General features: G+C 37.4%; 1 protein-coding gene across 1 annotated transcript; it reads left to right on the top strand.

The window, feature by feature from the left end:
- Positions 1-48,775: 48,775 nt before the first annotated feature.
- On the top strand, positions 48,776-60,705 carry GUCY1A1 (guanylate cyclase 1 soluble subunit alpha 1). The gene is made up of 8 exons (XM_015816544.1): positions 48,776-49,179; positions 52,106-52,167; positions 52,938-52,993; positions 55,772-56,481; positions 57,961-58,446; positions 58,995-59,138; positions 60,103-60,257; positions 60,471-60,705. The coding sequence occupies exons 1-8, from the start codon at positions 48,934-48,936 to the stop codon at positions 60,670-60,672; spliced, it is 2,061 nt and encodes a 686-aa protein (XP_015672030.1). The 5' UTR covers positions 48,776-48,933; the 3' UTR covers positions 60,673-60,705.
- The last annotated feature ends 5,347 nt before the right edge of the window (positions 60,706-66,052 follow it).

Genomic DNA, 66,052 nt, shown 5'->3' with positions numbered 1-66,052 from the left:
TTATACCATTCTGGACAAATGGCTGTCCAGTTAGGAGACTGGAGGCTAAAACATATGAAGAACTGGTTGCAGGATTTGGGAATGCCTAGTTTAATGAAAAGAAGGGCTGAGATGACATGTTAGCAATGTTCCAATATTTGAGGGGCTGCCTGCGGTCAACCTATTCTCCAAAGCACCAGAAGGCAGGACAAGAAGCAACGGATGGAAACTAATCAAGGAGAGAAGCAACCTGGAACTGAGGAGAAATTTTCTGACAATGAGAACAATTAATCAGTGGAACAACCTGCCTCCAGAAGCTGTGGGTGCTCCAACACTGGAGGTTTATAAGAAGAGACTGGACGACCATTTATCTGAAATGGTATAGGCAGGGGGTTGGACTAGAAGACCTCCAAGGTCCCTTCCAACTCTGTTATTTTGTTACCTCTTCTTAAAAACCCTTGTGTTAATCTTATATGTTTATGCCAACAGACTCCATGCACCCTTCAAGGTGAAACTGTGGCTCTTGATTCGTCTAGCGTGACATAGGTACAAAGCTGTTCCTCCAGCTTTGGAAACTGGCCTTAACAAATCCTCTCTCCATTCCAACTCTTAATAGCTTCCATTGAAAAACCCAGCTTCCTATACTCAGCGTCTTCTCCTGGGTTTCCCCTTCTTCCCTTCTGTAGTAGCAGCTGGCTTTGTCGAAATAAGCTTAATTAAAAGGAGGAAAGATGCAAAATGAACTGAAGTCTGTGTCTTGCCTCCTTGACCTCATCAGAAGAAGAAGAAGAAGAAAAAAGGATACCTAGCTGAACTAAAACTCTCAGGCATTGGGGCCAATTAGTAGGCTGCATTTATTACGCCATTAAAGGAGAGGAAAAGCAAGCAAAAGGGCAGAGCTAAAGTCTCTCTCCCCCCCCTCTCTGGGCGCCTGTTCAAATTCAGAGATGCTGTTCCAGGCTAATGAAAGTTCTTCCAAGTTCCAAGATATGCTAATAGCACCTGGACTGCCAAAAGATGCTTCAAGGAACTTCTGACTTCTCCACTCTTTCTCAAAAACTTCTTCAAAGCTTTAGCCAACTTCCAGCAGTCTGGAGAGAGGCTATTCATTAAAATTATAGCAATCTGAAAAAGAGAGAGAGAGAAAGAGAGAGAGAGAGAGAAAGAGTTGTGTCTGATGAACGCAAGCCACTCCCCTCTTGAGCCTGGCGTTCTGACGTTGCTTAGATGCTCCACAGAAGAAGAGCCGAAACCTGAAGAGCGGACTCTAGTCTACATTGTGAAAGCTCAGACAGAGAACAGCTTGACCTTGGTGATCCACCTCTCCCCATCGCAGGAATTTATTGCTGACATTGATTCACAGTTACATTATACTTCCTCCGAGCAAGAACGGAGGAAATCCAATAAGCAATAAACTCTTTGAAACACAATAGAATTGGACATTCGCAGGTGGCAATGAAATACAGAGCACAGAAGCTGTTTAGATCCATACAGCTACTGTACACCTTGACTGCTCTGGGTAGCTAATGCCCAGCTGTAACTTTTAGTACAAAAAAAAAAAAGAGAGGTGGGAGAAGTTTAAATATGCAGAAAAGTGTTCTGTCGGTAGCACTGAATTTAATTGTGTCAAATTTACATTTTATCTTTTCTTGTTTCAAATGATTCCTATTTTAAAAAAAGATGCTAATTTGGATGATTGGCAAAAGGGTATAAACAAATTTATTTGGGCAGGTAAGAAACCAAGAGTTAAGTTTAAGATTTTGCAGGATATAAGAGAAAGAGGAGGACTTAAAGTTCCTAATTTAAAATTATATTATGATGCTGTGGTTTTGACATGGATTAGTGATTGGCTAAATTTGACTAATAGAAATATACTTTCTCTTGAAGGATGGGATTNAATTTAAGACAGAATATAATTATTGTATTGTAAACCCTGTGTGTAGCTCTGGGAAGTCGGGGGGAAGGGAGGGGGGTGGGGAAGGGTGGGGCTCGAGGGAGGTGGGGAGATATGTTGTAAAACTTTTAAAAATTTTCAATAAAAAAAAAAAATAAAAAAATAGCTACTGGTAGAGAATTCATTCCTATGCCTGAATACCCACAGGACCCTCCCACTTCTCAAACCTTAGATCAGTGGGTTACTTCTTGGAAAACTGTTTGGAATAATGCAAAAAAAGCTTTAGCGAAAGCCTCAAAAATTTACAAAGAGCAGGTTGATAAGAAAAGGGCTCCACAGAAGCCATTTCGTGTGGGGGAGAGAGTCTATTTCTCTATGAAATATTTGAGACTCAAATTGCCCAGTAAAAAATTAGGACCAAAATTCCTTGGACTTTTCCCCATAGTTCAGATTATAAACCCTGTCACAATGGAGTTAAAACTCCCTCATCTTTTGGGAAAGGTCCACCCTGTTTTTCACTGCAATCTATTGAAACCTTTCAGGGAGTCCTCTTTAATAAAGTAACAACCTTAGTGAACAAAGAATACTTTGAAAATAATTTACCTCATTTTTAGTAATAATTTACCCCAGTTTCTGACAAATTTCTGCATGACATTCTCATGACAAGCTTTTAAAGTGACATATGGTACGGTAAATTCAATACTGGGTGGCTAACCATACTGGCAGCATTAATGACTTTATATTGTTGGAGAGAAGTAACTAATGGAGTTCTTCAAGGATGTGCCATATTATTCATTGATCTGAATAATGGGATTGATAAATTGCTTATGAAATGTGCAGATGAGGCATATTTCATGAGATTGGGGTGAACTCCTGCACTGGCCCCAATAAACAAAGATTGGATCACAAAGATCCAAAACACTATGTATACATACTACATACATATACAATATGAATAAAAGCAGATTTAGAATAAATCTAAAAACAGATGATCCTAGCTTTGAATTCCACCCAGTCAATGCTTTTATTCTCTACAGTACTAAAATAAAAAATACCTGATGTGTTATATACTTAGGATGTATTTCTTCAGAAGAAAATGCTGTTCTTATAAAAATACTAACACTATTTTTGGTAATCAATTTAATGCTTGGCAATGTTATTTACAGCAAAGCAATACACCAACTTAAAATTTTGGTGCATAAACATTTACAGTGTTGTTATCAATCTGAATCAGCATTCCCCCAAGATTCATGAACATCACATGGGGTGGGAAGTTCAACTTTGCAACATTGTAACCTTTGGGGGGACGTCAATCTTGGTTTCACTTTTGATCGTACCGATACTTTGTAGCCAATAAATACGTTCTTTAAGGAAACCTCTTGCCTTGGAGTTCTGTCTTTACTGGTCTCATCTATCGGAACCATGACAATGGGCTTTAGTTAGTATAAGGACCTAGATCTCCCAAGAAAGCAGAACTCTTGAAACAAGCATTGTCTCAAAAGGAACTTTTTATTGAGAGTTAGTGATGGCAAGAGAGCAAAGCAAGGTCTGAGATTTGGCATGTAAAGGATTACATCAAAAAGGCATTTCACATGGCAAAAAAAAATAAAAGGTATTAGACAAAAAATTTTTGAACAGGCAAATAAACCTGGGAGATGGTTGGCTTATAGACTGAAAAAACAAAAAGATAAAAGATGGATTAGTAAATTATGTAATCAAGCAGGGGAGATGGTACATCAAAATGAAGAGAAAAAATGGGTGACATATGAATTCTATAAAAATCTTTATAAAGAGGATGAAATGGTTACAGAGGAAAGAATATCACAATATCTTATGAAAGCAGACTTACCGAAGGTTCTGGAAGAATTTCAAAATATATTAAATAAAGATATAACAGTCCAGGAAATTATAGAAGCAATTAAAAAGCAAAAAAGTAATAAAACACCTGGCCCTGACGGATTACCGTCTGAAATATATAAAAACCTCCAAGAACTTTTGGCCCCAACTCTACTGGACTTATTTAATGATGTACTAAATATAACAAAACCCCCAAACTCATGGAAAGAAGCAATCATCTCACTAATTCCTAAAGAAAATTCTGATTTGACCTGCATTAAAAACTATAGGCCCATCTCTTTACTGAACACGGATTATAAGATTTTCATGACTATAATGGCAGAAAGATTAAAAAAATATTTAGTTGAATTTATCCATACCGACCAAAACGGCTTCTTGCCTAAAAGACAAATTAGACATAATGTTAGGATCATAGTAGACATCTTAGAATATTATGAATTACATAGCGAAAAACAAATGGCATTGATTTTTGTTGATGCTCAGAAAGCATTTGATAATGTCAAATGGAATTTTATGTCGATTCAACTTAAATAGATGGAATTTGGAGAAAAATTTATAAGCATGTTTAAAGCAATCTATTCTAAACAAGAAGCAAAAATAATTATAAACGGAGAATTAACAAATAGTGTTCAAATACAAAAAGGCACGAGACAAGGTTGTCCACTATCTCCTTTATTATTTATTCTTTCTTTAGAAGTATTTACAAGAATAATCCGAAAAGATAGGCTGATTAAAGGATTAGAAATCAGAAAAGAGACATTTAAATTATGCAGACGATTTAGTTTTCATTTTGGAAGACCCCTTAGAATCTGGAACAAGATTATTATAGGTGCTGGAAAATTATGGAGATGTCGCAGGGTTGAAAATTAATAAAGAAAAAACTAAAATGTTAGTCAAAAACATGTCCAATTTACAAGAAACTGAACTAGTAGAAAAAATCAATATCCAGACATCTAAAAGAGTAAGGTACTTGGGGATCCAACTGTCGGAAAGATGTACTACACTCAAAAGAGAAAATTATGATAAATTAATAGATCAAATTATAGCAGACTTAGACAGATGGAAAAACTTGCAGCTCTCCTTTATGGGGAGAATAGTGACAATCAAAATGAATATACTTCCCAAATTACTCTTTTTATTTCAATGTGTACCAATTAAATTAGGCAAGGATTTTTTTGAAAATTTAAACAGAATTACATCCAAATTTATCTGGCAAGATAGAAAACCGAGAATTAAATTAAAATTATTACAGGATGCAAAGGAAAGAGGAGGGCTCGGCCTCCCGAATTGGGAAAAATATTATCAAGCAGCAATATTGGTATGGATAAAGGATTGGATACACTTAAAGAACAGAAGACTACTGGCATTAGAAGGCCATGATATGCAAATAGGGTGGCATGCTATAATGTGGGATGGGAAATATAAGGCTCATCAGTACTTTCAGAATCACCATATTAGACGGGCACTATTAGACGTGTGGACAAAAATTTAAAAAAATAATTATATAAAAATTTCCAATTGGCTATTCATATTAGAGATATTCATGCACCCCAAATTCATAAATTTAGGAAGAGTAATTACATATAAAGATATCTTAGACGAGAATGAAGATCTGAAAACAAGGAAAAGATTATCAGAAGATGGTATAGAGTTGGAATGGTGGGCATACTTACAAATACAGTTGCGATACACAAAAGACAAAAAAGAACCAGGGATAAAATTAGAGCATACACAATTAGATAAAATCCTTCTAGGAACAGAAGATCAAATGATAAAAAAAGATATATCAATATTTATTAGAACAAGATTTATTAGAAGAACAGGTAAAAGAAACAATGTTAATCTAGAGTAAAAATTTTGGTTACAGTATTGACCTTGATAATTGGCAATCATTATGGGACAGAAACAGGAGGTTAACACTAGCCACCTCCTACAAAGAAAATGTATACAAGATGTTTTACAGATGGCACCTTCCCCCTACAAGGCTAGCAAAAATAGATTAAAAAAAACCTCACCAACATGCTGGAAATGTAGAAGGCTTCCAGGGACGTATTATCACATGTGGTGGGAATGTTCAAAGGCGCAAAACTTTTGGAATCGGATAAAAAATTGGCTGGAAGTAATACTATTACAAAAAATTGATTTAAAACCAGAAATCTTCTTATTAGGGATTATTAATGATAAACTCAGCAAAGCATCTTTTTACTTACTCTTGCATATTTTAACCGCAGCAAGATTGGCATACGCTCAAAAATGGAATGGAAAGGAAACCCCCACTGAGGAAGAAATAATAAATAAAATTTTATCCTGCACCGAAATGGACAGGTTAACTCTAGAGATTAAAAATAAAACTGAAACAGAGTATTATGAAATTTGGAAAAATTTGTACGATTGGTTAGAAATAAGGAGGATCGCTGAGGCGATTATCGATTGACTAGTTGATACCATAAGGACTTCTTATTAGTACCTACATTAGGGCACAACTGAAATATATGTAAATATAATTGCTGACGATTGAAAGATGATTTAGCAAAAATTTTACAGATGTTGCACGCACAGTTTGTTATACTTTGTCCTGTTAAAGAATATATTTTAAGTTTCTGTTTTTCTTTCTGTAACATAAGATAATACTAATAGCACTGTTGAAGCCAGGAAAGTTGAAGCATGTCCATTTTTGTTTTTTAAATGTACATTTAATAAAATTTGTAAAAATTAAAAAAAAGGCATTTCACAACTCCTCCCCCCAGTGTCCAACCATCTGGTTGAATTCCATCCAATCCACACGTGTCACTGTGTTATGAGAAGCTGAAGTTTCTGCGGGCTTCTCAAGGTCTTTCTTGGTTTTGTTTCCCAACGTCCCAGGCTCCGTTTTCTGGAGATAAGGCAGATGTTTTTAGGTCACATTCCTCTCACCTGGAGGGAGGCCTCTCACACAGAGCAGAGCAAAGCAGATAATAGTTCCCCAAGCAAACACAGAATGGCAGGCCCCGAAAATGGATACATAAGCAAAGCATGGAAGGATAAGGAAATGGATGAGGTAGATGTGTAAATAGAATGCAAAAGCAAGCAAATATAATTGAGGAGTCCTGACAGCTAGTTTGTGTGCTACATTGACACAATGTGATATTAATAGTCTGTAACAGATTACTACATATTGTAATAGTTGTACACTCTATTGCATTCAACAATGCAATGCAGCCTATTATAAATCTGTAGCAGACTATGATATCCACAGTTAAATAAAATCATTTGGTTTTCAACTAATTAGACAATTGCATACTTCATATTAGAATGTTTTAAACAGCATTAAAATTACCAGAATTAGTTTTTGCTGAACAAAGACAACAAATATTGATAGCCAAAAGCATAACTGTTAAATTAGTTATTACTTGGAGGATAGTTTTATTGAGGTTAGGATATATTTCTGGAAATGAAACTTATGCAACCTATTAAAAATATGATTTAATGATATGTGTCTCATACCTTAATGCTTTACTAACTGGAATTTGTGGAAAATTTGTGGCTGTTTATATTGATGAATTAATTTGATATATTACTATTTTTCTAATAATATGAAAATAGTTTTAGCTTGCAGTCAGTTAAGAAGTTATCACTTTCATCTTTTAAGAGAATAACTGCAAAATGTCAACCATCAAATGTCAGTCAATGAATGATTCAGCCTTCTGAATAAGAAATAGTTGTATATCTTTTTATACTGAATGGTTTTTGAAAATAAACTGACCATAGAGACAGTTTTCTCATAAAGTGAAGAATGGATCCAGATGCGTGTAAAAAGGAGACATTTCATGACTAATTGTCCTTTTGGTTTATACAATTTCATCTGAGTCAAGAAGCTGGATGTTAAAAGTAAAAAAATATATAACAGAAAATACAATGTAGAAATTAACAGAGCAAAATACAAATTTCAAGCATCACCATAACAAGAAGTATTTCCATATTTTAATACTGAAAGCTAGAAGTTGGACTAGATGACCGCCAAGATCCCTTCCATCATCATCATCATCATCATCATCATCATCATCATCATCATCATCATCATCATCATCATCATCTTATTATTATTATTATTATTATTATTATTATTATTATTATTTCATGTAAAAACAGGCAGCTTTTAAAGAATCAGCCACTATATAGAGAAATGGTTCACATGGACATAACTTTTATTTCCCCCAATGAAAAGAAGTCACTGAGAAGGAATGAACAATTAATCTTGAGAAGAGAGAAGGAATTAACAAACCCTGAAGAGGGAGTTTATGAGAAGATTACTCAGTTCTAAGAAAAAGGAAAGTGTGAGAAAGAAACTCAAAATATCCTGGCCTATTTAAGAGAAGGCTTTTAAGATTTTGTTATTCTACCATATAAAGCATTGCTAGAAACCTTGGTTCTTAATCTTAGCTACCGTGAAGGTAGGGCAGAAATCTTGGAACTTCATTACTCTCTCATTACAGAGGTATCAAGCCTTGCTTTTAGGCCCTGAATATGATGACAATGCCTTGAGGCATCCCGCTGTCTTCAGAATAAGTTGCTGAAATATTGTTACATCATCATGTATGCAAATAACAAACCTGCACAATAACAATGGCATGGTGCAGCTATTGAGGCAAGGCTTACCTCACCCAGTAGTGGTTCCACAACTTGCTGCCCAACAGGTTTTGCTCCAGTCTCCCGGATCAGTTCCTGACTTCACTAACATAGTATGAATGGTTTATGGCAGCCTGGCCAGTAGAATTTCATACAAATCCCAAATTTGCCTTTATTTTTAGTCTGCTGAAAGAAAGGGCAGCCAGATAAGCTGTGCCCTTCATTGAGGGCAAAATTGCATTGTTGGATAAATATCAACTTGATGAAAAAATGTATAGCTACTTTTGGTGATTTAATTCGGAGAAGAATAGCAAATTGGGTGATTTGCAAGCTGAAGCAAAGACATCATCAACTTCATGAATATATAATTGATTTCCAGTGTCTTCCAGAGATGTGTATTAGAATGATTTTAACCAGGTAATTAAGTAATTAGGATGTAAGAGAGGCAGGTCTCACCCAATCCTTTCCACGCTGCTTTGAAGTTGCCAGATGTTAATGTGACTTCGGCTGTTAGCAGCCTAGGGACGAGCCATATTTCTATGGCCGGTCCTTTCGTCCGCCAGTTTGGAGGGATTGCCAGCTCTAACAGGAAAGTTGCTGCTCTACTGCAATCCAGCGAAAGCCCCTCCTTGCTGGTCGCCTCTTCGGGGCGATTTCTGGCCCTTTTCAGGGTCCCCCAGTGATGAGAAACTGAACGGGGGAGAGAGAGCAAATCTCCCAGCCATCCATGATGGCTGCGTGACGAAACCGGAAGCTGCTAAAGTACTTTCCCCCCTGTGGTGAGGGAAGGGGGATTTTAGCCCTCCCTCCAGAAACAGCAGCTATCAACCACTCGGGAGTTTAAAACATTGGAAAAATACTGGGATCCTAATTGGAATTCTATTTTCTAAAACTGGTGGATTGTAAGACTTGTAACTTTCTACTCTCTATTTTTCTTTTTTCTTCTCTGATTTTTACTCTAACTACTATTGAAGATTTGGGTTTTTTCCCTCCCCTTAAAATAAAGGGGGTAAAGAAAACTGAAAAGATCTAACTAGTTCTGAGATGACATTTGCTGGCTAAATTTGAGACTGCAACCTGCTATTCTTTAAGAGAGACTTGGGTGATTTGCAAGCTGAAGCAAAGACATCATCAACTTCATGAATATATAATTGATTTCCAGTGTCTTTACCAGAGATGTGCATTAGAATGATTTTAACCTGATTGACCAGTTTCAGAAAGGATTTTCTGATGACCTGAGAGATGAATTAATAAGATAAAGTATAATATTTAGTATTTAGATTTATAATGGAAATGAAAATTAACGTTTAGATTATAATGTTGAATTGCTATATGGAAATGGGTTTGTGATAATGAAAGATATGTTATTACTAAATGAGGAGCTATTAGGATGTGAAATAGAAGTTTTTAGTGAAATAAGATAAGAATTTAAATTTTGGAATAATATGTATACTTTAGTTGTGATAATTACTCTGTAATGAAATGAGGGTTACCTGAAGTTTAAACATTATGGTTATTAAAGGCTAAACTTGAATATGGTAATTGAATTAAGTAAAATTCAGAATCAGGACTTGGATATCTGTAACTAAAATTGTGTTTATATAACGTATTGATTGATTGAGCTTTATTAACAAATGTATTAAATTGAATGTGATATAATAATTAAGGGAAATAGAGAGGGAACCTTTAATTATCTAATTGTTGATTTACATGAATGACACTGTTATTGGACTATGGATTTACCTTATCTCCTTGGTGTTTCCTAATCACTTGGCTGTAAAAATTGAAAAATTAATAAAACTTGATTAAAAAAATAAGATAAAGTATAACATGTAATTTGTAAGTATTGTTTCAGTGTTGTGTGTTAATCACCTGGTGATCTGAAGAATTAAGGCATGGATGAAACAACAAAGGGAAGAGGTTTTATAGCCTTTTTTGCCCTACACACATATATATACATACAAACAGCTTCCTTGGATTATAGCACCATAGAACCTATGGAAATAGAAGGGATAAAGAGATGTTTGTTTGCAGCATTAAAAACAGAAGGAAAAAATTGCAATTTAGGCTTTACTATGGAACTCCAGAACTCCTAGCCATGACTTGTCCTGCTAAGATTAATTACTCTGAAGTAGCTGGAAAGTGTTGCATCTGAACTGGAACTGGAGTCACCCCATGAGTCAATGCCTGGATTGCTTCAAAGACTCATCTTCAGAAAGCTTTGTAAGCTCCCCTCCCAACAGCTCTGCAGGGGGATTCTCAAATAATTAAAAATAGTTCAATAGTTCACATGCAATTAGATTTTATTATTAAGGTGACCAACTTTTTTACAATGAAAAGGAGGACACAAATAAATTGAAGAAAAAAAATATCGTAAATAAAAGAAACATTTTATTCGTTGCAATAATAATACAGAATACACTATAATATGGTAAATGCATAATAAACATTTGTAACAATAACATTTTATATTGTAATTATGCTTACATGCCTATTATTATTTAAATGAGTACTTTTCCATTGAATGAATATTTTTTGTCAATGTATCATCTTCTAACAATATATTGGAAATATCTGAACAAGAAATATCCTTCATATTGAATTTTATGGCAAGTGCTGCAGCTAGAGTATCAACATTTAATCTCAATTTCTCACTTTTCCAAAAATCATTAGCAACTGAAAAAACCCTTTCAACTGCTGCATTAGTTCCAGGACAGCACAACGTAAATAGAACAAGAATAAATAAATTTTCACATGGAATATGTTCATTTTTGAAATGGCTGAATATTTCCACCCATCTTTTATCAATTTCAACGTGTTTATTTTCCCATTGTATTAATTTTTCAGAATTTAAAAATACATTCAGTCTTCTAATTTCTTCAAAGGGACAATTGTCGTCTATTTTAATGTCTGGCATTTCTTTAGATAAAAACTCAACACAAGATTCAATATCTGTCCAATATACTTGCGATGAAGTCAAAAAACACCATTGAAAACTGTTATTTCCTGTGATGTTTGTTTCAGACCATTCTTCGATATATTGAAAACATGTTTGGTAAAAATTTTGCACTTCTTTGATAAACTTTCCCGTTATGCCCAGATTTGATTCCTCTATGTCTGACAATTTTCTTTTTATAACTAAAGGAAGAAATTTTTCTTCAAATCAAGTTTTATATTGAAGGATAAAGTCATTCAAAATAAGACTAACTTCTGTAGCTGAAATGGGTTCACCTTCAATCTTTTGAATAGTTTTGTGAAAAATAGATGCTTATGTACAAAATACATTACTATCTCAGATATTTCATTATTGAAAAACGATTCCAGGATTTCAGGACATTTGTCTAAACTTAAATAGGCTCAAATAATTGTAGAACACGCGTTATAGCAGGTGTTAGAGCAAGCCATCTAACTTTTGAATATCCTAAAAGTTTTTTGTATTGAACATTCGCTTCTTCACAAAATTATTTTAAAGTAGCCACATGAACGGTAAAATGACTAAAATACAAATAAATGGTAGTTATTATTACTTCTACATCAATTAACATGGCACATGACACCATGTTGATTGCATTTGATAAAATATGTGCATTACAACCTATTCCTAATATTTTCTTTTGGAGTAAGTCTTGTAATGTTACATACACATTATTCACCCCTTTGGGTCTTTGCCCACCAAAATTTGTGTTTGTATTATCAGCTGTTAGTGCAACAACTTTGGATTTCAAATTGTTTTCATTTATTACTCTGTATAGATGGTTTGACAAAATTTCAGCAGTTTCGCCCTCAATGGATTCTAAATTTAAAAGTTTTACTTGAATGCTCTTGGTAACATTAAAATATCTTACTAGTATTGGATACAATTTAGTTTCATTATGATTGGATGCATCAGACAAAACCGTTACAAATGCTGCAGTTTCCAAGTCTTCTGTAAGTATTTTGTCACAGCAATTTTTAAATACTGATTTAATAATCACCTCACATTTTGTCCTGGCGCATGAAAATTTAGCATCGTGAAACTTTTTCAATAATTTAGTTGTACAATCCATACTACTAAAACTTTGATTGTGAATTATGGTATGATATGGAATGCAAATGTTCCCTCCATTGCAGCTAACTGTTTTTCATCTTCAGAATACTTTGAAGTTTTTTTTTAAAAACTGTTACTTTACAACTGGAAGCAGATGCATCTGATGATTGCTTATGTTTCTTGGTGGTCAAGTGTTTCGTAATAGCTGCTCTGCCCCCAACTGCAATACAAAATTCTCCGCTGCAAATATTGCAGAAAACAATGTTATCCTTCTTTGATGTGATGAATGGAAATTCCTTATTTAATTTATCGTTGAAATGGCATTTCCTCTTTTTTGATTTTTCCATCCCTAAATGGAAGTTAGTCTCCTCCAGGTATCTTCGGGACTAACTAGGAGATGGTGTAGTTGGGTAGCAGGGAGGGGTGCAAAGTTCTTGCCAATCCACCTTCGCTGCAGACAACTTGCATGTGCAAAGTTTGCCGGCCGGGTGTTTTGGCGTGCTCAGCAGCAATTCCTATTGGCTTTCAAAAGCCAATAGGGGGAGTAGCACAGCTCATGCAAAAGTTGAAAAAAAACCATCAAAAAAAGGTGCCGGAACGCCGTTCTGAGCTTTCTATGAGAAAAAAAAGCCCTGCAGATTAGTCTTCAAATATCGAAAAGGACATGTAGGAGGACACTTTTCGAGGGAGGACAGAACTTACAAAAGGAGGACTGTCCTCCCTAAAGGAGGATGGTTGGTCACCTTATTATTATACCTATTATGCTTTACAGGCCCTTGGGCATAAAAATACAGTTCTCCACTCTTTTAGATTGGTGCAATAGTGAATTTCATAGATGAGTATAGTACATCAGTTTGTAGAACCTAATGTTAGTTGTACAGTTAACTTTATGCAGTTGAACCTGTTTTGCAACATATAATCAAAAATATATGATCATACAGAATTCACTTCCCTATTGTGGGAAGTCAGCCCCCAAGAGAAAGAAATATTAAAAGGGCAGAAAAATATATTTCCTCCAAGGATCTTAAAAAGACAGAAAAGCATGCCCAGTTTTCCTTGATAGCTCCAGGTCTCCCTCCCCCAAGCAGAAGCCAGCTCTGTACAAATGCAGATGTAAACCATCAGGAAAGTTTGAGCTAGAAGCTTAGGAAGACAAAGACACATCTGCATACCCCACTCTAGGAGTCATTAGCTCCAGCACCAGGGAAGCAGGATATGACCTTTGGGACATAATAGGATTAACCTACCACCATCAAGAATACCAGAAAGGCACACTCAGGTCAGAATACGTGATACAGGAAATACAAAGCCTAAAACAGGAACAGGAAACTATTCAAAACAAAAGGCTTCAGTGGGTATAAAAACCTACGTCCCACATGTGCTCAGCCCTTTTTTTTCCTCCTCTTTCCTGCCAGAACCATATTTCTGTCTGGCTCTTCAATAAACTGCAACCTTCTTTCTAAAGCAGTCACCATGTTGTTTATTTATCCCGGCTTGGATGAACCAGGATGAAGACTTTTCTTTCAACACTATTTTAGGCTAAATCTATATACTATATCTGTCATCTGTCTATCTGTATCCATCCATCCATCTACCTACCTACCTATTTATCGCCATTTGTACTTTTTCCAGCACTAACTCTATTCAATTGGTGCCCAGAGAAGAATGAAAAACATTTGGGGTGTGTGTTCTGTTTAGAAATAAAGAGCTTGGCTCCACAACTTAGCTAAGGAGGAAAGAAATGCAAAGGAAATGGATTTAGCAATTGGTTAGATTGGGATTCAGAATGTTTTATTTTTTTAAAATGGCCTATTGAATGTCATAAAGTGTTTTTATGTTTAATCTGAATGTATCTGTGTATCTTCTATGGGTACTAAAATGATAAAACAATATTTTATTAAAATACTTTACAGTACTCTGAACACCAAAGATCTTTGTGCTGCAAAGATCTGCTGTCAACTTACATTTATATTGCGCTAGGAAGTGTGAAAATGTGTGTTTCTTAGCTCAACTAAAATCGATTTGGCTAAAGCTGAGAAAAAGTCAAATATATGACAAAAATACTCTGCCTGGTTCATGCTTATTAGGAGTATTTTCTGCTGAACTAATGTACCAGAAAACAAAAATAAAAACAAGATTTCTCTTTTTAAATGATTTTTGTTGCAGTCCGCAAACTTAAAAAAAGCTTAAATCTGGAACACATGCATATAGAGATGCAGGCCACATACATTATTAGAATGGGAGAGTTTTGTAATTATCCACCTTTATTTCACAGGTATAGCCAGCATTTCATCGCAGAATAAACTAGCCACGTAATACGAGAAATGGAAAATTAGAATGTGGAAATTCTATAACCCTTTAAGTCCAAATGTAGCCAACCGAGAGATCACTGCCCAGCATCTATATTTGCCAATGCAAGCCTCATTTTTGATATTGTTATAAATAGTGAAATGATAGAATAAATATAGTCTGGTATTATTCTTAACACAATAAATAGCACATAAAATAAGAAAGATAAAAAGTACAATTAAAAAATCCCAGTATAAAAACCTATAAACAAATTATTTCAGCAAGAATTATCTGATGCTTAGGAAGACATGTAAGGTTGAAAGCTTTTTAAAGTAAGCCTTGAACAATAACAGATTAAGGGTTGCTGAAAGAAGAATCCACCCAAAAATTCTCCCTCACCCGTTTGATTCATAGGAAGATGAGAAATCTGCTCAGTTTAGTGTATGTTTCAGTTGCCTTAGTACAACAATTGTGAATTTTTATTTCAACCCCCAGTGTACTTGTATTCAGCTTTACTAAATCATATATTTCCACAATACATACCCATGTTTCCCCAAAAATAAGACCCGGTCTTATATTTTTTTTGCCTCCAAAAGAGGCACCAGGTCTTATTTTGGGGGGATGTCTTACCCGCTTAACTTAGGACCACTGCAGCCAGGCCTCCCATGCCCCAACACCTGTTGCGCTGAGTTCCTCTGCGCCTGCTTGCGGCCGCATGCCATGTGGCACATCGCGCTGCTGCCACTGCTCGCAAGAAGCCTCATGGCTCGTTGTGATCACATCGCTGCTGCTGCTCACAACAAGAAGCCACATGGCTCTGGGGGTCGCGGCGGTGCAGTCGTGCGGAGAGAGTCGTCTCTTCGCCGGCCAAGTTTCCTCCACCGGTAGACCCCTGAGTGGGTCGAAAAGTCGCTCTGGAGTGACTACCATTGAGGAGGCTCCTCGTATGACTACAGAATGGCGTCGTCTTCTGCAGTCCGAGCAAACTCCTTTGGGCCGACAGAGTAAAGATCGGTCAGTAATTGGTTTTGTTAGGGGTTTTATATTTTAGAGCAGGCTTTTATGTAATATTTACTGTGATTTTTATTATTGCCTGTTCACCGCCCTGAGTCCCGTAAGGGAGATAGGGCGGTATATAAATTTAAATAAATAAATAAATAAATAAGAACATCTAAGCAAATAGACCCCCGTGGAAGATTCGGTGAGACCCCTTTTTACCTCTACTTCTTTTTATCTTTCCTGTGAAAAGGTTTTTTTTTTGGTAACCATTTCCCTATTTTGTTAAAGCGGCATTTTAGATGGGGGAAGAGAAGCTTCGAATAAAAGGAAATTAAATTTATATTTTTTAATGGTTGATTTTATTTTTGGATATTTGGGAGCCCCAAGAAATTTTGTTACAGAGGTTTAACATGCCAATTATTTGGAGAATACTGTTTTCTTTTATTCAGTTATTCAGTCTGGAAAGACTGAATAACTGAATAACTCTGATTACCCTTCGGGGGACATCTTCTGGTGAAACTACTCATTGCAACTGTTATTTTTTTCTCTTGGAGTTTGACTTTGGCCTCAAACTACCACAAAGGGAAAAGATAAAGAAGCCGTACAGCTGGGTGGAGGCGGATATTGACTGATTCCTTTTAAATATAGCTTCCCCCAAAAGGACAATGACTTCAAATATTATAGAAATGGAGGAAACCTGTTTAGACCTTAATTATAAGTATATATTGGATAAAATTCTGGAAAATACTGAGCGGATAGTTGCCTACACAAAAGAGATTTCCTGTCAGAATCCAATTATAATTCATCTCTAGTTATCGACTATGGAAAACCCCATTTCTGCCCTCTCTGGATTCTGTCATACGATGAAGGGGGAGGGAGATGAGCAGAGGGGTTTTATGGCTCTCACTTCCTCCATTTCAACTTCAAAGGGACTGAATGTGGATATCACCAAAAGGACTAACCATAACAATGGGGCTATTNAATGGGGCTATTACCTTTCATGTACTCCTCTCTGAAGTCTCCTTTCCCGGCAGTGAGGAAAAGGGGGTGGGAATGTAATGCCTGGGACTGTCGCTGGAAGAAGGGGGTGATGGGGTGGGGCTACTGGGGGACCCCTTAAAACCTTGAATGGGAGAGCTTGGACCCCAAGTCCTGTCTAGAATACCTGCAACCATTTTCTCTTAATAAATGATGCCTGTTGGAAGAACTATTCCAAGAGTTCTGTCTTCTTAAGATGCAAAGTGGGGTGGGTCCTTACATTTCCTTTCAACGACAAATTAAAGCACAAGGTCTAAGTAAGCACTTTGGAAGCCAAGAAACAGCAGAGGGGGTATACACTCAAGAGATATGTTTTCAACTTTGCTTTCAGCCCACTGAGACAGAAGAATCAAATTTACATTTGGATTATCAACTTATATTGGAAAAAATTCCTGATGTTAATGAACAAATGATTTTTAGCAAGGAAATGGAGGATTTTACCCCAGAAGGATAAGCTGACTTGCAGACACCAACTGACTTTCTGACAGAGAAAAAAATCAATAGAAGAAGAACAAAACTTGATTAAAGAGGACTATACATTACTTTATTTACAATCTACTAAGAAAATGATTGTAAGTAAACCTTATGCAACTTTTAAAAGGATGGGAAATGATGTTCAGCTACGAGCTATTGAGAATAGTTATAACTCTTATATTAGCCTATTAAAATGGACAATGGGAGACTCCCTTTTGGTGTACATATTATGGCAAGAGATAATGGGAGATCTATTTGCGGAACTAGAGGCTTTATTATGGAAACCCATTTGGAATAGAAAGAAACCCAGAATAAGATATAAATATCAAATTTAAGATTACAATTATGGGTGGTAAAGGTTTTATAGAGACTCGGATTGATTTGGATTTGGATTTTGTCAAAAGGGAGGTCATTACGAAAAGATTTAGAACTTAATATTGAAATATAGTAAGAATATGTTTCTTGGAATGATAGATTATTTTCCTCTCCCTTTCTTCCTCTCCTCTTTTTTTTTCTTGTTCTCTCCTCTTGGTTTATTTATGTTTTTTTGTGTGTTATTTTTTCTTTCTTTTCCTTGTACTTCTTTACGTGTTTTTAATAGTAGATGTGGTATAATGAGAAAAAGATTGAAATAATGTAGGAGATGAAATTAATAATTGGAGAATTATTGAATAAGAACAGAATATAGTTGAGAAATGCAAGAATCTAGTTATGGAAATAACATGTTTAAATAAGAGAAACTAGGGGCACCCGAATAGTAAATAATATGTCAGTTTAAGTCTAAATATTTGGAAATTAATAAAGCGCAAAACAGGATCTTATGGGATAGATAATGAGCTGTTGATAATTTTTATTGATTAATGGAATTTTTATGTAGTATTAACAAATGAATTTGACTTAGAAATGTATTAAATTGATTATAATATCCTAATAGATAGAGCGGGAAATTTTAAGGAATATTATGTGAGCTGTATATTTATAATATTATTGTTTCTAATTGATTACCCTATCTCCACGTTGGTTCTTAAGCCTTTTTGGTGTAAAAATGGAAAACTAATAAAAATTGTTTATATATATATAAAAGAAGCCACATGGTTCTTTGTGCTGATCACACTGCTGCTGCCGCTCGTAGCAAGAAGCCACACGGCTAATTGTGCTGATTGCATCACTGCCACTGCTGTGGCAGAAGCAATGCGCCACATGGCATGCGGACGCCAGCGGCTGCAGAACTCAAACAGAACGATAGGTGGCGGGGCATGGGAGGCCTGGCTGCAGCAATCCTAAGGCAAGCAAGTACAGGACGTGTAGGGCAGCTCCAACCCCCAATCCCTGCCCTAGCTTGATTTTTATGTGTGCCTCGCCCCAAAACTAGGGCTTATTTTGGGGGTAAGGCTTATATTGAGCGCATGTGTAAAAATCAAGCTAGGGCTTATTTTCGGGACAGGTGTTTTGGGGAAAACACGGTATATATTCCAAACTTGATCATGCTAACCGCTGCAACAGTACCTTTTATTTCTTGGAAAGGAGTTTTGATCTTTGTACAAGACTAGCTAAACTATGAGACATACTTCAATGTCCAAAATAATTTGGTATCTTATGCTCTCGTCACCTCCCGCCTGGACTACTGTAACGCTCTCTACATGGGGCTCCCTTTGAGGAGCACCCGGAGGCTTCAACTGGTCCAGAATGCGGCCGCACGGGCGGTGTTGGGAGGGACTCGTCGCTCCCATGTAACACCGCTGCTGCGCGAGCTGCACTGGTTACCAGTGGCCTTCCGGGTGCGCTTTAAGGTGTTAGTTACCACCTTTAAAGCGCTCCATGGCATAGGACCTGGTTATCTCCGAGACCGCCTTCTGCCACAGATTCCCTCCCATAGACCGGTACGCTCCCACAGAGNTGGCTTTTCCAGCAAGCGGGCCTGGCCTAGAGAGGATTTTAAATCGGGTTTATTTTAAGGAAATTTTAAACAGGAAATCACAACGTTAAATATTTGGCTTTTAATTGGTTTTATTCGGTGGGGATTGTGGGTATGTTTTTGTTTTTAAATAGGTTGTGAGCCGCCCTGAGTCCCGTCGGGAGAAGGGCGGGATATAAATAAAAATAATAAATAAATAAATAAATAAATAAACCTGCCAAACATTTAACTCAATTTGAAGATTATTTCTATATTACAATTTTATATGTGGCTTTGTACCATATTCAAAATTATAGTTTCTCTATAATTTAAGTTTTATGGAGCTTCTTAAATTTTATACTATTTTACTATTATTTGACATTTAGAACTAAATACTAAGCATTTTTTTAAAAAAAACAAGATACTCAGGTATTTACAATTAATCAACAAAATACTGAACTGCCTTAATTTCTATTAATCGTATCAATTCCCCGTTTATTCATTTGTACCCTATTTTTTTGCCTCTCGTGTTTTTCCTCTCTCTTTTGTTCATTCTTCTGGGCTCTTTCACTGGCTCCCCAGCAATTGTGGGTAAACTAAGCCTGTCCTGGAGAAAAGAGGTTCTAGGAAAACCGACTAAGCCCAAAGATATTAAGCTCTTTTCCATAATTCTAATATTATGGATTGGGAGCGCTGTATAAGAGACAAAACACATCTACATTTTGTTTTGAGGGCGCAATAGTTCAGATGATGCTTATGCCTTTCATCATAAAGATCTTTACTCCGTCTGGCTACCACTCGAAGGATCTAACGGGGATCTTGCAGGGACCCGCTCATACTGGCGAATCAGTGACTTTCTCCTCCTCCCCTTTCCTTTTTTGTTAGGCTTTTCCTGCACCCGTTCCCCTTTCCGCCGCTCGAGTTCTAGATTAGGCGCTTGCTGATTGGACACACACACAAACACACACAGAAAAACCGCTGGGGAGAGGCCAGAAGCGGCTGACGCCAGCTGTCCAAATGCACGTTTCGAACATGAGTTAGCTGGGAAAAGGCTGGTCAGCTGGGGAGCGCAACTGCGATTCCTTCCCCTCGCTGTCCTTCGAAGACCGCGGCTGGGCGACGGCGGGGAGCAGACAAAGCGAGGAGCGTGGCCGCGGAGAGTGGAACCGAGCACTGCCCAGACCGACCGCTCACTGTCCCTCCGTCTGGAATGTTTCTCTCCGCCCCCAAGGCGATATTTACAGGTGACTGCGCTTGCCAGGATAGTTTCGAGAAGAAAAGCGCAAGCGCAACACTAGCCGGGAAGGGTTTCTGGACCGCACGCGAGGTCCCGTGGGGGAAGGGGTAAAACTGCTCGCGCGGAAGCTGCTATCCTATCTTTGTTCGCTCTTTGCCGCCTCACTTGGATAATCGGCGGCGCCTTTTTCGCTTCCACTGCTGGCGTCGCCTATCACCTTCTTCCTCGCTTCTAGTTTAATGATTGGTTCCACTGAAATACTTTCTCCGGGCATCATCCACCCGAGGCAGGCGGTGTGGGAAAGGGAGGGGGAAATTGAGGAAGATTATGGGAATGTTCGTTATTTGCCTCTGTAAATCCCACTGACGTTTTCCTCGGCGTCTTTTTTTTTGCCCTTCCATCCCAGCTGAGAGTGTTCCACGAAGTAGCAGCAATGGCTTCTCTGAGTTGCAGTTACAGGTGGCAGCGTAGCTAGAGCCTCCCCCCGCCCCCCGCCTCTCTTGAAAGGAGCTGTCGCGATTTCCCTTTGCCGCATCCGGTCGCCCATTCTGCGAGCCGCTCTCGGTCCAAAACTGCCGTCGCTACTGCAAAATCCCCCAGCGCCCCGCCCCCACACTTCTCCCCCCTCCTCCCCTTCGAGCGCGCCTCTGGTTTTCCCACGGATCGTGCACCCGAGGGGAAACGGCCAGGAATGAAACGGCTTCCAGGAACCGGCAGTGGGGCAGGTTCGTGGGAACAAGCGAGCACAGCCCCTTCTAAATTGGTGCGAAGGTTACCACCGAGGCTGCAGCCCGCAACTCGTTTTGGCGTTCCTTGACGATTAACGGTTCTCAAGTTTTTCAGTGACTCCTGAACTGTATCTGTGCCTCTAAAAGTGGCTTTCTTCGTTGATGAAGAAGAGGACTCTGTTGCCCACCTCATAAGACTGATTCCCGTAAGACGTGCATAGTACTAAATGTTTTGGTTCACTGATTGACTGATTGCTTTTTATCCTGCCTCTGAATTTAGGAGGATTTGCAAGAATTTCCCTGTCCCTTTTATTCTTGTAATAAAATGGTGGATTAGATTAGACTGCAGGATATTGACCAGCCAGATCATCTGCTCAGCTCAATGGCTGGGTAAGAATTGGGTTTATGGATTTTTTCCAAATTAATATTATTTCCCTACACTGCTTTTTTTATATATAGTATAGGTAAATAAATATACATTATCAATTAAAGCCTGAAATATATGAATGTCATTTAATGACATTTAATGAGACATTTAACAAGAGAAAAAGATAAAAGATAAAATCAATCACATAGTATTATGAAATGAGAAGGAAATCAGTTTCCCAGAAAAATCTGTCTCTCAGGAAAATATGACTATTGTATCAGGCACCTGTCTTCAAGCAAAAGGGAATTCCAAAGCTTTGAAGGCTACCAGTAGCTTCACTTTTGGAATTTTGTTCATCAAACAACTATTAAAAGTGAAAGACCAACTGAGGCTGCTCTGTTTTTTAATTGATTTATCGTTGATTTGTACATTCATTTTAATGAATAGCGGAAACAATAACTTGCAGCCATATAGACACCTATTTCTAAATATTTTGGCTCCGAATATATATGCAGCACAAGATGCATTTTAATTAAAAAAATAGCTTAGGTATTTTATGTTTTCTCATATTTTAATAAATATTTTTACATTTTATTCATGTTCTAAAATTTTATCATTTTGTTAGTCGCAGAGCAACATTTTTAGTAGAATATTAGATAAATTTTGTTGATGTACAAAATTAGCCTTTGATTTTTCAGTTTCTTAAAAAATCTTTTATTTCAAGCTTTGATTGGTGGAATGAATAGCTACAAAAATAGTTGAATTTTACAAAAAGCAGTTTGTTTTCCACTGTAGCTTGGTTTCATTTGTTTACAAATGATTTTATAGAGTCATAATTGTGTTGTTTTCCATAAGCTTATAAAATAATATTTTGATTAAAATTTGCTATGCCTAGTAGGTTCAGTATGGATTTATTTTAATAGGATATTTCCTTTGAAAGGCTTGTTTGTAAGTTGTGTATTAGTTTAAAACATTTTGGTTGATCATTAAGACAACAGATTGCAATATTTTGCATAGATGTTTATTTGTAGCAAGGATTTCAGTGCTATGTTTGCTATTTGAATTTTTAATTGTTATTGGGAGGAAGGAAAAGTGAAAGCTAAGTATTATGTATTTGTTTTTTATTTTTAACCACATTTTTACTTCAATTGTTTAAAATTACATTATTGGTTGAAATTTAGATGCAACTGAAGAGTTGGTAAATTTATTGTGGTATAACTACGAGCTTACTCTACTAAATGTATTTAAAAATTGGAGCTGGATAATAAAGAAGCATGTGGTACAATGCATCCAACATTTTAATATACCATAATAATTTTTGCAACTTTATTATGCTTCCTTATGATTTGTTACCTTGTCATCTATTACATGCATGTTATTCATAACTGCCTTTTGACAGGTACTGCAAGGCTAGTGGAGAGAATAATACCTTTCATCTTGATAAAATAGACTTGATATAGAACAATATGTCAAATTATAGGCTTAAGATAATCAGGAGCCTTTTGTAAAATTGTAAAGGAGCAACAAATCAAGTTCAACTAAATGACACTGGCAAACAAGAATGGCTAAAATGTTAATAAACATACCACTGAACTGAAAGGTTATTGAAATTTTATTTTACAATGTCCAAATTTGATATTCTTATTTAGAGACACAGCAGTATTTTTCACTGGATGAATAAAGTAACTAACTCCAGGGTTTTATCAGTATTTTTGAATTTGTGGACATTCTTCAGTGCATCAATTTGTGGTCATCTCTGTGCATTACTTTGATTATGGTGCTAAGAATTGTTCCCCATTACATTTTGTCAGTCAGATCTGTCAGGAGACTACAGAGCTGGGTGCTGGAGAGAAGGATGAGATGGCTGATCAGCCAAAGGGATCATTATCTGAAAAAAATAAAATCAAAGGAGATATTTCTTTGAATTGTTTGAATTCCACTGCAGTGGAAAACATGTATACAAAGTATGCTTTGTTTCTGCTGTACCAAAATTTCTTTCATTGGTATTTAAATCCAGGAGGAATATTTTCTTTTTTCCATTTGTCTTTCTCCCTCTTTCATATACTGTACTACCATTTGATATAATAACAAAAATATTACTCCTTAAGCAGTAACAAAGCAGTTAACTTTTATTATTCAGAATTCCTTGGAGGGCATTACCTTAAATCACAGAACTGTCAAAATTCATAACATTCCATTGGAAGTCACTCTTAGTGAAATTAATTTTTCATAAGGCTATTTCTCTGTCATTAATACACTTTGAAAATAATGGGAGGCGGGATGAGATGTAGCCTTGCATACATTCTCCAAAGAATACATTGCAAATAGATGCCTAATAGCAAATATCTAACTTCTTTTCTATGATGTGTTAATGTAAAAAGTCAGAACGGTAAAAAATAAATAAATAAAATTGTATACAAGTAGTCCTCAACTTACAACTGTTCTTTTCTGTACAACCATTTGTTTAGTGACTGTTTGAAATTATAACGTCACTGAAAAAAGTGACTTATGACTGTTTTTCACACTTATGACTGTTGCAGTATCCCCATAGTCATGTAATCAAAATTTGGACCCTTGGCAACTGGCATATATTTATGACTGTTGTTGTGTCCTAAGGTCATGTGATTACCTTTTGTGATCTTCTGACAAGGTCAGTGGGAAGCCAGATTCACTTAACAACCATTACTATCTTAACTGCAGAGATTCATTTACCAACTATAGCAAGAAAGGTCGTAAAACTCACTTAACAGTCTTGCTTAGCAATGGAAATTTTACGCTTAATTGTGGTTGTAAGTTGAGGACTACCTGTATGCAGAATTTATGCATGCGTGATTGTATGTAAGTAAGCCTTGTTTCACATTTTTCATGGAAAATATATAAGATGAGAGAAAGACATGTTTTGTATCTCCACATAACCTCATCTGGAGCAATTTATGCTGACTGCACATTAATAATTCTTGAATTTTAGATTACATCCCTTAAAAATAATCTTATAACTTAATACAGGTAGTCCTTGTTTAACAACCATACATTCAGTCACCATTTGAAATTACAAAGGTGCTGAACAAAGAGACTTATGACTAGTCCTCAAAGTTTTAGCTGTTGCACCCTTGCAATCATGGGAAGCAAATTTGGCCTCACATGGGCCTACCAACCTTTATGACTTCCTTTTGGCTGCCTACCCACCCACTCCCTACCTGCCCACCTCATTGTGCACTACTGCTACCAGCCAGGGCCTTCCTTTTTCGTTACCTTCTTTTATGCTGGTGCCTTGGAAGGTCTCTTGTGGCCAGGCCAAACCCTTTGTCTGAATGAAAATAGGCCCAGCATTGACTATATACTGAATTATTAGTCTCTAGACATAACCTGTCCATATTTAAAATATACCAATTCACAGATGAAGGACTTTAAACAGACAGAAATCCAGTTTGTATGCACTGCATATGAGTGTTATTAATGAACATGCTAGTAACATGGTTGTGAAAATTAGACATTGAAAAAGAGAAAAATAAGACACCTTCACATTATGGATTTGGAGGTAATTACTAAGAGTATTGTGGACTTCAAAAAGAACAATTTAGTTAACAATTTAAAAAGCTGACTGCTCTCTAGGAATTATATTTTAGGCATGATATGAGCAGAGGATGGACTAGAAAAATTCTTATGTAAAACAATGGGTAGACAATAGATAAGGTGGATGGAAAGCATTACTGAAATGTCCTTGGAAGAGTGTGACAGGTTTGTAGGTGGTGATTTGTAGTGTAGGGAATTTGTATTGATAGCACCTATCATGTCTTATATCCTTTTTTTTCAAAGTTTCTCACACATATTTACTAATAACAAGTGCAATTTTATAAATGCCTTTTCAGAACTAAGTACTGTAAGGATTTCTCTCAGATAGCTGGGCCTCTATACATATTTGTTTGCAAGTTAAACTGAACTCAGTGGGACATCTGAATAAAGGTGCTTATTGAAAAACTATGTTATAGATGTAATTCGTATTAAGATAAAATATCTGCTGTTTTCCCATCCGGAACTCAAATGTACTTGCTTAGGGTTTTAAACTAGAGTTCTGCTTGGAATGTGTGCAAAGGAAGACAAAAGAGAAAAAAATCAGATTGAAGGCCTGATTAACAAGAAAAAGGCTCAAAATGATAAGGTACTGATATGGTTTCATTATCTTAGAAAATTGATCCCAGGTTATATAATCTTCCACCCAGACACTAATGATTTAGCCTGTATGTTTTGAAAATAAATCTCAAAATACTGCATAAAACTGAACATTCTTACAAAAGATGTTTAATATAAAACACAGATATTATCATTTGAGACATTTGCTATATCATTGCATTGTGCTTAGTTAATTTACTTTAACAGAGGGCTTTACATAAAAAATAGAATATTTTATTGTATTGTTTTTATTTTAATTATATCCCCCTTGTTGGGTATGAAATCAAAACACTTTAAAAGAAATCCAACCAGTTAGAGTTGCAATCAGAAAAGAGTTTTTTGTTTAACAAAAACTTTAAAAAGTGGTTTGCAAAGCGCGGTGAACTCAAGTAGCATAACACAGTATGCCACGCTGTTGAGCCACACCTACAATGGTTTCATAGTTCAATTTTATACACCCTATCACGACGCCCCATTCCCTCCCCCGTGGCCCCATTGGCTTAGGCTTTGGAGATTACAATCTATCAGAAGCGCCTAACTGGAATACATTATCTCCACCCCTGTTTGCTTACATTAAACTAATAAGATCCCTCCCCTCCTTTCCTGTTTATTAAGACCATATATGTACATACTTATCAATCTTAGATGTCTTCCATCTCCTATACCTTTCAGACCAAGTAGTGGTACCAGGCACCAAAAGGTACAGAAAAACAATTCCTAGATGATGACTCATACCAGACCTCATAGTAACTCCTGTTTCCCCCCTCCCCTCACTTGAGGCTTATAATTTTCCAGTACAAATAAAGCATCTATTCAGGCAATTGATTATAAAATAATGATTATAAAATTACAAATCAATGATTATATGATAATGCTAAAAGTATCTACATTTTATTTTTAAACTTTCTGCTTCTTTCAGTTATTTTCCACAAATCCACCCTTTTTCTTTTAAAATAAATTTTTATATATTCTCTCTAATTTCTTTTTCTTTATCATATTGCATTATTTCAGTTTCCTCAGTTATTTGTTGCATAATCAACAATTTTTTATCATCATTGGTTTTCTGGACACTTTGTACAATACTTTCTACCATGTTTTATGTTATGTTTCTTAACAGAAGGATTAAACATGGGAAGCACATTAATCCTATCAATATCACACCAAGAATAAACAATGCTTGTTTCCAATTACGAAAGATTCCTCCTAGGAATCCTTCATCATCTAATATCCCAGTCCAAGTTTGAACTGGAACATGGGCTATTTTCCTCATTCTATTAGTAATTTCTTCAATGGCTCTCCCAGTATCATCAATTTGGAGACAACAATTGGTTAGGTTAAACTTCCCACATACCCCTCCTTCCTCTGCTAATATATAGTCCAATACTGCATCCAGTTTTGGTCACCACGATGTAAAAAAGATGCTGAGACTCTAGAAAGAGTACAGAGAAGAGCAACAAAGATGATTAGGGGACTGGAGGTTAAAACATATAAGGAACGGTTGCTGGAATTGGGTATGTCTAGTTTAACGAACAGAAGGGACATGATAGCAGTGTTCCAATATCTCAGGGGCTGCCACAAAGAAGAGGTAGTCAAGCTATTCTCCAAGGCGCTTGAAGGCAGGACGAGAAGCAACGGGTGGAAACTGATCAAGGAGAGAAGCAACTTAGAACTAAGGAGAAACTTCCTGACAGTTAGAACAATTAACCAATGGAACAACCTACCTCCAGAAGTGGTGAATGCTCCAACACTGGAAGTTTTTAAGAAGAGACTGGACAGCCGTTTGTCTGAAATGGTGTAGGGTTCCTGCCTGGGCAGTGGGTTGGACTCGATGACCTACAAGGTCCCTTCCAACTTATTATTATTATTATTATTATGATGATGATGATGATGATGATGATGATGATGATGATGATGATGATATACTGCAGTTTTAAGTTAGTTGTTTTGTTTGGCTAACACATTCAAAGCCAATGAGGTTTCATTAGTAATAGTTTCTACCATTGCTTGTAACCTTATAATTCTATTTGGCATATATATTGGGGTTCTATATCCCCAAGAGCTATCTTCAGCCCATGTGGCCGGTCCATATGTCTGAATTATTTGTTCTGGAGGCCATTCATTATCTTTCCAATTACCTATTTTTAGTCCTAACTTTATTGCTCGTTTTTTTCTATCCCCACCTTTTTCTTCGTATAAAGCTATTCCTAGTTTTTCTCCTTTTGGTATTAGTAATAAGAAAAAAATGGGTTTAATATTTCCTAAAACACATGAACCACACCATCTTTTAGGTAAAATGCTATATGCAAATTTACCACATATCCAATAATATCCTTTCGGAGCTGGCCATGGACCTGTTCCATTGGTCCAATACCCTTCTAACAGGGTATCATTAAAAGGATTTCCTCTTTTACTCAGATTCGTCATTATTCATCATTCAGTGATCTGAGTTTTATTATATGATCTTTGCCCTTCACATACCATAATACCACTTTCCTTTTGATTTTTAGAACAATTCTTTTGGAAGCAATAATGACCTATTATGGTTGTGGTCAATGCCCATTTCTGATTAACCTGTTCCAAGGTGGTCCAATTTCTGGTAATATTTTCATCAGTTATATCTACCTCTTTAGATTCCTAAGGCTAGTGTTCTCTCATATTAGTTCCTCCACATACATAACAATTCTTTACTCCAATTGTCATTGCAATTTTCTCTGCTAAATCTATGAATAAATTCTTAGTTAAGCTTGCTATACCTAGATCATTTTTCTCTAATTCCTCATAAAAAGAATAAAACACGGATACTTGTTTACTTAAGGGATTCTTTTTTTCCGTACTCCATTTCAGCTGAATACCAGGATCTCTTCCCATTCCATAAATGTTCAAACCCACATCTATGTTATATCCTACAAGTTGGATCTTATGAATTGTTAAATTCAAAGGATTACAATTTCCAATCTTGCAGTCACCAGTGGTCACTCCTCTCGTGAGAGTTGCATATTTATAAGTATCCCACTGGTTGATTAAAGAAATTGAAAATGTGGCCCATACTACACATGTGGGACCATGTGGGACACCAGTTAAATATTTTATCCTTACACCTTCCATACGGGAGACACATGTATTTCTCATCTAACCTATATTTCCTTTCCCAATCCAATCCTTCACACCCTCCTTTAGACCAATCGTTCATATTTATGACCTTACAGGCATCAAAAATAAAACTTATAGGTTTATTTTTATCTTCAGTCTCTACTCTGGCCAACTCCCGGTTACTATAATGAGCTAATTTGTAAACATATTTAGTCTTTCACACTATTTCAGGATTAAAACATATTACTTCAGAATCAATTAGAGCAGTGATGGCAAACCTTTTAGAGACCAAGTGCCCAAAAACTGGCCCCACCCCCACTCCACCCCCTGCCCCGCCCCTGCTGCGCCCCCCATCTCCCACCCCACCTGCCCGCAGGGCCACTCACCACCTCCAGAGCCCACCGCTGCAGATCGCCCAGGCAGCCCAGCAGCGCTATGGCGGTCACGACCTCTGCCCACGCCCTGCAGCATCAACTGTGCACAATGGGGTGTGAGGGCAGAGTCTTGTCTACGCTGCCTGGCTGCCATGTCCTTGGCTGCGCAGCTCCGCGAGGGCCACGCTCAGGGGCGACTCCTTCAGGGGGGCTGCTGGAGAGGAGGGGATTGTGGGGGGAGACAAGGCTGGGGCAACGGCACGTGTGCCCACAGAGAGGGCTCTGAGTGCCGCCTCTGGCACCCGTGCCATAGGTTCGCCACCACTGAATTAGAGTTTGTTTTGGTGCATGTAGAATATTGAGTATTATTAAAAACACACACACCTTTTTCTCCATTGCAAGTAAACTGAGTATGATATATTAGAGTTTGTGTCACCTTGTTTCTCTTTTTAGTAGTCGTAATACACTCTCCACAATTTTTGCTTTTAGCCTCTCATGTTGTTTGGATTTGTGAAATGACAACTCACATGTTCCTATCCATCCTTTCTTTAATTGTATTGTGTTGACTACATGCTGAGGGGGTCCTTTTCCACACCTTAAAGGTAATGTAGATTTCTCTTTATGTCCGCATATTCCCTGTCTGAAAACACTTCCCAACTGTTTACACAGAATTATTTTTTTTTCTATTGATACTCTGTTTCTACAACAATGGTATATTTGTTCGTCAAACAATCTTGGATTTATACAGGGATGTATTCCCCCTTCTTTTCTTTTTTTTCTTTTTTTTTAAATTAAACTTTTTATTTATAAAACAATTAAAAAAAACATTGGATTTGACGTGACATTCCAGTATATACATTCTTATCAGATTATACCATATTTTACAATCAATTCATTATCTCTACATATACATTAAATTTTATANTGTTATTCCCAGCAAGAAGAGTTCAGGTTTTAACTCTAAGTCCAGTGTTAGTATATCCCTCAGCCAGTTTCGTGTCCTGTTCCAGTACTCGCGAGTCTTTGGGCATTCCCACCACATATGGTAATATGATCCTATTGCCGTTTTACATTTCCAGCATAGGGGTGAGATGTTCGAACACATTTTAGCTAACCTTTTAACCAGTATGGAGTAATCTTAATTATTTGTTTAGGTTTTCTCCATTAATTCCTGCGTTATATCCAGACTGAATAGTACTGTGTTTTCCCCAATAGCCACTACTACTTATGCACAAGGCTTCCACTTGGATCATTACCTGAAATATTATCATCAATCTTATAACCACGGACAAGCAATATACATTACTTCTTTTAGATCTTTTCATGTTCTTACATAGGTCCATTCTTCAACTATTACCGTATTTTCCGGCATATAAGACAACTGGGCGTATAAGACGACCCCCAACTTTTCCAGTTAAAATATAGAGTTTGAGCGAGAGAGAGGGGGGGGGAGAGAAAACTTGATGAGTAATATGCCAAACCACATGTGTAAAGGAATAAAATAGAATACCCGTATTTTCCAGCATATAAGACGACTGGGCGTATAAGACAACCCCCGACTTTTGAGAAGATTTTCAGGGTTTAGAAAGTCGTCTTATACGCCGGAAAATACGGTAAGTCTTGTGGTGTTTCTGTTACAAAAATTAAAGTAATCCTTTTTGGACTATCCCTTTTAAAATAATCTGGAACCAGTGACTCTATTATCAGTATATCACACTCATTCCTACAATCCCCATGAGCAGGTCCACAGTCCACACAATGCATACAACAACAACATTCAAAATATATTTGCAATTACAAAACCAACACATCAGGAAGTGAAATTAATTCCAAGGGTTCTCTTCTTGTAGACTTTGGGCACAAGATGTTCCACCAGTCAGCTCTGGCCAAATACGCCAAAATTCCTCCTGTGAAAACAGCAACACACAAGAACACAAGGGCTACCCACAGATATATGTCATTCTCCAGCATGAATGTTTTTCCTTTTCAAGGTGACCTTGAGAGGATCCATCTGCGGAACACACATCCACTGGTCCTTTGGTTCAGTCACCGGTCCTTTTATTCTCGTATAGTGAGTCCACCCTTTTTCTTTTGTCCGGACTGCAGTTTCAGAGGTTAACAACATCTGGAAGGGTCCTTCCCATTTGGGTTGTAGTTTTTCCTCCTTCCAGCATCGGATGAGTACCCAGTCTCCAATCTGGATCTTATGTACCAGGAACTCCAATGGTGGTGTTTGTGCCAAAAGCCCATGCTTCCTGCAATGATCAAGATACTGGGACAGTTTATGTACATAATGTCGTATTATTCTATCTCTACTAGATAAAGCATTCATACATATTTCCCCAGGAGTAAATCCTACCCCATATAATAATTCATATGCAGACAACCTGATATCTCTTCGAGGTTGTGTCCTTAGTCTCAACAATGCTAAGGGTAAACATTTGGTCCATGACATTTTAGTTTCCAGAATTAATTTACTTAGTGATTTTGGAATTTGCCCCTTCCACTTTCCCATTAGAGGGTGGATGCCAAGGAGTGTGAAACTTCCAGGCAATTCCTAAGGCCCTTGCCATCTCTTGTAATATTTTTCCTGTAAAATGACTTCCTTGGTCGCTATTGATGTGGGTCACCAACTCGTATCAAGGAATTATTTGTTCCAACAAGATTCTAGTTACAGTCTTAGTAGTGGTCGTGGCTGTTGGGAAAGCTTCAACCCATCCCGTTAAATGATCCAACAAGACTAATAAATATTTATATGTTCCTACTTTGGGGAGTTCTGTGAAGTCAACTTGTATACATTGAAATGGTCTAAAAGTAGGGGGTCTTCCACCAAAAGGTTGATGTTGCAATACTTGGTGGTTAATTTTTTTACAAATTATACAGGCTTCTACTATTTGATTAGCAACTGTGTAGATTCCTATACAGGCGTATTGTTGTAGTATACAATCCACTAACGCTTGTGCTTCCCAATGACCTTCATGTAAATACCCCATTAATTCCCTTGCTATTTGTTTATTTATTATTTGTCTTCCATCCGATAGGAACCCTTTTCAACTCTCCTTCCTGTCCTCCTATTTGAATTAACCTCTCTTTCTCTTTTTCTGTAAACACCAGATTTACCTCAGGTTTTCTTATTTCTGGTATTAATGAATAAATTTCTATTTCTTCTTCCCCTGCCTTTTTTGCTTCCTCATCTGCAATACAATTTCCTATTGCCTCAAAGGTGTTCCCTTTTTGATGAGCACTTAGATGTATTACCGCAATTCTTTTAGGCATTAATATGTTTTTTTAATATTTCTCTTATAAGTTCTTTGTGCACAAGTTCCTTTCCTTTACTATTTATCATTCCTCGTTCTTGCCAAATTTTCCCAAATGTATGTACCACTCCAAAGGCATATCGAGAATCTGTATATATGTTACCTACTTTCCCTCTAACAGTTTTAAAGCTTGGTTTAAGGCATACAACTCACAAGTTTGCGCAGACCAATTTAGTGGTAATCCTCCCGCCTCCACTAATTCTTTTGTATTTCCATTGATTATGGCATATCCATTCCTCCTCTTTCCTCCTTCCATTCTGGAGGAACCATCTATAAATAGGGATTCTCCCTTTTCCAAGGGCATTTCCTCCAAATCAGATCTAATCTTTGTTTGTAACTGTATTACTTCCGTGCAATAATGTTCCACCCCTTTTGAATTTACTTGCGCATTGGTTGCCATAAACTGAGCTGGATTTAAGTTATAATCAGTAGTTAATACCAAATCACTTTGTTCTAGTAGGATAGCCTCATATTTTAAAATTCTTGAGTCGGTTAGCCATCGTCCAGCTTTTTGTTGTAAAATTGTTTGGACCTGATGTGGTGTACTAACAATAAGAGTTCCTCCAAATGTTAATTTTCTACTTTCCTGGACGAGTAGGGCCATGGGTGCTATGGCTTGGATGCATGTCGGCCACCCCCTAATCACCGGATCCATTATTTTTGACAAAAATGCCACAGGTTTACGCTGGCCAGCCCAAGTTTGAGTTAACACTCCATAGGCAATAGAACCTTCAGTGTTTGCAAATAGGTGGAATGTTTTTTCTATGTTTGGGAGGCTTAACACGGGCACTTTTACTAAAGCTTGCTTTAGTTTCTCAAAACTTTCCTTTGCCCCTTCATCCCACCTGATGTTCCAAGGTTCTGCCTCTATTAACTTATCATATAGTTGTTTACTAAGATTGCATAGCCGTCTATCCACAGCCGACAATATTCCACTAGTAAAATAAATTTCCTCAAATCCTTTTTGGTTTTGGGCAGCACGTGTGTCCACAGAGAAGGCTCCGAATGCTGCCTCTGGCACCCGTGCCATAGGTTCGCCACCACTGATCTACATTATATGGGGGGGGGGGGTAAATAGGATCTTTTTACTTCTTCTTTTTGTACAAAGATTGGCATGGTGGATAGAGTTTCCACCACATCAATCCATTTATCAGGATTCCAAATTAATGCATATTCTAACTCATTATCAAGAGACTTGCATGATTTTTGTTTAACATATTCATACAAGTTTTGGCATGCAAAATAATCATTAGTACCCATTCGTGGCCGTTCCACTTTTTTATCCTCCCACCAAATAAAATAATATAAATTCACCATATCTTCTTTAGACAAATTTAGTTTGGTGATTATCCTATTATAGGGTGGTTTTCCCCAATTGCTTAATAAGAGTTCCAAAGGACTCTCTTTATCAATGTTCAGTCTAGGATTTTTCCTAATTTTCTTCACACATTTCTTTTCTGGGATATTATTAGAATTACCCATCCTGGTTTACTGTCCTGTTTTCTTGTCCTGACCAATCTAATGAGACCACAATTCACTTCACCAAGTCGCTTCCTCCTGTTCCCCACCAATCCTCTCGCGAGGGTATGGAAGTAAGGTACCAAGGAGTCCACACTCATTTCGTCTTACCACTCCTGGGGTGTTCGGACGTCTCACACACACTTCTCCCAGATCTCAGACTCAAAAAGTCCTACCCAGCCCTCCACCCGACTGCCTAGGTAGTTTTTCCCTCTGGTTTACCCCAGAAAACTTATCTAGGTCTATGCACAGAGTTGCCCAGTCACTGAGGCCAGTAATTCCAATCTCTCCCGTACTCCCCGTCTTTTCCCCTGCAACTCACTCTTTGGTTCGTGAAGCCAGTTGTCGGTCCAAGACTAAGGCACTCGGAGTTCGAGACCAGGCCGTTGAACTCAATGGGGCATGCTTCCCGGTGTCATTTCCAAGGCAATCAAAGTCCAGGATCGAATTACTTCGTTGCCCAACGTTGGGCGCCAAAACTGTTGGTTATGAAATCAAAACACTTTAAAAGAAATCCAACCAGTTAGAGTTGCAATCAGAAAAGAGTTTATTGTTTAACAAAACTTTAAAAAGCGGTTTGCAAAGCGCAGTGAACTCAAGTAGCATAACACAGTATGCCACGCTGTTGAGCCACACCTACAATGGTTTCATAGTTCAATTTTATACATCCTATCACGACGCCCCATTCCCTCCCCTGTGGCCCCATTGGCTTAGGCTTTGGAGGTTACAATCTATCAGAAGCGCCTAACCGGAATACATTATCTCCGCTCCTGTTTGCTTACATTAAACTAATAAGATACCTTCCCTCCTTTCCTGTTTATTAAGACCATATATGTACATACTTATCAATCTTAGAGGGAAGCTGACTTCCATCTCCTATACCTTTCAGACCAAGTAGTGGTACCAGGCACCAAAAGGTACAGAAAAACAATTCCTAGATGATGACTCATACCAGACCCCATAGTAACTCCTGTTTCTCCCCCTCCCCTCACTTGAGGCTTGTAATTTTCCAGTATACATAAAGCATCTACTCAGGCAATTGATTATAAAATAATGATTATAAAATTACAAATCAATGATTATATGATAATGCTAAAAGTATCTACATTTTATTTTTAAACTTTCTGCTTCTTTCAGTTATTTTCCACATGCTTTATTATTTTTACAAATAGGATTTGTGCAATCTGATAAAACCTGATATGGCATGATGTTTTTACAAGCCTTATCATCAAATTCCTCACAATATTATGTGATCCAATTATAGGTGTAAATAAGACAGGAGAAACTTGGATGAGACTTGGTGGTTTTGTATTTTCTTTCCTATAATTCAAAAACTCAAATACATGATGATTGTACAAAGTGGGATTGCAGACAGATTAACTCTATATTTTATCCTTTATCTGTCTCCAGTCTTATCTCTGTAGTTATTTATAAGCTATAAAGTTTTGTTTATATTACAAAATATTAATAAAGAAATAATTGGGGTAGGGAGCAGCATAGTGTGAAAAAAGTGATTTGGGAGAAAAAGTCATGAGGGAACCATTGTAAAGCAAAACTTTTCAGTAGGAGTCCAAAGGTGCTTTTTCAAGAGGCAGCTGGACTTTCTTGTTTTTCTTTAAAGAAGTTTCGCTTCACATCCAAGAAGCTTCTTTAGCTCTGAGCCTAATATGGTTGTCCCAAAAGTGCTTTTTCATATCTAATATGGTTAAATTATGATAGGACGCATTTTCATTTTTAATTAAAAATAGTTATGGGTAAATTTAAATAAGATTTGAGCTATGGCCACTAGAAGAGAAATGCAAATTATTTACCCATGTCTTATGATCTGCCTTCTAGTAAACCAGACGTTTTATTGTGATTTCCTTTCCCTATGTCACTGTTCTTAAGAATTGAAAAATAAAAATGAAGTTTCTGACAGATATAATCAAAGCTCTGTTTATAGTTGCCCTGTTTTTTTTTAAAAAAAATATTAGTCAAGAATTCTACTTTCCATAAAAAATCATGCTTTAAAATGTTAGTATTAAAATAAATATGTTTCCCATTGTTAATAAAGTAACAGTACTATGTATACTTTTAAGTGTATTATATAAAATTTAGGTATTAAATGAGCATATTAATATCTCTTTTATATCTCAAATATTAGATTGCATTTCATCTTTTAATTAAAATATTATGCTACTTTAGAAAAAAAATTTGTTGTCAGTTTGATACATTCCTTATTACTTTGGATTTAATTCCAATAAATTGCGCTTGAAATGTCAAAGTATTAAAGGATCAAATAAATCACTATGTTTACAGGAAGATCCAACATTGGAAACAAACTAAATGCCAAAATGTTTGGTAATAATACTGACTTTTATTAAGCCCTGACTTCTATATTGACCCTTGGACTTACTTGAAAATTGGATTTTTTATTTCAATAAGAATTAAGTGTGCTTTTAAAATTCATCATATCCTTGCTTATACTAAAAATAAACATCAAAGCTCAGACTGGCTCCAGTGACATGGTATGTTATTTTACACTCTTTCTTCTATTGGCCATCTGCAGTTGTGCTTCTGTCCAGGAAAAAGTCCAGTTCCCAGAAAATGCTAAACATCAAGAACTATCTATGAGTTATAAAAAAAAGCCACATTTCAGGAAAAGTAAATCTTTGTGACTTCATTCTCTGTCTTTTTGGGTGTTGTCTGAAACCTGCATCAAGCTAAGATGGTGGTGGCTGTTAGGCTGATGTGATGGAGCACCTTTGATTTAAGCATCGAATATAAAGCAGAAAGGGAGAGTAGACTTAGACCATTTACATAACATTATTTCTTGACATCAAGTACTATCAGCACTAATAAAGTTTGGTTTAACGAGAATTAGAAGGTCTTCTTAGGCAGCTGGTTTTGGATGTCACAGAAATATGTACATCTGAGGAAAAACATTTATTAAAAGATTTTGTATTACGCATAAAAATAATTTAATTGTCCATGAGACTTCCACAGCAAAGTATCTGGCCTGATCCTGAAAGTTAGCTTGGAAGCACGTAAGTAATCAAATAAATATCAGTCTCTGCTATCTTAGACTATAGTAAAATAAGTGTAAGTTGATGATATAGGATAATTGTTCTGACCCAGACAGGACAAGTTGCTTCTCTGTCCAGTCTAAGGCAGACAGACCACTCAATAGAAACGGTTTTACAGATAAACGTTTATTCCAGAAGAAATACCTGAAATCCACGAGGTTATTCTTGGTTTAACATCTCTCTGTCCGTTCCCATAGGTAAATTTATGTTGGATTTTCCCCTCTTCTCCCAAGCGTCACATGATGGGGTGATTGTGGGATCTCCAGCCGTGTGGCTGCATGTGATGCCCAAAGAACAAAGGACTACCCCAGGCTAGTGTCCAGGGATCCTCTCAAATGCCCTCTGGAAACTCCTCCCCCTGACCTGTTACTAACGTTAGGGTTACATAGAGTTGGGTTACATGGAGCTATACGAGGTTACATAGAGCTGTACGAGGTTACATGGATCTATGTGATCCAGAATACTCCCCGCTTGGAAATTTAAATTTCCACTACTAACTAACTGAATAGGAAAAATATAGCATTAAAGTATACAGTACTCAATGTTGACTAACTTGTGACTACATAGGTAAAAAACTTGGTATGAAACATGCATAACTATTGGTAAATATAAAGCATGCACAATTAAGCAAAAAATAAGCAAGTGTTACATCAAACAATGCATAAACACAATACATCATTTGAGGTTCTATCTTCCGGTGCAGTCTTCATCAGCTACGGTGCCAAATCGGTGATCAGCCTGGTACAAGTGTCTTTGAATCACGACCTGACTCACGTGGCTTCAGGATCTGAAACTCAGCTTGGCAAAGTAGTTCATCAGCTGGGTGGGCCCGGTGTGCAAGTCCCATGGGCCAATAGTTCCGGTATGCGTTCTTGTCTCAGATGCTTTCGAATTGCGGGAGGCGCCTGTGACGTGATTGTTGTGACACGCTGGAATGTGCCTTGGATATGTGGCGAAAGGATGAGGCCCTTCCAGACGCATGGGATGGAGCCACGTGCGACCGTTGGGAGGGTGCGTGTGAACGGCAGGAAACTTCAGACTCGGCCCTGTCGACCAGTCTGTCCCTCAGGCGAGGAGGGCGTTGTGGGCTCTCTAGAAGCTTCTTGCGTTCCTCGTTCAGCAACTTGAGGCTTCGCATCTCCCTATCGACACTTGAGTCTCTTAATTGCCCCTGAATGGCCTTGAGTTGCTGTTCGGAGTCCATCCATTGTGCGAAGGCGTCTTCCTTATCTCCTACTAGTGCGTAAGCCCGGTCGGGGGAGAGATCCTCTTTTTGCTCTTGGTGGAGTTTGTGCCATTTCTCCCAGCATCTTTCATGGCGCTTGTACACGGTGTGCCATTTCTCCAACAGGTTTGCATGCATGGCTTCAGTTGGCTTTCTTTGTTGTCTCAGATCATAGTGACTCTGAGATGTCTTTGGCCTTACTGAGGCTTGAGCTCCAGCATCTGTGTACAGGTCAAGGGTGGCTGTTTGCAGCGCTTCTCCTTGGCTGTCTGGTTGGGGTGTCCCAACTAGGCTGGTTGGTTGAACCCCTTCATCTAAATCAGCGGGACACTCTGCCATGGTTAGGATAGGTTCAGTGTTCTTCTCAGCTATTTTGAAGCAAATTTGAAGAACTTCTCTCTTTGACCACTAGGGGTTGCTACTTGCAGGTCAGCTTCAGAGGTGCTGTCTGTGGGTGGAGGTGCCTGGAAGCGTTCTCCTGTGCTTCTTAGCTATTTAGAAGCAAATTAGATGAACTTCTATTTTTGACCATTAGGGGTCGCTACTTGCAGATCAGCTTCAGAGGTGCTGTCTGTGGGTGGAGGTGCCTGGAAGCGTTCTCCTGTGCTTCTTAGCTATTTAGAAGCAAATTAGATGAACTTCTATTTTTGACCACTAGGGGTCGCTACTTGCAGATCAGCTTCAGAGGTGCTGTCTGTGAGTGGAGGTGCCGCTGGGTGCGTTCTCCTGTGCTTGAGGGTATTTCAGCGTAATTCACTTGTTCACCACTAGGGGTCACTTTCTGTGTATCAGCTACCGGGGTGCTCTTCTTTTGAGGTACACCCTTTGTCCACTAGAGGGCTTTCTCTGGGCGTGATTAAAGGCTCGCGTGTAGCTCCTCCTTTAACCACTAGGGGACGTCTGAAGAGAGGTCAGCCAAATTCTTCCTATTACCACGTTCCTGCTAGTGGCCACTGAGAGGCATAAACTCCCACCTGGTCGTTATGTTGCAGGCTGGAACACTGGGTCTTCAGCTTGTGATAATAGGCAAGGATTGTTTGCTCTGCTGTCTCCTTCTTAGTCTCTCAAACTGGAAGAACTTGGGTCTTCAGCTTGAGTGGGTGAAAGCCCTATTAGGGTGTGCCTGCAATGTGCAGAATTAAATTATGAAGTTGTGATGTGAGAAAAATTTTTTTCAAGGTGGCACGTGCAGATTGGCCACCAGGGGGCGCTACTGCCCTGCTATTGGGGCCTCTGTATACCTTCTTTCCATTGGCATAGTTGAAATTCCAAAGGGAGGGGGGAGTTTAGCATCTTTCGCCAGTGTTGAGGTTTTATGACGAGCGTAACTACTTAATAGCCCTCCTTGACAACCTGGTTGCTAAGCTCTGGCAATAAAGGCAGTTTTATGGCCTGGAAGGGGCCCCTCTCTGCTACCTTCTTAGCTAGCAAACTCATGAAGAAGAAGCAGACATGTTGTTACTTTGTTACTCTTTAGACATAAAGACTTTAAACACTCAAGTTTCAAATCATTGATTTGCATTAGACAGGGTGGGAGACAGGCTTCAATCTTTCAAGCAGTGAAGAGTGTATAACAAGGGGGGGGGTGTCGCCCCTTCCAAGCCTCTACCTGAACTTTAGAGGCAGTTTAAACAGTTCTTTTGCAAACGGAAATAGCTTTACAGGCAGTTTTCTAAAACACTCCTCGCATTGCCCCAAGCTGTTTGAAGTTGTTGGCAAAGAGATTGATTTCAGAAATGCAGCCTTCACATGCAAAGAGTTTTTTGTTGCTGTTTTAAAACTTGGCTTGCAGAGATAACAGCAATTAACAAGACAATGCATCCGAATCACACTTTCAGTCACGTCAAGTTACTTTCACATGCAAGAGAGTCTTTGTTTTTACTTCTTTAAATTTGCAGATCAGAGGAAGATTAATCCCATCAAATTTACTATTGCAGGAGATCAGAGGAGAATTAACCTCATAAATTTACTGTTCTGACCCAGACAGGACAAGTTGCTTCTCTGTTCAGTCTAAGGCAGACAGACCACTCAATAGAAACGGTTTTACAGATAAACGTTTATTCCAGAAGAAATACCTGAAATCCACGAGGTTATTCTTGGTTTAACATCTCTCTGTCCGTTCCCATAGGTAAATTTATGTTGGATTTTCCCCTCTTCTCCCAAGCGTCACATGGTGGGGTGATTGTGGGATCTCCAGCTGTGTGGCTGCATGTGATGCCCAAAGAACAAAGGACTACCCCAGGCTAGTGTCCAGGGATCCTCTCAAATGCCCTCTGGAAACTCCTCCCCCTGACCTGTTACTAACGTTAGGGTTACATAGAGTTGGGTTACATGGAGCTATACGAGGTTACATAGAGCTATACGAGGTTACATGGATCTATGTGATCCAGAATAATAATGGTTTTATTTTTTTGTTATTTACAGATTTTAAAAGCAAGATATACAGTATTCTAAAACTATTGAATAATGCAAAATGCATGAATATTAATATTTATGTCACTGAATATTGTGAATTGTGAGTAGGTTTAGGGGGAGGATCAATGTAGTCTTAAGTACTGCTTTGAAAAGAAATAGTACTGTTTTTTTAGCATTCTTTCCCAGCAATTAGCAATGCCAACGGTAGAAATCCGTTGGTTGCTATCTCCAAGATAGAGTCTGGGAGGAGTGGTATGGAAATATTTAGCCTTAGAAGACCTCATTGGAAATGAACCTACTGATCTCTTTACTCCACCAATGAGATGGTAGTGGGAAAGTTGGAGTGTGCTAGATATGTAGGCATGCTGGGAGGTAGGGATAGTGCTGAAAGTAGGATAAGAAGTATAGATTGTCCTGGTGATATCTGGTGTTGCTGACCAAAGAGCTTAAAAGAAGTACAAGCGTACACTTGATACCATTGGAGCTCTAATATTATTGCCACATAACATGCAACAGGGAGAAAGCAGAGCTGCTTAACTCATACTTTGCATCAGTCTTCACACAAAAAGAAACTATAGCCCAACATACCAAAAAAAACCACTGCAAAAGACAAACTAGAAACAAAAATTAAAATAAGCAAGAAAATGGTAAGAGAACACCTATCCGACCTTGATGAATATAAATCATCGGGGCCCCGACAAGATTACATTCCAGAGTTCTGAAGGAGCTGGCAGATGTTATCTCAGAACCATTGCACCACATCTTTCATAAATCTGGAGCACCGGGGAAGTACCTGAGGATTGGAAAATGGCTGATGGGCTCCCATCTTCAAGAAAGGTGAAAAAACGGACCCAGGAAACTACAGACCAGTCAGTTTAACATCAATATCTGGGAAGATCTTGGAAAAGATAATAAAAAAACAGATCTGTGAATAACTAGAAGCAAACAAAATTATAACTAGTAGCCAGCATGGGTTTGTTAAAAAGAGATCATACCAAACCAATCTTATTTCATTTTTTGATAAAGTGACCAAACTAATAGATCAGCGAAATGCTGTGGACGTAGTATACTTAGATTTCAGTAATGCATTTGATAAAGTAGACCACAACCTACTCCTTGGTAAGCTTGAAAAAGGTGGAATAGACAACATCACCACCAGATGGATCTGTAGCTGGCTGGCAAACCGTACTTAATGAGTAGTCCTCAATGGTACTACATTCTCATGGAGAGAGGTAAGCAGTGGGGTATCACAAGGCTCTGTCTTAGGCCCAGTACTCGTCAATATCTTCATAAATGACTTAGATGAGGGAATAGAAGGGGAACTCATCAAATTTGCAGATGACACTAAACTGGCAGGAATAGCCAACACCCCAGAATACAAGCTCAGAATCCAAAAAGATCTTGGGCCCTATCCAACAAAATGAGTTTCAATGTGGAGAAAAGCAAAGTTTTATATTTAGGCAGGAAAGATCAAAGGTACAAGTACAGATTTGGCGAGACCTTGCTTAAAAACAGTAACTGTGAAAGGGACCTTGGAGTCCTAGTGGATGATCACTTAACCATGAGCCAGCAGTGTGCAGCAGCAGCCAAAAAAGCTAATACAATCCTGGGTTGTATAAACAGTGGTATAGAATCAAGATCACATGAAGTATTAGTATCGCTTTATAAAAACCTAGTAAGACCACACCTGGAATACTGCAGCCAATTTTGGTCACCATATCACAAAAAAGATGTTGAGAGTTTGGAAAAATTCAGAGAAGGGCAACTAAAATGATTAAAGGCCTAAAACATATGAAGAACGGCTGCAGGACTTGGGTTTCGCTAATCTAAAGAAAATAAGAAATAGGGGAGACATGATAGCAGTATTCCAGTATTTGAGGGGCTGCCACCAAGAAGAGGGAGTCACGTTATTCACCAAAGCATCAGAAGGCAGGACAAGAAACAATGGTTGGAAACTGATCAAAGAGAGAAGCAACCTGGAATTGAGGAGAAATTTCCTGACAATGAGGACAATTAACTAGTGGAACAGCTTGCCTCGAGAAATTGTGAGCACTCCATCACTGGAGATTTTTTAAGAAGAGGGTAGATATGCACTTGCCTGAGATGGTATAGGTCCTCCTGCTTGAGCAGGGGGCTGGACTAGAAGACCTCCAAGGTCCCTTCCAGCTTCTATTCTATTCTATTCTATTCTATTCTATAATGATAATTTCCAGGCAGCCATTGAAGGCCGCTTTTCCTGGTTCAGGGAATTCTGGGAGTTGAAGTCCAGAAGATTGGATATCCCTCTTCTAGACAGTTAATATTCCTCAATTTCTTAGTAACTGCTTGGTCACTGAGGAGTTAAGAAGACTTGAGTTTCAACATCTCTAGGCTTTAATGTCTAATATCCCAACCTGCAATCTGTTTATATATACACTTTAATTAATTTGACATTTCTACCTATGTAAATAGAATACTTAATTGTTCAGATATATTTCAACAAGGTTACAATTAATTTTACATGTTTTCTGTTACTGCACATTATTTTTCATTACTTTTTAACACCACAGATTTCAGCATCATGCAGTTGTGTCCCAGTCAACTGCCTTGTAATGCTTCAAAATCTCTTGGAAAATTGCAAAGCTGTGTACGAACTAATCATTTTTAAATGCTGATGGAACCACAGAAATGAAATCTGGAGGCAGAGCTGGGTAAAAGTAATTTTCTGTCTTATATGCTTCAGTGGTCCGTAAGGAAACTTCCATGTGCCTTCAGCCATTACCATCCATTTTCTCAGCCATCTATTCTTCCACCTCAAAGTACAAGCTGATTTTCACTGCTACGACAGAGGTTAATTCCCAGTTGATAAAAGTTGGGAAGGAATATATATGACTGGGTGTTTTTTTTTCTTTCCATAGCAACACACTTCACACTTGCTCATAGCAATATATTTTACTTCTATTTCTTTATCGTACCTTTTCCTCTGGGAGAGTGCTAGAGACAATAATCAGATTATTTTTGAGGACAAGAAAAATAGAACTTCATATATAGATTTTGGGAAGTCACTATAGAATTCCAATCTAATTCAGCTGAACAGCATATTTGTTCTTCATTCTGAATTCAGAAGTGAATTCCATTATATATCGTATTTGACCCAAATTAGTGTCAGGTGAACTGTTTGTAGACTAGAGGTATATTTTATGGTATGACAAAGATTTGTAAATTATAGCCAATAAAGAATACGAGCACTTTTACTCCAAATCCTGCCCATTTGGACTTTGCCCCATATGTCTGTTGAAGGAAAAGTCTTCATCAGGGTCCAGTCCAAGCTGGGAATAAACAACATGGTGACTGCTTTAGAAAGAAGGTTGTAGTTTATTAAAGAAGAGAGCCAGACAGAAAGATGGCTCTGGAAGAAAAGAGTGAGCACATGTAGTAGGAAGTGGGTTTTTGTACCCTCTTGGGCTTTTGTTTGGAGTTGTTTCCTGTTCCTGTTTGAAGCTTTGTATTTCCTGTGTCATGTACTTTGACCTGAGTCTGAGTGTGCCCCTTTGGCATCTGTGGATTAATCCTGTTATGTCCTGTCTTAGAGTTTGGGTGGGGTATGTAGATTTTAGGTGTCTAGCTGGAGGGCTCCAACCTTCCTGAGTGGATTATTACATCTGCATTTCTACAGAGCTGGTTTCTGCTTGAGGGAGGGAGACTTGGGGCTATTAAGAAAAACTGGGCATGCTTTTCTGCCTCTTTAAGATCCTTTGAGGAAATATAATATTCTGCCCTTTTAATATTTCCTTCTCGGGGGGGGGGCTGATTTCCCACAAATCCCCCCTTTGTACCATAAGAATGTGGATAACACACTTTTACTGGCACAAAATTATAATTGTTCTGGTCAGGGAGACTTGATGAACAAGTCTATTAAGTCTATTAAACTATTAATGCAAAAAAAAGAGAGAGAGAGAAGAAGACACTAATAGAGGCAGCAGAAAAAGATCCCTGCAGTGGCTCCCAAAAGGGGAGCCTTTCAACCATGAAGGTCTAAAGCCAGGGCAAAAGTTCTTTTAGGTGGAAAAGAAATTTATAGTTTCCAATATTCTGTGCCAATTATTTTCAAATGTTGGATATCACTTTGAGTCAGGTTTGACATTCCCCAAAACTCCTCACAGCCATGTTTTTCCTCAATACATAACCACTGGCTGCCCATTTTCAAGGGTTGTTTCCTGCCTTAACTCTTAGTTCAGTGCATCCAGGTTTGTGATGTCCAATTGAGGTTAGCCAGTGTGCAAGCCAATCTATTATTTTTTCTTAAATTGCAAACAGCCAGCCTAGGACTCCCACTCTGAGTCCACCAGTGCAAGATATTCAGGGTTTGGGTTTTAGAGATCTTTTTCTGTTCCCTCCTCAGTGACAGCATATGATTGCAAATCGCCTGAGGGGGCCTGATTCCCTCCCCCTTGGAATTTGCAGTGCCACAGAGCAAGAATCAGCCTGGGGAGCTTTACTGAAGTTAGGTGAAGGGGTAGACTCAGTGTGATTCTGAATGGTGTGTGTGTATGTGTGTGTGCGTGCGCATGTGCATGCAGCTACTTCTACAAAACAAGCAATACAAGCATCCTAGACAAATTTTCCCTTCTATCAGAAAAGAAGTCCAAGGTGATCAGTATTTGCTGTGCCTACTATTCCCAAATGCCATCGCTCCATGAATCCCTTCAACTACTTGATTACAACACAAATGGGGCAAGAAAAAAAAATCTTACGATGAGTTTCCACCCTCCCCCATAGTTTTTCCCTGTTGTCTTTTGAGACTTCACATGAGGGCCAATGACTCCAGGACTCCTTCCTTCCTCTGCATCTTTCACAGGCATCTGGGGGAATGGTAGGACTTGGGAAGATCTGTTCCACTCTGGTTGCATGGTGGCTTTCTAGTGGATGGCTGGATTCAAACCCCATTCTCTGGTTCAAATTAATGGAGGCAGTGTCTGGGTCAGCGTGATCAGCTTCCAAGGGTTGCTGAGTCATCTATGCAGGCCTGAAAGACATGAGAACAATGTTCCCTTCCCTCTTTCTCGGTGATTCTCCCAGGAGATGCAGACAAAGGCATGGAGAACAGAGGAGAAGAAAAGGAAAAGTAGAATTGGGTGGGGGGGGGGTAGCTTGCAGACAGAGTTTGAAAACACATTACTACTGCAGTTAAAGAAACAGATAAGACCAGTCACAACAAAATGAGGACACTACAGAGGTGGTGCCCTTTTAATATTTCCTTCTTTGGGGGTGGGTGACTTCCCACATGTCTAACCCGGATTAATTATGTGGGGGCTGCCTATATGCTGCCTTTTAAAGTCAGGATATGATGATACCAGCTAAAGAAGTTTATCTTCATAACTTAAAAGGAAAGCACCAAGAAAATATAAATAAATATTACAGCAATCTATATGAAGCTTGGGCAGGGGGTTGGACTAGATGACCTACAAGGTCACTTCCATTTCTTATTCTGATTATGAAGTTGATTGTTGGTAAGGCAGCTAGTTTCCCAAAGGCCATGTTTTATTACATGTTTTATCATGTAATTTTTTTTTCAACCTGCATCCAATCCATAATCAGTCAAAATCTTTTGCCTTAGGAAGCAATAAAGCAGAGTTTATCCATTTGAGATATGATATATAAAAAAAATAAAGTGTTCATACAATTGACTGTCTTCAGAACTGTTTTCCCATATTGTCGCCCAAATTTATTCAACTAGTTTTTTTTAAAAACAAGTTTCATTGGTTTTTTTCATTTTATAAACAAGTGCTTAAGAAACAACGTGGTGGCAGGGCAGTCAATTGTCCACAAAACAAAGTCATATTCATAAAGTTCAAATTAAGTCATTAAAAACCTCCTCTTTTTCCCCTCTAATGACATATTATATTCAAATTGATATATTACAGTAGAACTAAATCAATCATAGCAATCCTCAATAATCTTTCGTCTAAATAAATCTACAAATCCGAATCCTGTATTGAGTTTACCTATTTCACTTACTATGTTCCATATTTCTAATCTAAATACCTAGTTAACACTTCGGGGGTCTCCCCATAACCTTTTCCCTTAACATATTCAATAAGCATTTATTAGTACCATTTCATCCTTTTTTCTTATTCCTCTTTCATTACAAATAACTATCAATTCTAATAAGAAAAGAAAATATTAATTCAAATCAGAAAGGGAGAGAAAAAGAAGAAGAGAAAAAAACAACAAAAAAACAAAGACAAGACAAAAAGAAAGAAAAAAGAAAAAATACCTTTCTATTTCTATTATTCTTTATAATCTAACAATCAATCCCTCAATATCTGTATCAAATTTCTTTAACGACCTCCCAAAATTACTGTATCCAAAGCATATTAATACATAAATAAAACAAGTTATTATTAAGTTCAAACCTTAATTAGTTTTTATTCAATCTAATCTCTTATTTAACTGTTTTAAGCCATAAATCAATCCATATCTGATAAGCCTTTTAAACCCATTACCTAAAACCTTAAGTCACATCCTTAAATTTTATTCTGGCTTTCCTTTTATGCCAAACCGGTTTCCATAACAAGGCCTCTATATCAATGAACAAGTCATTCTTTATGCCTTGTAAAATCCTTTGAATCAACCAGAGACGTCCTCTTTTCTGTTGTAGAGACCTAGCTCCTTTGTAGGTAGTCCCTTGTTGTTTTGAAAATTCAAATCTCCACATTTGAAAATGTTGAATAGCCAAGTCAGTTATGTCCAACTTTGTAGATGATAGTTGTTTATCCAGGTTACCATAGTTCTCAACTCGTTGTATTTGTCTGTCCATTTCTATTGGTTTTAGGGATGTAAGTGAATTACTTACAATCCTTTTTGGTTCCTCAGAGATCTCATCCGTACGCATATAAAGTAGAATAAAGTCTTCTTTATCTTTGGTTAGTCCCGCTTCTGTTGTTTTTTGGTCTCTAGAAAGCTCAGATAAGGTCTGGGAGTCAATTTGTTGATTCAGAGCAGAATTTCTGTTTTTTATTTCCATAGTAAATTCTTTTATTTGCAAACGTATTTCATCAGTAGCTTCGTAAAGTTTTTCCAGTATAAGTTTATAGTCAAGTTGAACCAAGGGTTGCTCCATTTCAAAAATAATTAGAAACAGTCTGTATCATTTAGTAGAGGCTATGTAGAAAATATTTAATCAATGTCCACTCCCATCAGTACAGCTGCTAATTTCTTTTGTAGTTTTCCTTTTGTGGTAATCTAAAAGTCAAGGTCAATCTGAGTCACCAGAAAAAGGGGAAAGCTGCAATTTTAGCTTTTTCCACAAGGTGTCCTTAGTACAATGTAAAATCTTCTCCCATAGACCAAGAATCTCATAAACAAGATCAGGAAACACGGAGGAAAAAAAAGCAATTCAAGTCCAATAGCAGATTCAACATTAAAAGGTTTTCCAAGACCCCAAAGTGAAACAAAAGAATAAAAATAGAGGTAAAAAAAGTCACTTTAAATTAATTCAATCCATAAGCTTCTTTTCTCCACACTCACCAACGCCGCCTTCTCAGAGAAGGGAAGTAATTTCAAAAGTGCTTTTTACAGGCACAAAAAAAAGGAAAAATCAAGAGAGGGAAAGTAAAAAGTCTCACCCGGCTCAGCCACAGTGGTTCCTGTGCTTAGATGTTCTTCTGACTTCTGGTTTCAGCGGCTAGGTGAACGGCCATTTTACCGGCCGTTCTTTCCACCGTTGGCCCAAAGGAGCAAATCTCGGTCCCTGAAGAAGCTGCCGCTCTCCCAAGAACAACGAGGACCTCCTCACCGGTAGCCGCCCCTCCAAGGTGGCTTTTCGACCCAATTAAGGGGTCTACTGGCAGCGGAGAATCAGCTGGTGAGGAGAGCAGTCTCACGCAGCTGCGAGCGCTGCAATCCGGAACCGGAAGTCCAAATTTATTCAACTAGTTTGCTTCTGCTTCATTGTTCCAGAAATATCTCTCCGTTTCTTGGCAACCCAGTGAAAACTAGGTTTTCATATCTTTTTCTTTTGAAAAACAGAAGAAAGTAAGAATGTAAGAATTCATTTGCCTGCAGCTTATTATGTCATCAATTACTGTGTAATTTAATAAGATGTCCAAAAAAATAGATATCAAAAATTGAGCAACATAGAAATTGTGCTGGTTCTTTAATATAATTCAAAGTATAATATAATACTATTTGTTTCCTTTCACTTTTTTCTCTTCTTTCGTTGCAGGCTAATAAAGGTAAAGTTGTTTTGGAAGTTGATTTTACAGTCATAAATAATTTGCCCCTTGAATTCCTGCTGTTAGCTCTTTCTTCTGTTGTTGGTTAATGGAGGGGGCACGTTAAGCACAAAATAGAGATATACACACAATTTTATAACAGTGGCCTGTACAGCATGTTCTGCACAAAACTGAAAGAGCTGAAGATTACTGGCGAATGTCCTTTCTCCTTGCTCAACCAAAGTTGCATTCCAGATGAAAATGAGGAAGAATGTGCTGAGGTGCCCAACAGCTCTAAGACTCCTTTGCCCATCTGCAGAGAGAAAGTCCCTCATGGGAACCTTCCACAGAGGAAAATCAGCAAGAACAGAGTATTTCTTCATACTTTAGCTGAGACCATTTACAAGCTCATCTCTCCAGAAGTAAGTTGTTTGGCATATCAATTGGAAAATCCTGTTTTTTAAAAAAATACCACTTTCCAATCTTTTTTCTAGACTATTGGAAACATGTTGATACACGTACCCAAGTATAATACTTTGATTTAGTAATTATTTAATAAGATTCATACTGGCTAGCAACCTAGCAAAACTCAGGGTACTGAATTAGTTCTGGCAGGAGCACTACAGCAAAATTTAAATGGACCTATTTTTATACATTTCAGAGCCCATTTGTTTTTTATAGCAATAGAAATTGGTTCCTAGAGTTTTGACTTTGCCTTCAGAAATGATGGGAGGCATCAAAATATGCTAATGAGGTGGGATTTTTGCTTTAACAAAACACATTTTATTTCTTTTTCCCAGCTGAACTTTCCTTTCGAATCTATTTTTAACAGTATTTTGAAAAAATCTTTCTGATTAGTGAAGAATATCTATATTACATAAATATTATATACCAGTGATGGCGAACCTTTTAGAGACCAAGTGCCCAAACTGCAACCCCAAACCCACTTATGCATCGTTGAGTGCTGGGTGGGTGTGGCCCATTGGGTGGGCGTGGCCAATTGGGTGGGCGTGGCCACGGTGGTAACTTTGCAAGATCTTTTTTTTTCCCCGCGAGAAGTTGAAATTGACTGATTGAACCTTTTTTTTTTTTTGCACACGGCGGTGGAGGCCTAAAGTGAAAAGGTTTTATAAAACCCAGCTGAAGGCCTAGGACTGGGGCGACGGTGCGCGTGCCCACAGAGAGGGCTCTGAGTGCCACCTCTGGCACCCGTGCCATAGGTTCGCCACCACTGTTATATACATTGATGAGAAAAAATGTCTCAGGGTACTTCTTAGAGAAAAAAACAGTTTTCTTCTTATTCCATCTGTCTAATAGTGTTTTGCTTCAGTCTAGATCAGGGGTGTCAAACTCGCAAAAGTCACATGACGTGTTGTGATGGCGTCACAACTTTTTTACCATTGTCGGCAATGAGGTGGGCGCAGTTTCGCTATGATGTATCTGGCCCACGGGCCGGCAGTTTGACACCTGTGGTCTAGATTAATCAAGTTACCTATTGCACCATGAGCATTTTGTATTTAAGTGCCATAAATTTCAGTCAGGAAAGTCAATGGCAGAAGATATGGGAATTATTATCTAAAACATATGGATTGAGTCTAATTTCCTGTTCCAGTCAGCAATCCTTATGGATCTTTAAAGCAGAGTTGTTTTTGAATCGCATTGTCTGGGATCCTCTAGTTGAACATGAGATATGTGACTTTAAATATGTAAAATGCATAGTCTGCCATTTCTAAAGTCCTTTTCAATATTTTCATACTATATTGTTTGTTAAAGTAGAGTAGGAATCTGGCATGTATATGGATGGTGGGATATTGAATCCTATATGATGATGTTTTCTGTTATACCTGCAGAATTTTATATATAAATTGGCTGACAAAGTATTCCAATATGTCAGTGAATTGCTTATATGATATATAGGACTAATTGCATCTACTTGCATGTGTTTTCTTAAATAGATCCAGATATATTTAAACATTAGATTTCTTTCTACTAGCTGAAGATCAGCTTATGTTACCCATTTTCTATTTGGAAAGATTTTTTCAACTATCATGCCCCAGATCTGATTATATGTGTCCATTGATGTCAATCAGAGATTGTTCTAAGAATCATGTGGAGAATACAATATAGTTGAAACAGCATTAGATCAAGTTGAAGATATCAATAAATATCTGTGTTTATTACTTAATTTGAGTTTAAAAAAATAGAAATTGCAGAATCAAATGAGGAAATGGAAAATCCTTGATATATTGTTTCTTTTAGATATAATTATTACATTTTGTTTTACTGAGAAATATTATTTCTATGGTAATTTCAAATATAAAATATTAAAGCCAGCACTACAGTTTTTCTTCAGGCAAAATAAGCTTTCTTCATACCTATTTTCCTTCCATTAAATGTCTAAATTTTTGGTGCAATAAATAATGAAAATGGTAACAGATGTTAAACATAATATCTACTCAAGTGTGCCATTCTGATGGACCGTTAATAATAGGAATCTGGACAACCATCTATTGAAGATAGTTGGTGCCTGGATAACTATCTCTGTATATTCTGCATTGTGCAAGGCCTGGCTTAATTGCTTAGATACCTTACAAGTCCCCTTCATTCCTCTTAGAAATTTGCTAACCAGAAGTCTCTTAAAGCCACAATCTCTGAGTTGGATTGCTGAGGAGTAATAGAGAATAATTGTGAAATACAAGTGCACTGTTCATTTTTTTAAAAACTTGTTGGTGCAATGACAGCTATTCCTGGTGAGCATATTATTCCAATGTATCATAAAATTGTAAATTTATGATCTGTATGCAGATATGATGAATCTTGGAAACGATTGCTACTATGCAGACAAGGCAGATACATTAGTTAGGAATTTTGGCAATCCCCAAATCCACTTATTTTTGTTTTGTATGGGATAGAATTCTATCTTAAACAAGAGCTCACAGCTGGGAGATGTTCCTGGATTCAGTCCTGCTGCTGGCTGGCCAGTTGGTTGGTTGCCATTTAGTGAAGAAACTATACTACAGCATCATGTCTAAATCATTTCAAGTTTCCTTATGTAAATATTCTCTCTGCCTTACGTAAATATCACTGTGCCTGTCTTTGAAGTAAGTAAAGAAACTACTCTTGGTCTAAACTGTGGTTGACAAAGTGTCACACATTATGTGCAGATCCTTGGAAAGAGACCTTTCTATTTAAATATATATTTCTATTAAATATATAGAATGGATTTACACCTGATCTAAATGACATTTGTGCCTTTTCTCTCCTTCTGCTTAAAAGACCAGGTTCTCTCTGACACTAGTATTACATATTGAAATATCATCTGATTTAATATGACCTTTCTCATTTCAGTATGAAAAGTTGTGTCTTGCATTTCAAAGAAGCCTAGCCAATAATAACATAAAAGAAATCAGGTAAGTTATTATCTGTAGTTGCAGCATTTAAATTCAAAAAGAGTGATAGATTTATATAGCAGTTATTGCTGCCTCATTGATCTCAATTTCCTATTATATAATGACTAAGTTTTAATACTTACAAAGTATAAGTTGAATCGCAGCTTTATAGTATAGTTTCTTTTCTCGGTATTTTGGATTGTGACGCTTAATATGCTGTTGGTAGAGTGATGTATATTATTAAACAAAGGCTTTAATATTATTAAATGTAACACTCATATTCTTTTACAAAAATAGGGAGTGATTTTTCTGTAAGTTAGCAAAGGTTCCTATCTCATTTATCCAATAAGTACAAGTATGGAGAAGACCACAAGATGGCAATAAAAATGTATATAAAATGTGAACTTTGTTGCCATCTTGTGATCATCCAGATTTTTGCAGCTCAGGTTTGGTGACTCAATTTGTGCTGAACTATAAAACAGTGTCTTCTGTACTAAACAGCAAAGAATTTGAGCTATAATTTAATAGCAAAATTTGGACTTTTTTGTCAAAACAGGGTTAAGAGATTGAATCTTGAGTTGTACCCCCTTTTTATAGTACTGAAATATTTCACTGATTTGGCTGCATGTTCTATCAGTTTTCAAGTATAGATGGCAGAAAAACTAAGAATAAGCATTATACTTTAAACTCTGATATATTACTTATTGTTTTATTAATTATGTATATTTATGTTTTATTTCATCTTTACTAGACAATTGCAGTTTTAAAATTGTGTTTTTCTTCCTTTACAGACAGTGTGGGGAAAAAGATTTTGAGAAGCTACTCACTGATCATGCAAATTTGGCTGGTAATTATATATTTATGAATAGCAAGTGCTAACACTACAATCAGTTTATTTAGTATCCCCAATAACCTGAGTTGTACCAAGACTACTAATGACATAGAGTCTTCTTTAATGTCTTACTATCAAAAGGAAGGCATGCAACTGAACAGGCAGATAATCACAATAATAACAGCTGAGTTTATGTCCCTTATATTCTGATAGCATGGCATAAAATTGTCAATAATGCTAACCACGTATATGCATGGTATGGTATGTATGCATGTATGTATGTATGTATGTATGTATGTATGTATTTAAGACATTTACACTCCACTTTTTATGCTAAAAGGTTTCCTGATATATGTTGGATAAAATTTTATCATGGGGAACAGAGAAATGCCGTTCCCCCCAATTTTAAATGCCAATATTGGATCATTAAAAAAATGATTCTATTTTCTCTCCCACCACAATTGTTTCTCCTCTGTTTATTGCCTCTTTTGATATATTTTCATTATTCTGTGGATATCTTGTTGGTCACTAGATAAAGTTCATGGAGAGTATAAAACACAATGTATCAAGGATGCATATACTTCAGGAAATAATCTGATTGTCTAACAAAAGAAGTATGTAGTGATTAGAAGATCCAAAAGTGTTTGTCCGATCCTTTTTATTTTACATACATACATAGATACATAGATACATACATACATACATACATACATGCATGCATGCAATTTGTTCATTACAAATAAGAACACCTGCTAAAAACTTATTCCTTAAGTGGAGTTGCCTGCTGTTGTTGTCTATTAGTTATTTAAAAGAATGTTGCCTTCCATGAAATCACATGGCAGCATAGAACAGTACAAATAATAAATTGCTTAGGCTATAATCCCAAGGACATTCCTTTTAAAACTAATTCTCTCACCGTAGAGAAAGAGACATCTATAATCAAAACTAAATCTCACAAACCTTTTTCCAGGAGTTTTTAAGGAGAAGAGCAGAAAAAATAGGGAGGATGGGGCAGAGTAAAATGTATATCAGTTTAGAGTTCTTGCGTTACCACAAGAGATAACAGGTAGTCCTCGGCTTACAACAGTTCATTTATTGACCATTCAAAGTCAGAACGCCACTGAAAAAAGTGACTTAAGAACATTTTTCACACTTACAACCATTACGGCATCTCCATGGTCATGTGATCAAAAATCAGATCTTGGCAACTGACTCATATTTATGGTGTTTGCAGTGTTTTAGGGTCATGTGATCACCTTTTGTGACCTTCTTACAAGCAAAGTCAATGGGGAAGCCAGATTCACTTAACAACCATGTTACTATCTTAACAGCTGCAGTCACCCACTTAACAACTGTGCCTTGTAAAATGGGGCAGAACTCACCTAATAACTGTCTCGCTTAGCAACAGAAACTTTGGGCTTGATTATAATTGTAAGTCGAGGACTACCTGTACAAGTCTAATCCTCCCTTGAATTCTGTAACCCAGTGCCAATTTATTGCTGATTGTTAGTTGACCCTATTCTTGTGTATAGGCTTCAGTAAATCATTTATGTTCCAACTTGCATGGATAGCCTGATTCTTTGACCCCAACAAGTTCCAAGGAAATGTTATAAAATGTTATAAAAAGAAAATATTAGAAATATGGAAAAGATTATAGCAGGGCATCCCAGGCCTTGGGGTGATTGTGATGGGGAAGAGGATTTGATAGCACCATTGTGGTATTTCAACAAATGCCGCTTTTTGATGTGCATTATGATGTTGTATCCATACCCAAAGGGATGGAGTTTGCCATCAAATATAGCAACATTACTTTTATCACACTGATATAAGCAGTGAGTTCTGACTGTCCAATCATGACTTCAAAACAAAATGGGAAACAACTATTCCACAACTGAAGTTGAAGTGATTTATTTAACTCTCTTTATTACTAGTATGAGGAAAACAATTTGAGGGGAAAAAAAGAAAAATAGGAAAGAAAAACATCTGTTGTTTTGCCCTCTCTTCTGCCATAGCAATAGGACCTCAGTTTGGTTCCCTAACAGGAAAAAAATCTAAACCCTAGCTCATTCCCCCAAATGTCCTCTTCTTCTTTTTTTGTTATTCACACATATGCACACACAAACAGTTCCCTGAATAAAAGATTAGAATGCAGTTCTCCTCTGATGTTGTCTCTCTGCGGAAAACATCAAATTAAATGTTATCTCAGATAATCTCAGATTCAAATTAAATGTTAAGCTGCAAAGACAAAACTCCAAATCTGTAGAATCTGTTCCCTTGATTAGTAGAAGAAAAGCAGCAGTTTATTTTTTTCTTATTCTTAGATTTTTCATTTCAGTCATTCGTCATTTGCATCTCTGCCCTTCTCATTCAGAAGGCCAAATGGCTATGAATAGATTAAATTTAGAAAAGGGTTAAAGATCCATCTGTGACCCATTTTATATTTGCCACTTGTACCAATAGTAATTTTTAGTAGAGCAATTACATCCCAAAGTTTGTTGGGGGTTACATTTCTTCTGCAACAGCCAATAATAAATGCTCACCAGATTTTTACAAAAAAAAAGCTAGAAGAAGAAAAATAATACTTTGCTTCAGTCATACAAGGTGTCAGGAGAGAAAATCTAACTGTATAGATGATGTAAAATAGTTATTTATCTGAAGTGTTCAGTAATAGAAAACAGGGTTAAATAAAGTAAATGAAAGAATGTACATTGTAAATCAAACACACATTGAATAGAGGAATTTAGAGACTGTATTTAGAACAATACTGGTAATCAAAATGTTTTATGCTGGCAGGAATTCCAGTCACTGTTATAAGAGAATCACTTGGTGAAGAGCTGTTCAAAATATGTTATGAAGAAGATGAACACATCCTTGGAGTTGTTGGGGGAAGTCTGAAAGACTTTTTGAACAGTTTCAGTACTCTTCTGAAGCAGAGCTCTCATTGCCATGAAGCTGGAAAAATGGGCAGAGTTGAAGAAGTCTCAATTTTGTGCTTGGAAAAAGATCCCAATTTTTTAAATGTATATTATTTTTCCCCAAAAATACCAACCACACTCATCCTGTCTGGCATTATTAAGGCAGCAGCTCTCATTTTGTATGACATGGAGGTGGAAGTAATGGTAATGCCACCCAGCTTCTGCAAAGACAGTTCCGAGTTTATTGATCAACCTTATTTATTATATTCTGTAAACGTCAAAAGCACAAAGCCATCACTATCACCCTGTAAACCCCAATCTTCTCTTGTCATTCCTACTTCTATGTTCTGTAAAACGTTTCCTTTCCATTGCATGTTTGACAAGGCCATGGTTATATTGCAATTTGGCAATGGCATCAGGAGACTATTAAACAAAAGAGAATTTCAAGCAAAGCCACAGTTTGATGAGTGGTTTGAAATTTTAGCTCCTAAAATAAATTGCACATTTAGTGGGATCATGACAATGCTGAACATGCAGTTTAATATAAGAGTGAGACGAGGAGACAAAGTTCTTAAAAAGTCAACTGGGGTAAGAATTAGATGTATCTTTTTTCTTCATTTCTTCATTATATCTATTTTTCTTTAATTAAGGTATGAGACTATGATTGAATGTGTGTATATTATGGTGAGCTACAATTTGTTTAATTATTTTTGTGCAGATAAATAAGCCACCAACCATGGTTCATAGCCTATAGTGGCATGGTTCATAAAACAAATCAGATTATGGCTTATTGTAATGAATGAACCCAACCTATCAGTTGATTTGTGTAAATGATCTGCCCCACCTTTTTAAGTTTTCACTTAATTCTCTTCACTGTGAATTTATGAAGGAGAGAAACATGTTAATTATTTGAATCTGTATCTTTCCTCTATGCATATTCATTTTCATTCAGTACAATAGATTTTCCAAAAGTGGGAAATGTTCTTGCATGCATTTGTGAAAAGCATTGGTTAGTTCTTCAGATTAATAGATGATGTTCATCTTGATGAAAATTGCAAGAGTCTAGAGATACTTTGAAAAACACATTTATAACTAACTTAATCAGAAGATAAAAAACATAGAATATAGCAGTGATGGCGAACCTTTTAGAGGCCGAGTGCCCAAACTGCAACCCAAAACCCACTTATTTATCTCTGGGTGCCAGGTGGGCGTGGCCCACTGGGTGGGTGTGGGTGTGGTGGTCATGGCAGACTGGGTGGGTGTGGCCAAGGTGGGCGTGGTCTCCTCAATGTTGCTTGTGGGGAGGGACGCCTGTGGAGGCCGGGCAGGGTTGGGGGAGATCCAGGGGGTTTCTGGCAGGTGGGATGGTGGGCAGGAGGCTTGTCCTGTGGGGTGAGGTGAGGCAAGGCGAGGCAGGGCAGGGCAGGGGTGCCATTGTTGCAGGGCAAGGTGAGGCCGGGGCGGCTGCTGCCTGACACCATAGGCCCCCGCACACAGAGGCCAGCGAGCACATGGGGGCCGACAGTGTCCGTCAGCAGCCACAGCCAGCCAGCCCCTTGACCAGCGCTCTCTGGGGCTCCGCAGCCCGCCGCCAGCAGTTCAGAGAAGCCGCCTCTGAGCTGAACGGCCGGCCGACAGCTGAGGAGGCGATGCAGTGGGTCGTGCCCAGGAAAAGGAGACCATGCAAGGCCAGGAGGGATGGGATGGGGGGGAGGGAAACCAGCCATGCTGGGATGCATCCGGCCACATGGGACCTCATCGATTTAGCAGGCAGCTGGTTGAAGAGGGATGGTTGCCATCTCAGGGGCATGGCACGCATGCCCACAGAGAGGGCTCTGAGTGCCGCCTCTGGCACGCGTGCCATAGGTTCGCCACCACTGGAATATAGGCATCAGAAAGTAAAAATCTATTAAATACAGAACTGATTATGGAGGAAAAGTACTCCAGATCAGTTTGTCTAGAATGTGGATAGATACCACAGAGTAAATAAGTTGATTTTTGTTATCTTTGTATATGTTAAGTAGCTTCAGAATTCTCTCATTGCTTCCTTTTTCTCTCTTGGCTTAGGTTATGGATCTTAAAGGACAAATGATTTACATTATTGAATCTAATGCCATTTTGTTCTTGGGATCTCCTTGTGTGGATAGACTGGAAGATTTCACAGGACGTGGCTTATATCTTTCAGATATTCCTATTCATAATGCACTTAGGGATGTTGTTTTAATAGGTGAACAAGCCAGAGCTCAAGATGGATTGAAGAAAAGATTAGGGAAGCTTAAAGTAACTCTTGAACAAGCTCATCAAGCTCTTGAAGAAGAGAAAAAAAAGACAGTTGATCTTTTGTGCTCTATTTTCCCTGAGGAGGTTGCTCAGCAGCTATGGCAAGGACAAGTTGTACAGGCCAAGAAATTTAATAATGTCACAATGCTTTTTTCTGACATTGTAGGATTCACTGCAATCTGTTCTCAGTGTTCACCCATGCAGGTTATCACCATGCTTAATGAGCTCTACACTCGCTTTGATTATCAGTGTGGAGAATTGGATATCTACAAGGTAAAGAATAGTTTTTCCAAGAGAAATGATTACAAAAGTGAATGGGATTTGAAGAACTCTTTTGATTCAAAATTATAACAGGTTTAAAACATATATAATGGAGCATGTTTATTTGCAGCTAAACTGTAGGTATAATCAAATAGGAACCATAATATAACTTAGAAATTGATGCTTTAGCTGTAAAATGGGAAATTATGTGCGTTAGACTGCAATCTCTCTTACATTTACCTTGAAATTAATATATTGATCTCAATGACACTATTTATGAGTAAGTACTTTGGGACTGCTGATAGTGCCTCGAAGTAGAATTCAGGATAAATATTTTGACAGAACATTGTTATTAGAAAGAAGAATTACCAAAAATGAATCAGACTTTGTTATGCAAAAATCTTTGGCAGTGATAGATTGCATAACAGAACTATTTACTTTGACTAAAAGAATGGAATAGTGGGTGGTTTGGGAAAGAATATGGTTGACAAAAGCATTTCAAACTCTGTTTTGAATTTCCTTTTTTAATTTTCTTATAAATTGTTCATTTTAATGTTTAGGTAGAAACCATTGGAGATGCATATTGTGTAGCTGGAGGCTTACATAAAGAAAATGAGACCCATGCGATTCAGATTGCACTAATGGCACTTAAAATGATGGTTTTGTCCAATGAAGTGATGTCACCACATGGAGAATCCATCAAGGTTAGCAAGCTATTTGAACATGACTTCAATTATTTTCTCTGTAGTTTCAGGCTTTTCCCAAAGTGATACTTGCACTTGAAGACTCACAGTTGTACTTCCTATACATAATTCTTAACACGTTTTTAGTTTGATATTAAAACAATTCCATTAATACAAATAAAATTATCTCCCTAGTTTATGTATAACAAATCCAGAGTTCAAACCTCTCATCCTTTTTTTCCATTCATGTATGTTAATATTATGATAGTTAGCCATTTTTTTTGTCAATGGGAGGAATGGGTGATGTTATTGCAATGGATTATCTGTTTTCAGGAAATCTCTTCTGTTATTACTGTCCCATATAATATTACTGTGTATGCTTTTTTCATACACGTTTTAATTTAATATGCAAGTAATATTTCATATTAATGATGCATTAGTCTATTTGTTGTGGGTTGTATTTCATATTAACTTGAGGTTTTCACAGCTCAATAGCAGGACAGATGAATGACATCAGATAATTTGTTGTCCTGCTTTTTTTAAATCTCCCAAGCTTGTAAAATTGGGCACGTTTGAGTAGAAGATGACTATGAGCAGAAGGAAAACCTTTTCTTTTTTTTTCAAAATTGGGTTTGAGATATGGTGCTTGCTCTTAGACTATTTTGTATATAATGCTTACTATATTATTATATTATCATATGCAATAGTGATAACATACATATTTGAGACTTTAAGGATTTTGATGTTTCTTCATTATAGGCTGTGGTTGAATCTTTCTATATATGATAGATTTGAATTATCTCAGTATTTCATATTTTAGAAGGCTCTAAAATGTAAGCATTGGAACTCAACTGAATACAGCTTCCAAACTGAGTTCACAATTCATCCTGACATATAGAAATATGTAGAACTCAATAATGTTTTCATTTTCACTAAATGTGGTTATGATTTTTAACATCTCTTTCTTCTTTCTCTCTTATAAAAGATGCGTATAGGACTACATTCTGGCTCTGTTTTTGCTGGGGTTGTTGGTGTGAAAATGCCACGTTACTGTCTATTTGGAAACAATGTAACACTTGCCAACAAGTTTGAGTCTTGCAGTATCCCTAGGAAAATAAATGTCAGCCCCACTACCTACAGGTATAGTATCTTACCATGTCCAGTACTCGCTTTTGCTGCTTGTTCCTTACCCCTGTAACAATGATCTGAAACCTTCCTTTTGTCCAGTGGCATTTTTTTGAATTCTTACCATGTTACCTTGTGTGGAGTGATGATAGCTCTTCCAGTCTCCTAACTATGCTGATGAGAGGTACAGGTTATATCTGAAATATGTAATAATACTTTTCATTGCAGGTTGATAAAGGATCACCCTGGCTTTGTGTTTACTCCTCGCTCAAGACAAGAACTTCCTCCCAACTTTCCAAGTGATATACCTGGAATCTGTTACTTTCTTGATGCTTATCTTCAGGGGAAAAGTACAAAAGCCTGGTTTCAGAAGAAAGATGCTGAAGAAGACAAGACACATTTCTTGGGGATATCAACAGGAGTGGATTAAATTGTATTTTGGAGACAAAACTGTGTGTATGTATGTGTGTGTTTATAATATTTCTGAGTTTTGATTTCCTTTTGTTAAAGAAACATAATAGCACTTTAGCTTATTAATCACTTGAAAGCCAGTATTAAATTTTAGATAAAAAGGATATTGCATACTATGTGGAATTTTTATTGTGATAATATAGTCAGTGTGTAAAAAAGAATAGTTGATAATCTGCCTGTGAAGAATTCTGTCCCTCCAGCAATGAACGTTGAAGCCAGTTTTTTTAATAACGTGCTTGCACCTCCCCAAATTTCCCAGTTTTTGGAATCAGCTTTCACAAGTTTCTCAGCATTCTACACCTCCATCTGGGGCTATCTGAGCATCAGAGCATGTACTATAACTTTTTCTTTTTTTTAAGAGAGCAGTTAGATGTAGTGGTTAAGTTGCTGGCCTAGAAGATAGGAGGCTGAATTCACCTTAGGCTTGAAAGCCGACTGGGTGACCTTGGGCCAGTCACTGTCTCTCAGCCTAACTCGCTCATGGGATGGTTGTGGGGAAAATAGGAGGAAGGAATATTATGTATGTTTGTCACCTTAGAGTTATTTATAAAGTAATAGGTGGGATAAAAATTAAATATTACGTACACAGGTGATATGCACACGCCCAGCCAGATGAATGCCACAGCTGTTTAGTAAATTTTTCTATTATTTCATAAGGAATTAGAGAGTGCAGCCATACATTATGGTCTAGTTACTGCTAAGGATGCCAACAAGCTGTTTAGACTAAAACATAAAACACAGCCCCAAAAGTCATAGTTTATGGGATTCCAGAACATCTGGATTTTGTACCTGCCTGTTGAAATCCAATTCTTGCTTTTTTTTTTCCTGAACATCCTTTTTATGGTTGACTTCCTTGGCAATTTTCTTGTTATGTATAAATTAACTTTGATGACACTGTGCTTCCTGTTTCTAGTCAGTTAAACAATATTTGCACTTGTGGACTAAATTCAGAATTGCCTCTGGTTCATTCTATGCCTAGTCTTTTAATGCACAACTCTTAATATTATTTACAATTCATATCTTTCCATGAAAATAGTATTTGTTTTATCCAGTTTATGTGAAGGCCATTAAAATTACTCACTATTGCAATATTTGCTGCTTAACAACAATAAGAATGCTTTGGTCAGATGGTAATATCAAAGATGATGGAAATACTAAGAGGTAATCATTTAGATGACAATTTTATTTGCACCTATCTAGGTAAATGCCAATGAATTCAGTAAGACTTTTGAGTAAACATACATAGGATTATTATTTCCCTATTTGTATGAGGTTGGCAATTTTTAGAACTAGTATACACAAGATGCCACTCACTGCTATCACTGTATATAAATTAATATATGTAATATATTGTATAATCAAATCTAAAATTTGTATTCAAACAGCATTTTAAGTTTGTGAAGTACACATTTTATAGGAAGCACATTCTGTATATACCCTGTTCTGTATAATAGCAATAAATGTTTTCTCAAGTTAAGTAATTTTAACTGTTTAGATTAAATAATCTTTGCTTAACAGTATTAACATAGCAAGATATGGGAAAATATCAAATGAATCAAAAATATGTATATCGAGACTTTGAATATATTATGGTAATGTTTGAGCTCAATAAAAAGAATTACACAGAAAGGATGTACAGAACTTTGATAGCACAAAAATTATTTTGCCTTGGTATACTTTATTTGCCAGTTGTGCTTAATAATAAAATTAATATCATAGGGCAACATTTAATTTAATTCAATCCTTATGTTTTTCAGTCCTGAGTAGATCCTCTACAATTCTTTTTTTAACAAAGAGAACTTAACATTACTCTTATAGTTCCTAATATTTCTGAATAACTAGACATGCTTACTTCAACTCACTAGTACCAGTATGCTTATTAATTAGGGCTCATTTTTGTTCCATGTCATACCTTGGAGATAGCTATGCTAACACCATAATCTGAAAAGAAATGGGTAGGGAAATTGAAGACCAATTTCATTTCATTTACAATTTATATTAAAATGAAATATAGTACTATCAAGTTTGGAAACAATATTTCTAGGTCTCTGGAGGCCACACAGGGCTTCTGATGATACCACAGACTTCAGGCTGTGCAACATACCTATTATGGGAAGAGAAACACAAGTAACTTTTTCATTGCAACATTCTGGTCTTTCATGTATAGATGATTTTCAGAAATGAGAAGAAATCAATGATAGCACATGGTAAAAAAAGAATAGTATTTTTAATGATGTGGAGAATTAGATATTATTTTAGATCATATTGTATAATGCATTTCATAAATTTGTGACTAATGAGACATGAATTTTTCCATTTGTATTTGTATCCCATTATATTTGTATTGTTTCATTTCTTTCTTCACTTTCTTGTATTTGATTGAATATGTAGCTCGGTTCTCAGCTGCAGAGGCCTTTCTGGAAGACCTCTGACAGCAAAATGCAAGCCAGGGGGCACCGCACGTGTCAATCTGGAGCTCCATTCTCAGCTGCAGAGGCATTTCCTGAAGGCCTCTGATGGCAAAATGGAGGCCGGGAGTGATGCACGCAAGTGGCAGTGAGCGGCTGCAGAAGAAGTGGGCCGGCTGGGCGGGACAGTTGGTGCCTCCGCCGTAAAGTAAGACCATGGAAAAGACACCCCTCCTGGTGCCTCTTTTGGAGGCAAAAAAACCCCCAAACAAACAAAAAACACCCGGGTCTTATTTTTGGGGGGGGAATGGTATATATGAAACAAATATGAAACCTGGAAAATGTACTGGAAAGGGGTCTGGAGGCTAAATCATTTGCTGAACAGTTAAAAGAGCTAGATATGACTAGCCTAACAATGAGAAGTATTAGGGGTGACATGATAGCTGTATTCCAGTATTTGAGGAGCTGTCACAGTGAAGAGGAGATTGACTTATTCTCCAAAGCACCAGAGGGCAGGACAAGAAATAATGGGAGAAGCTTGTTAAAGAGATCCAATGTAAGGAACCACTTCAATCCACATCTTAAGAAAGCAGAACTCTTGGAAACAGTCTCTTCCAATAGGAACTTTTATTAAAAGAAACTGATAGTAGGCATAATAGACAGGATCTGAGGGATTCCCTTATACATCGATGTTTTAAAGTGTCCCTAAGCAAACTGCTGCCCACATTCCTTCTGGCCGACTCAGGCCGGCAATTCTCTAGGTGTTAAACCGATGAAAGATAACATCAAACTGGCTCCATGATCATTCACCAACTCTTCAGAGTTTATCTTGACGGAGAAATAAACCAGATTCTGGAGGTCTGTGTCTTTTCACACACACACACCCTTTCTAGTTTCCCAGTAAGGAAGAGAAGTTCAGAGGGACTTCAAATGGTTCCATTGTAATGGTTAGTAGAGGCAAATAAACAAAAGGTTACTTTGTAGTGAATGGAGGAAGTGAAAGTAATAAAACCCCTCTTCATGTCCCCCCGTCCCCCTTGGGAGTATGGCAGGACCCAGGAAATAGTAATAATTGGTTTTAGATTAGAGGAGATAGATAGAAAGGAAATATAACTGGATCCTGACATACTGACCCCTTAAAAATAAGAGAGATCCACCTGTAGAGAAAATAAAACAGGTATAAAAGTCTGGCTTGTTAGGATACTCTGTATGAAACATCTTTTAACAGTTTCGGGGGTCTGACATGACGTTTATGAACCCATTTGTTTTGTGAGGAGGGGAGGTGTTTCCATGCTACTAGGTATTGAGTTGTCCCATGATATCTCCTAGAGTCCAGGATTTCCTTTATTTCCAAGTGTTGTTCTCCTTCCACCATGATTGGAGATGGTGGGGGGGGGGATTTTTGGCCGTAAGGGTGACTGTTGTTCTCTTTTCAGTAAACTGCAGTGAAAGATTGGGTGTATTTGCCTGAGATTTTGGGGTAATTCTAATTCTGCTGTTACTGGGTTTATGATTCTTTTAATTGGAAAAGGTCCTATATATTTTGGTCCAAGTTTTTTACAAGGTTGTAGGGATTTTAGGTATTTTGTAGGCAAATATACCATTTCTCCTAAAATGAATGGTGTGGGTTCAGCTCTTGTTTATCTGCTTGTGCTTTGTATGCTTGCCTAGCTTCGTCTAAGGCTTTTCTAACTATTGGCCAGGTGTTTTGTAATTGTTCTATCCACTCTTTCAGTGATGGGCTTGCTGGTTCGTTTGGGATTAATTCTGGCATGGGGTTGAAACTTTGACCGTTGGCTATTTGAAAAGGAGTGTAGCCTGTGCTGGAGTGGACTGCGTTATTGTAAGCGACTTCTGCGAAAGGGAGTAGGTCCGTCCAATTCGACTGCTGGAAATTAAGAAAGCATCTTAAATATTGCTCAAGTACTGAGTTACAACATTCTGATTGACCGTTCCCCTGAGGATGATGACTAGATGACAGTCCCTGAGTGGTTCCTAAGAGGGGTAAAAAGTCCTTCCAAAATGCTGACGTAAATTGCACTCCCCTATCAGATATGATGCATTGGGGTGCCCCATGCAATCGGTAAATGTGCTGCACGAAAAGTTTTGCCAAGGCTTTTGCGGTGGGGATCTTTTGGCAAGGGATAAAGTGCACCTGTTTGGAAAATAAGTCCGTAACCGTCTAGATGACAGTGTTTCCATTGCTTTCTGGTAGTTCCAATATAAAATCCATGGCTATTTCCCTCCAGGGGGCTGAGGGATTTGCCACTGTTTGTAAAAGTCCAGACGCTTTCCCTTGTAACCTCTTTGCAGTTGCGCACGTTGGGCAGCTGGCCACGTAGCTTTCTATGTCCTTTTTCATGGATGGCCACCAAAATTGCCTTTTAATTAAGTGTAATGTTTTTACAAATCCAAAATGCCCTGCTGATTTTTTTTTATTAAAAGTTTTATAAAAATTACAATATAAACCCCCATACCCACCCCCAAGCCCCTCCCTCCCCCTCCCCCACTTCCCAAAGCTGAACACAGGGTTACAAATATAATAATCATAATCTAACTAACATTAACCAACTATTTAAGTAACCAAGTCCATAACACGCTTTAACTCCCTTTTAACATAAATTTAAATTTAAACTAAAAACAATAATAAACAAATTAACAACCTAATTGTTAAACAATACAATATTAATACTAAAAATAATAATAATATCATATAATTAAAACTAACAAACATTCCACTATAATAAACTATTAATAATAATAATACTCTAAAATTTACTCATAAGCCAAATGGAACTTTTTAGTCCCATATTTGTTCTGAATATAATCTATCCATCTTCTCCAGACCGAAATGTATCTTTCTTGTGAATGATCCTTCAAATAAGCAGAAATCTTGGCCATTTCTGCTAAATTTGACACTTTAAGCGTCCA

The sequence above is a fragment of the Protobothrops mucrosquamatus genome, unplaced genomic scaffold, assembly GCF_001527695.2.
Source record: "Protobothrops mucrosquamatus isolate PMUCROS unplaced genomic scaffold, P.Mucros_1.0 scaffold464, whole genome shotgun sequence".
NCBI lineage: Eukaryota > Metazoa > Chordata > Lepidosauria > Squamata > Viperidae > Protobothrops > Protobothrops mucrosquamatus.
The sequence above is the reverse complement of the archived record's forward strand: the minus strand, read 5'-3'. Positions and strand labels throughout refer to the sequence as shown.

Excerpts from the sequence above, each read along its gene's own strand:
- GUCY1A1 (XM_015816544.1), top strand. The coding sequence starts at position 48,934 with ATGTTCTGCACAAAACTGAAAGAGCTGAAGATTACTGGCGAATGTCCT. Across the intron at positions 52,994-55,771 it reads TGATCATGCAAATTTGGCTG|GAATTCCAGTCACTGTTATA; the intron begins GTAATTATATAT and ends TTATGCTGGCAG. Across the intron at positions 59,139-60,102 it reads CACATGGAGAATCCATCAAG|ATGCGTATAGGACTACATTC; the intron begins GTTAGCAAGCTA and ends CTCTTATAAAAG.